The sequence below is a fragment of the Cucumis melo genome, chromosome 12, assembly GCF_025177605.1.
Source record: "Cucumis melo cultivar AY chromosome 12, USDA_Cmelo_AY_1.0, whole genome shotgun sequence".
Lineage (NCBI taxonomy): Eukaryota > Viridiplantae > Streptophyta > Magnoliopsida > Cucurbitales > Cucurbitaceae > Cucumis > Cucumis melo.
This window is the reverse complement of record NC_066868.1, coordinates 14821420-14891936: the sequence shown is the minus strand read 5'-3', so window position 1 is coordinate 14891936 and position 70517 is coordinate 14821420. Positions and strand designations below refer to the sequence as shown.

General features: G+C 33.2%; 7 protein-coding genes, 2 long non-coding RNA genes and 1 other non-coding gene across 29 annotated transcripts; 7 read left to right on the top strand and 3 right to left on the bottom strand.

Moving 5' to 3' along the window:
• The first annotated feature begins 3390 nt into the window (after window positions 1–3390).
• Window positions 3391–7512, top strand: LOC103502233 (transportin MOS14-like). Of its 17 annotated transcripts, none has more exons than XR_007815881.1 (7): window positions 3391–3843; window positions 5226–5454; window positions 5555–5675; window positions 6088–6127; window positions 6365–6434; window positions 6620–6777; window positions 7309–7512. XR_007815881.1 is itself a non-coding variant. In XM_017047681.2 (6 exons), the coding sequence occupies exons 1-5, from the start codon at window positions 3841–3843 to the stop codon at window positions 6677–6679; spliced, it is 336 nt and encodes a 111-aa protein (XP_016903170.1). In that variant the 5' UTR covers window positions 3391–3840; the 3' UTR covers window positions 6680–6777; window positions 7309–7512. The 17 variants fall into 17 exon arrangements, 1 of the variants encoding a protein (XP_016903170.1); XR_007815882.1 differs by adding an exon at window positions 4357–4524 and having other exon boundaries at window positions 5226–5263; window positions 5379–5454; window positions 5555–6434; XR_007815884.1 differs by adding an exon at window positions 4357–4524 and having other exon boundaries at window positions 5226–5263; window positions 5373–5454; window positions 5555–6434.
• Window positions 7513–21227: 13715 nt separating this feature from the next.
• LOC103501704 (galactinol synthase 2-like) lies at window positions 21228–23052 on the top strand. The gene is made up of 4 exons (XM_008465371.3): window positions 21228–21619; window positions 21729–22049; window positions 22179–22313; window positions 22450–23052. The coding sequence occupies exons 1-4, from the start codon at window positions 21323–21325 to the stop codon at window positions 22672–22674; spliced, it is 978 nt and encodes a 325-aa protein (XP_008463593.2). The 5' UTR covers window positions 21228–21322; the 3' UTR covers window positions 22675–23052.
• Window positions 23053–29361: 6309 nt separating this feature from the next.
• On the top strand, window positions 29362–33019 carry LOC103501706 (SNF1-related protein kinase regulatory subunit beta-2). 2 transcript variants are annotated; one of them, XM_008465372.3, is made up of 4 exons: window positions 29362–30247; window positions 30903–31081; window positions 31174–31336; window positions 32275–33019. In XM_008465372.3, the coding sequence occupies exons 1-4, from the start codon at window positions 30002–30004 to the stop codon at window positions 32599–32601; spliced, it is 915 nt and encodes a 304-aa protein (XP_008463594.1). In that variant the 5' UTR covers window positions 29362–30001; the 3' UTR covers window positions 32602–33019. The 2 variants fall into 2 exon arrangements, with proteins under 2 accessions (XP_008463594.1, XP_016903058.1); XM_017047569.2 differs by having other exon boundaries at window positions 30903–31112; window positions 31187–31336.
• Window positions 33020–36736: 3717 nt separating this feature from the next.
• LOC103501707 (WAT1-related protein At1g09380-like) lies at window positions 36737–39928 on the top strand. Its single transcript, XM_008465373.3, has 7 exons — window positions 36737–37453; window positions 38205–38267; window positions 38355–38471; window positions 38561–38810; window positions 38907–39068; window positions 39303–39454; window positions 39578–39928. Exons 1-7 carry the CDS (start codon window positions 37155–37157, stop codon window positions 39765–39767), a joined length of 1233 nt encoding a protein of 410 aa, XP_008463595.2. The 5' UTR covers window positions 36737–37154; the 3' UTR covers window positions 39768–39928.
• Window positions 39929–42268: 2340 nt separating this feature from the next.
• LOC103501708 (ABC transporter I family member 20) lies at window positions 42269–45080 on the bottom strand. 2 transcript variants are annotated; one of them, XM_008465375.3, is made up of 7 exons: window positions 44714–45080; window positions 44487–44620; window positions 43753–43872; window positions 43378–43473; window positions 43039–43191; window positions 42874–42951; window positions 42269–42790 (listed from the first exon to the last, which is right to left on the bottom strand). In XM_008465375.3, exons 1-7 carry the CDS (start codon window positions 44871–44873, stop codon window positions 42551–42553), a joined length of 981 nt encoding a protein of 326 aa, XP_008463597.1. In that variant the 5' UTR covers window positions 44874–45080; the 3' UTR covers window positions 42269–42550. The 2 variants fall into 2 exon arrangements, with proteins under 2 accessions (XP_008463597.1, XP_008463596.1); XM_008465374.3 differs by having other exon boundaries at window positions 44487–44638; window positions 44714–45069.
• A 57-nt stretch (window positions 45081–45137) lies between these two features.
• TRNAI-AAU (transfer RNA isoleucine (anticodon AAU)) lies at window positions 45138–45211 on the bottom strand. Its single transcript has one exon. It is a non-coding gene; the product is annotated as a tRNA-Ile (tRNA).
• Window positions 45212–52250: 7039 nt separating this feature from the next.
• LOC103501710 (acyl carrier protein 3, mitochondrial) lies at window positions 52251–56326 on the top strand. 2 transcript variants are annotated; one of them, XM_008465378.3, is made up of 3 exons: window positions 52251–52715; window positions 55582–55793; window positions 55961–56326. In XM_008465378.3, the coding sequence occupies exons 2-3, from the start codon at window positions 55593–55595 to the stop codon at window positions 56150–56152; spliced, it is 393 nt and encodes a 130-aa protein (XP_008463600.2). In that variant the 5' UTR covers window positions 52251–52715; window positions 55582–55592; the 3' UTR covers window positions 56153–56326. The 2 variants fall into 2 exon arrangements, with proteins under 2 accessions (XP_008463600.2, XP_016903049.2); XM_017047560.2 differs by lacking the exon at window positions 52251–52715 and adding an exon at window positions 52731–52884.
• Window positions 56251–57285, bottom strand: LOC103501709 (uncharacterized). Its single transcript, XM_008465376.3, has 2 exons — window positions 57015–57285; window positions 56251–56900 (listed from the first exon to the last, which is right to left on the bottom strand). The coding sequence occupies exons 1-2, from the start codon at window positions 57283–57285 to the stop codon at window positions 56554–56556; spliced, it is 618 nt and encodes a 205-aa protein (XP_008463598.2). The 3' UTR covers window positions 56251–56553.
• On the top strand, window positions 56777–57467 carry LOC127144242 (uncharacterized). The gene is made up of 2 exons (XR_007815832.1): window positions 56777–56917; window positions 57024–57467. It is a non-coding gene; the product is annotated as an uncharacterized LOC127144242 (long non-coding RNA).
• A 5472-nt stretch (window positions 57468–62939) lies between these two features.
• On the top strand, window positions 62940–64911 carry LOC127144243 (uncharacterized). Its single transcript, XR_007815833.1, has 3 exons — window positions 62940–63547; window positions 63634–63706; window positions 64621–64911. It is a non-coding gene; the product is annotated as an uncharacterized LOC127144243 (long non-coding RNA).
• Window positions 64912–70517: the final 5606 nt, after the last annotated feature.

Genomic DNA, 70517 nt, shown 5'->3' with positions numbered 1-70517 from the left:
TTTATGTCGTCGGTAGTTACATATATGTACTTCGATGCTTTGTATGGCATATCTCCCAACGCCTTTTCTCCTGACGGTCTAAACTGACGTTAGAAGAGCTAGAATTTCTTGTAGTGTGATGTCAGTTCTTTGCAGCGAAATAAGTTGTGACACGATAAGTCCTAACAAGCTAAGAAACAATAATAAAACAATAGGAAGTAAACAAAAATACAAAAGAAAATTGATAGCCCAGTTCGGTGATTCAACACCTATGTCTAGGGACAGTGTTCCTAGAAAAGATAATCCAATAATATCAATGAGTCAAGTAATTACAACGTTGTACTTATCTGAATGCTCTCTCTAGCTCACAGAGACAACCTTAGAGCTAACTCACTAGACACCTAGGTTCCCCTACGTGTGAGACACCTTCTCTTTAATATTTTAGGCTCCCCTAAATATGTTGCTGCTGGTGGATAACAACTTAGGCTCCTCAAAATTGATGAGAACTCCCTTCTGAATAGAGTGAGCTTTAGGATCTCCTAAAGCAATATCATTAAATTGATTTCAAAATAGTCTTTATCCAAACATTCACACAAATAACATTCGCAAGCACAAATGAATGTATTCTTTGAATACCGGCTTTTTCTCAAGACAAATGATAAAGAGTAATATTCAAAACTCATATGTAGCAACCCTAGCAAAGAATTCCCTTGAGCTTAAATACTACAACAAATATTAGAAAGGATCCCCATAATAAATCGACATGCAATAAGAAAGGGAAAAAAAAATCAAACTCAGCCAATCATAAATATGGAAAGAAACAATATGTAATTCGCAACCTTAGAGACAAAAGTCGAGACAAGAACATCCTAATATAACTTATGAGGACAACCGCTGGACAACTGAAAAAACAACTAGGAAATATAAACAAATATATTTAGCCATAACATGGGTAATAACAAAATATATACTTATCTTGACACAAAATATAACTAACAAGTTATTTATTTCTTGATATAGTATCATTTTTTAAATTAAATATCCCAATTGATATTCTAATTTCCTACTTTATATTCCAAAAATAATACAATTTCCATTGATTCACTAAACAAAAAATATAACGTCGATAGAAAAAATTTAAACACGTTTAACGTAGGTTTAAGAAAATGGATCTTTAATGTTAGTTTTATTTAAACCAACATCAAATAGAAAGGTATAATGACGATTTAAAACCAACATTAAAGGTACCAATTATTTCTTCATTTGAATAAAATTAATCTTGTACCTTTCTTCCCTACATTTTTCTTCTCTCTTTGACCTTCTCCCAAGACTTCTCCCCAAAACCCCTCTATTTCGTGCTGTCTTCCCCGTCTTTCCCCCCAACCCCTCGTTGCCATTATCGTATTCGCTTGTTATGTAGCCTCTCTTTGCATAGATCTAGTAGCATCTTGTGGCTCACCATTTGTCATTCACATCCGTCATGTACTTCTCATTGTGCAGATTTGGTAGTGTCAAGAGGATATATTTGACTCAGAACCCAAATCTATGCAGCATTGTTCACACGAGATTTCTGGAGAAATATAATTCGTAGAATTTTTTAACTTTGTAATTGTATTAATTTCAGTGTTGCGAGTACAATCTCCAATATTTGATTTTTTTATTCTTTTTCTCGAATAAAATAAAATTTAAATCTTCAAGCTTATTGATCTTTTTGGATGATCAACCTTTAGGCTTGTTGATTTTCTTAGTGGATCAGTCTTTCTCTTGCTCATCTTATTGAACAATTTAGATTAGCCTCTAACTTGTTGATTGTCTTGAATCCACCTTACAACTTCAGAAGAGTTATATTCTTCATATCTTAAAAGCTTTGATCATGTAAACTTTAGATTTTAAGAGCTTTAGAGCCTTGGTCTCCAGAATTTGATAACTTCAAAATTTTTAGTTTTCAGAACTTGAGTTCTTCGATCTTTTGGAATTCAAGGAAGATTTAATCTTCCAAGCTTTCAATTTTTCAATAGGTGATGATCTTAAGATCGATGAGAACTTTTATGTTGTTGTTGATGAGAACTTTTATGTTGTTGAGAAATCTTTCTAATTTCTTCTTCGTTGTTGTTGTTGTTTGTTGATGATGTTAATATTGAGATGTCTATCGTCTTTGCCTCTGGTTGTGACTAGAAAAGACATTGTTGTACCCATTATTGATTATAGTGGAGATTTTTACTTCGGTTCGTGGTCTTTTACTCCTCACATCGATGACGTTTTTCTACGTTAAAATTTTATTGTGTCACACATGATTTATTATTACTATTTCTAGTTGATTAGTATTCTATTAGATTCACACCAAAGTGAGATAATTGATCTAAATACATGGTGTTTAATTATCCCAACAAAATGATGGCCCAAGCATTTGTTTCTTATTGTTTATTTATTCATATTTTTCTAGTTTTTAATGATATCAAACTCAATATTGAATACTGTTGTTGTGCATCATCAATGTGTAAAGTTGTAAGAATTAAAGATTTAAGGATTAAAGTGAGCTTAGCTTAACTGTAATTTGACAGAACTTTCCATCTAAAAAAGGGACGATTTGATCCTTTATTCCCATAATTGTTTTTAGTTAAAAACCAAAACTAATGATGAGATTAATTGATTATTTTTATGAAGATATCAGTGTCATACATAAACTTTTTTAAAAATAAAATAAAATAATCAATGAAATATTGAAATTAATCTGTCAACTAGTACTACAGTATTTTGATATTAACAATCTAATTTGAAGAGCTATATTCTTCAACTACATCTTCCATAGGAAAAGGATAGTTTGACAGTATTTCGGGGAGTAGAAAATCACGAGGAATATCTCTGATCCCAACATAAGTTATTTAGGGGTTGTTTGAGAGGATAAAATATAATCCACGTTACTAGAAATCTGAAAAATGTTGAAATGAGATCATAAAGGGTCAAAGCGGTGAAAAAAAGAATTGGGTTGGAAACTATAATAAAAGATTGAGTTTGATATTAGAAACCAAGCCCAAAATTTAGCCCAAAATGTTAAAAATTCAAACATAAGTTTTGGAATAAAAAACTCATTACATCCCATTCCAAACATAAAAGAATAAAACTCTCTCATTTCAAACGCGACAAACACTGTAAGAAAAACCACCTATTATGATAGTTGGTTCCATCCCAAATTGAAAGGGGGGAAGAAATAACTGTTACCAAATGTTAAAAAGTGTGTTTTTGGCAGGAAAAGGTGAAACTTTTCGGATTTGAAGAATTTATGACAGTTTTTAAGTGTCATGAATCTATGATAGTTTTTAAATATCATTAAATATAAATAATCAAATTATAGGAATTTATTTTAAACTACATACAAAAACCAAAAGAAGAGAGAAGGAATTACAGTTTTTTTTTTGGTTAAAGTGCCCCCTCTTATTCTCTCGTCATTGCTCCATGACCATCTACTTCCTCTTCTTCCTCTGCTAGGCACAACAACAACATTGCAGCATCCCAAATTTCGTGCTCCTTCCTCTTCTCCCTTGCTGATTCAAGCTCTCCCTTGTGGATTTTTCTCTCCAAAAATCACCAACAATGGAGGGACGGATGTTTTGATTGGTTTCGTTACTCTTTTTTCTCTCTTTTTAGTTTTCTTGCGTGGAGAGGAGAAGACAAACACCCTTTTCTCTCTTTCTCTCTCTATCTCTCTTTAAAAAACCCACTTACACAATCCATTCTCTTCACCCATCCACCTATTTTCTTCACCCATCTACCCATCACCCGATATTCACAACCGCAGCCCCCACCCCTCAAACGTCAAATGTCGGTCCTACCTCCACAAGTGTTCTTTTTCGCGTGCAACCCATGGTAAGCCGCCCTCCACCCCCACGATTTTCTTTTTGCAGTCATAGTTTTGGTGTTCCTCCAAATGCCTTCGGTTTTGGTGTCTTGATACAGGGATTGTAAAATGCAAAAAAATTAAATGATGCTATAGCATTTTGCAATAAGATGTTAGAATCTGAGCATTTACCAAATCTTACCACTTTTGTTGGCCTAATTGATGTGCTATGTAGTGAGAAGGGTGTGGAAAAGGTTTAATGATTCTATTGAATTGGTTTATGATTGTGAAATTGAACTGTGAGTTCTGTTGCCGATTTATTAAAATGTTTTATGCTACTCCAAGTGAAGCCTTCACTGCTTGTTTGGCATGTTAAAAAAGCTATGCATCAAAAAAATCTATGTATCGACATTTTTCTTTGTATCAACATCCCTTTGTCCCTTCCCCATCCCTTTGTATCGATATTTTTCTTCTCCCAAAACTTGATTGTTCCAATAAGAAATTAAAGATAGAAGTTTACGCTTGTTATTACTGTTATTCAGATTTCAGAATCTGCTCCTTTGAAAGGAAGTTGAGCATTGCAATTTAATGGCTTAGTGAAACTGCTTCTGGTTTCAAGATTCCAGGAACTGTGCTTGCATCACATCCTTTAGTACTCACAGCTCTAGCGAGTTTAAATTCTAAGCTTTTATCAGAGGCATTTATAAACGGTATTGCTTTTGAACATGCCCCAACCTTTTAATTGCTCGTTGTAGTAAACTTAAACCTACATTACAACATCTAAATCTATTTTTCTGTTGCCTGAACTAATTCTGTTGTGAAAATCAAGTAGTAGATTATAATGTTTGCAGTCTCATACCCCTTCCATCACATTTTTTGATTGAGATATGCATGTGGTCTTATAAAAGATAAATAATTAGCAAGCTTGTGTATTAGGAATGCTTTTCAGGATTTTTGCGTGCATTATTACTTATTTCTCTTTGGTTATTTGAAAATTATTACAAATTTCTTTTAGAATATGAAATCTCTTATATTAAAAACTTTTCGGGATTTTTCATTATTTATCCGGTGTTTCTTTTCTCCATTAAATCTTTCCCCTCTAAATGCTGAACCATCTCAACATTTTTTACTTTCGAGTCCATTGATGAATCTATTATTCTGTTGGTTTGGTCATGCTTTTTGGCATATTATTCTTTATTTTTGGAAATCCATGTTGGATTGTATTGTAACTTTTTTGGTCCTGGTTTTTCTTGGATGGAGAATTTCTTTTTCCTTTTATCTTTTCCCTCCTGCTGCAATGATAAGTGAACATCATTTTTCAAGAACCAGTCTATTGGCCAGTATTAATGTTGTTGATTGTTTGGCAACTAGAAGAAGACTAAAACTAGTGATTGATGTTTTCCATTGGCAGAAGGAGGATCTTGATCATCTTTTGTGGGTTGGCACGTGGTAGTTTGTTTATTCCTTGTGGCATTGACTTTTGAGGGTTTGGGGTTTGGAAAATTCAATGAAACAGTAATGTCTGTGGATTTTAATTTAGTTTGTTTTTAATTTCTAGATTCAGGATGAAGAAGATGTGAAGGCCATTGCTCAGTTATTTGCTGACATGGGAGATTCATATGTTGAATTGATTGCTACTGGTAATAGATTTTGTTACGTAGTTGAGGTACATTGTTGTCTTCATCATATTGTTTTCTTAATTTGTTTTTTCCTCTTGTGGTCTTTTGGTCCACTTTCTAGGTTCTGATGAATCGATGTTAATAGTCCATGCTCTACTTGAAGTTACTTCAGACCCTGAATATGATATTGCCTCCATAACCTTTAATTTTTGGCACAGCCTGCAGTTGAACTTGACAAAAAGGTTATTTATTCTAAGCCCTTTAGAGTCAACTATGATTCTTTTAGACCACAATCATATTGATCGTATTTTGTTAAAAGCTAATTTATTATATGCTCATCTCAGTTTTTCTAGTGTTGTATGTAGATTATGCCATAAGTTCATATGATTATACTGCCTCATAAGTTCAACTTTCAACTTTCTCTGTTTACAAACATGAAGGTTGATGAAGCACTTGGGATGCCAGTTTTTTGATGGTGTACTTTTCCCTCATGATTCCTTAATAGAATTTTTTTTGTCAAGAAGGATAAATGATTTTATTATTATTATTAAAAAAAAACTATGGTGATTGCCCTTAATAGAATATATTTTTCTTTGATCGTTAAAAATTGAGATTGCTTTGTTGTAAATCTTTGTTATTTCCTGACATTCCTAGTATTTAAACTTCGGTGTTGGAGGTGGTGGTGCTGATGGAGGTAAGGAGTTTCAACATCATTTTGATTTTATAACTTGTTTGGGGGTAGCAAACTATGTATTATGGGGTGGCCGTGAGGGTTATCAGACTCTATTGAACATTGACATAGGGAGAGAGCTTGATCATATGATGAGTTATTATAAAATCTTCAGCCGGAGAGAAAAGGTATATGGAAATAGTTTTCTTGTGTTTTGTTATTAGATTAACCATTATTTATTGTTTCTCCCATTCAAAACAGAACTATAAAGATTGTTAAGAAGTTAGGAAAGACATATAAGAATCGACAACAGTTTTATCTTTTTGAGCAGGTAAGAATCGTAGTGATTTGTTGAAATGGCTACATTGTTTATTTCTCTATGTAATTATGTTGAATTGTGGCTAAGGATTGTTTACTTATGGTGTATAGCTAGATGTTGCTATATCACGTTGAAGATTGTTCCGTAAATGTTGTTAATTTACTTTTTTGTTTTTTCTTTTCATTCTTTGTTATCAGACTGGTGGTAGCATTCCAAATATTAGTATTGGGGTTCCAAGCATGAGCAGAGTATATTAGTATTGGGGTTCCATACTTTAGGTCCGAGTTGTGGCTTGACTGGTAGCTGATTCATTTGTGTATTATAGAATATTAACAAAGTGGATCATAAAAGAGAGGTATGTCTTTTCTTTCTTTTCTGTATTGTAGAATATGAACTTACATTCCTTGGATTTGGCTTCAGGATGCTCTTATTTCTTAGTAAGCTTGGAACGTATACATATCTTTCTTACTGGCTTCCGATAACAGTGGTTGCACTTTTAATTTCTTACTACATGTTGAATCATCATCATAAGGTCATTTAATATTTTCAATATATATCACGATATATTTGCTAGAAGCTTATATTGTAGTCCTACTACTTAAAGTTGTTATCTTTCTGGTTATTTTTGTTGCAAATATAGGAACTGCATACTCATTCTTGTCATCCTCCTCGTTGTTATTCGTTTATGATTAATTAGGACTAATGACTATTGCTTTGTGGATATTTGTGCCATTTCATTTATCTTTATACTAAGCTCTAGTTGTTATTGGTTTTTGAATCAGAAATGTTTGATTGTTGCTTTATCCGTTGTGGGTGTTTACGTTGTTTCCTGTGTTTATAACAAGTCTTATTCTGAGCTACAATCATCATTTTCTTTTCTTACTAGATTTTGCAAGAATCCATTGGAGTAGTGAAGCCATATTTGTGGCAATTGATTGATTTATAGGCCTTTTTTAAGATTTGGTAGCCAAATTTTGGTTCAAATGTACTTATTTAAATAGTTTGTTCATTGCTTCATTGTACAAACACTTTACGAACAATTGTACATATATTAAAGTGTATATATATTAAAGTGTTCACCATTTCTTTCTTTATGGGTGTGTTGTATAGTACTTTGTAATTGTATTGGTGTGGATAATGGCATAGCGGCAAGAAAAACACGAATTCAATTAAAAATAGGACAAGAATGGTAGATGAAATGATGACAGTTAATAAAAGTTATAAATGATAATTAATGACATGTAATATCCATCAAACAAGATTAATAATGACACTTATTCTCTGACATAAAATATAAACAATGACAGTTATTCTCTGTCATAAAATATAAACAATGACAGTTATTATTTTTCATAAAGTCTAAATAATGACATTTATAATATGTCATAAAATAAAGAATTCGTGACATTTATTCTGTCATGAAAAACATATTTCGTAACAGTTTTGTAGAACTGTCATAAAATACTTTTCATAACTGTCGTATCATTGACTGCAGGGCCTACGATGCAAGTAACTGTCATCGTAGGCCCTTTTTCTACTAGTAAAAGGTAAAATAAGTTAGGGTGTATTAAAAGAAATCCTCTTACCAAATAGTTCAATTAATAAGAACACGATCAATTATCATCCAAATGTTATCAAAGTAATAAAGCATATAACTCAACACGTATTTAAATATGTTAACAACTGAGAGATTTATAAAATCTATGATTTAAATTTTCTCGATTCATATTATATTAAAAGGAAGATATATATATATATAAATATCTCATGTCCAAGAAGTGGATTGGGGTTGATCTCGTATCTCTTAATTGCATGCAACACAAAAAGAAATTTGATGTGTCAATGAAATTATTAATTTAAAGTTAATTTGGATATATAGGATGTTGACTAAAAGAAATCAGTGGGTTTGAAATAAGAATGAATAGAATATTGTGAAAGGAAGAAAAATGTGGGAAGCCAAATGGCGAAATACAGTTGGGGTTAGGTTTGTTAGTTACCTTCGGAGAAGTGGGAAGGAATAAAACTATTGTTTTCTTCTTTTTTCTTTTTTTTTCTCCTAAACAAAAACACCAACATCCAACAACAACAACCTTATCCCCTAATCAAAGCTTTGGTCGGTTTGAATCCAAATTCCAAATTCCAAAGTAATTAAAGAGAAATTCTAAAATTTGTTTAAACAATAAAAAAAAAAAAAAAAAAAAAAAAGGAAAAAAGTGGAAATATTTGATTAATTTAATGCAAGATTTGTTGTAAAATTTGGATGGCCCCTTTTTGACTACCGACATCATTATATTTATATATTATTCTAAATTCGGTTTATATATATAACAAAAATCATGGGTTGAGTGTGAGAAAAGTTTCTTTTTATTTTTAAAATATTACTTTTACTTTGAAATAAATTATGACTTTTCCTCTGAGGTTATGTGTTTTAACTACTCTTAGAGTAAACATCATTTTTATTTTATAATTTTTTTATCAATTCCGTCATCTCCTATGTTTCAAAGATAAAACATTAAATTAATACATTATATGAATCATGGACCTCTTTTAAATGTAAAATATTTCTATCATTTAATATAAAATCTAATTCAAAGTTTTTTCTTCTTATTATTATTTTTTTAAAATCTACGAACTTCACTTAAAATTATATTTCATAAAAAGGATTAGTTTCAATTTAATGTTTCATAAACATTTAAGAATTTTCATGACTTTCTAATATTCTATATATATATCTTCTAAAAATTTGGTATTAAGTGATGTGTATGGATGCAAGTATATGCTATTACCCTCATCTTAGTTGAGGTTAAGAGTGACCCCACACAAACCTCATCTGGTGGTTCATATGGTAAGCTTTGGTACTAGTATTTCAATCTCAAATCTAATTGTGCTTTTGGTCTTATATATTCAAATTTTAGTGAATTTAGCCTCAACCTTCTTCTTTAGTCCAAATCTACCCATAATAAAAATACAAAATAGAACAATATTTGGATGCATCAAAAGATCATTCTCTATGCATCATCTTCATACTATATATATATATAATTCATAGATGGGGAGTGATCTAAATATTTGAAGGTGTGAAATGTGATATAATTAAAATAAAATAATTCAAAGTCTCAAATCATCATTATTTATGAATAAATTTCAAGAGCGATATGGATTAGAATTAATGAAGATGAAAATGTTGTAAGCTTTGAAAATAAAATAAAATTTTATAAAAAGAAGATTGGAAGACAATGATGTGTACTCCAAGAATCAATCAACTGCCGCACTTCATTCATTTATTTTATTACTATTATTTCTTTTTCTATACGGTCACTTTAATTATCACTTTAATTATAAATATTATTCATGTATTATTATTATTATTATTATTATTATTATTATTATTATTACTACTACTACTTTGGGAGAGAGAGATTTCTTTTTAGGATTTAAAATAGATATTTGTTATTTTACTTTTACACGTTGCCGAGGTGACCTCAAAAATAGATTTAATTTTGTTTTCAAGAAAAAAAAAGAAATTGATATTATTTTCGTCACATCTCTTTTGCTGTTATAGGAATTGGAAGAAAACTAGTCTTAAACTATCTTTCAAGGTAGCCACATAATGCAATAATATAAGAGAATATTTATATATATATATATATAGTGTATGAAGATAATGAAGAAAATGGATACAGAAGTGAATACGAGTGGAACGTGGGGGGGGCCGTACACATAGTTTGAATGAAATTAATTAAAGAAAAAGATATATGAATAAAACTTGTGTGTGAGAGGCACGTGGATATGGATCTGTGTACGTGTTGAAACGAAAATGGTGGACCCCGCAGGAGAGATCCAGGAACCAAGTGGCAGTGGCCCTTACCGAACCGGTAATGACGTTTCTACAACACCCACGTGTCCTTTACTCCATACGTGGCTGTCCAATTCCGTGTTCGTTGAGCAATTTTAGGCTGCACTCACAACCACTGTGGGATCTCCCTTTTCCGTTCTTGGTCCTGGCCGCTGCATAATTCCTCTTACCTATGTTTTTGTTTTTTTTTTCCTATTTTTGATTCCTCATCCAAATTTCCTAAAATTGCTCATTGAAGTAGTTAAGGTCACATAGTATAGGATTGGAGCAACTTGTAAGCCCTAAATCTAATATTTCTTAAGAATTTTTAAGTTTAAAAGAAAGTCAAAGTTTAGTACTGAGTTGTTGTTTTGTTGCTTAGGTTGCCTCGTTGAAGTAAGAGTTAATGCTAAAATTTTGCGTAAGTATCGAGGACTTGATAGGTTGGTGGCCAAGTAAAGGAAAGAAAGGAAGACTAAGTGGATTTTGGCTAAGTGTTGAAAGACTGGGCGTTTTGGACATTGCTAGGTGGCCAAGAAGTGTTGAGAACCTCTAAGAACATATCTAGGTGCTAAGGTAAGGCTTTTTGTATGTTGCGCGTGAGAACCTCTTAAGGCATGTGCTAGGCGGCCAAAAAAAGGGGACTAGGCATCAAAGGGCCAAGCATTCTATGCGATGAGAACCTCCAAAGTCCCAAGCTAGGCATTATGGCAAGCTAAGGAAAGTGCACATGTGTTGATCTATGCGGCCAAAAGAACAAAGCTTTGTGAAGTTAGCTAGGCGGCATGGCCTTGTTAGAAGGCTTTGGGAAATGAGTTAAGTTGCTAAGCATTTTGGAAGACCCTTAGACATGCAAGGCAATTGAATAAGTGGAGAACAAATGTCCACAACATGCAAGACTCCACAACGTTGAATAGAGAACAAGTGTCCACAACATGCAAGACTTCAAATTTCGATAAGGGGCACGCGCCCAAGTCATGTGACAGGCTATGTGTGTGCAGGGTTGTTTGGGTGCGCACGAGGAGTGTGATTGCTGCCTAGGATGGGCTTGTGATTGCTGCCTACCACCCATGCTTAGCGGCCAACCTTGCCATAACACCATTTTTGGCTGTTTTGGTGTTTTTGAAACTTTTTAGCTAAGTTTTGATATTTTCTTATTTTAGAGGTTTAAATTGAGTTTAAATTCTCTAAAATTTAGAGCAAGCAGAGATTGAGCAAATTTCTAGGCCAAGGAATTAGTTACCACCTATAAGTGACAAAATGAATTTAAAATTGATACCTAAAACATGCTTTAAGTTAACATGTATGAGAACTATACTTGATTTATATAGTTGATTTTCAAAGCATGAGTTTCAAGTTTTGAAAAGTTTGAAAAGCATGCGTTTGACTAAAAGATTTACTGAGAATTTTCTTTATACATTGATTTATGAACAAGCATATGAATGTTGAGTTTATGAAAGTATTTAGGTTAAGTGTTGTTTAAACAAAGCTTGTTTTACAAATTTGAGACTTGTTGAATGCAAGATATTTATATAACATGTTGTTTTAGTTTGAAATAATGTTTTAAGCATGAGATTATTTGATCATGTTTTAGTCTATACCTAAGAGATATTCAAAGATTTGTGGCAACCCTACAGGGGAGTTTTTCATGTGAACAAAGATTCTATGATGAGGGTATTCAATAAATGCCTAGAGTTTTCATCACCGTGACTAGATAGAGATGAGGACCTCTACGAACACCTAGATTTTTCATCTCATAGTATCATTATGAGATAGGGTACTATTGACGCCTAGCTTTTCATCTCGTAGAGTATAGAGATATTCAAGGTATAGTAGGTGAAAGAGAAATGTTCGAGAAAATTGTTTTAAGTTTGAGACTATGTATTTACTCTGCTTTAAATGTATTTGATAAGTTGTTTACTACTCATTGATTTGTTGAGCATGTTTGATTTAAAAGCTAGTCATCACTCACTGAGCTTTAGCTCACTCTTTCCAATAATGTTTTTTTTACATTCTAGGTAGAGATTGTTAACTCAACGCTTGACTTCATTCGCTTATCTGCTAGTGTATTTTGAGTTTCACTCCGGTATGTGTTGTTTTGGTTGTGTATTTTTGTTTGTTCACAAGTTTAGTCCGATAGTGCTAGTTGTTGGTTGTACAAGATTAGATCTAGAGTTGTATGAACTTTACTTTGTAGTTGTTGTACATATGTCTATATCAGACTTGTTATGGTTGTAGTACGGTTTGGGTTACACTCATGTTTATATAGAGATTGTTTGTACTTTTGGTGGATTGTATTTTCCATATTTACTTCAGTTTTAGTTCTAGCAGGGTCAGCAAATATCGTTAGAAGGGGAACGATATCTGTTGGCTTCACGTCATTTCTTAGACTAAGGGTAGGTGGTCTGAGAACGATAACTTCTTCCTAATCGTGGATAATGGCATTTACTCAATTTCCTTTTTTAGAATTGGAGTTTCAAGAGATAATACATTTTGGTTACTAGTTCATATCTATCCAAACTACTTATCTCATAAAAACTTCTTTATATATATATATTCAATTCTTAAAATTTCAGGTTCATATTAGTTTGACCTAAATTGATTTGTAATTTTTAAAATCACCACAAAAAATGTAAATCTTCTAACGCATACGATCGTCGAGAAATTCCCAAAATAACTTTTGGAAAGTAACTAGACGAACTTTTGGTCGTCGTTAGAATCATCAAGGAATACCTGTCGGAAGATATGTCTAATAACTGATGTAGCGAAAATGTTGTTTAGGCAAAATACATGACCAAAGAACATAAATCCTTCCCAAAAAAGAGACAATGCTCTCAAAAGAACAAAGTTCTATAAAGAAAATATTAATCAAAAGTTCCCTAATTACAACTCTAGGATATCTATTTATAACTTACAAGTAATTAGCATAATTAACTAATTAATTCTATTTATGTACTAATTAATCTAAATTAACAACTTAAACAAATATTAAACTATATATACTAATTATCTGGACTCTCCTCATCAATAACTCCTAATGGACACTATACACCATCGAAAGATAGTAACTCTCGACAACGTATAAACATGTCGACAATTAGCCATATCTCCTAACGGGTTTTTCGTCTATCGGGTGATTTTTTAAACTAATCTCTCAATGATTAAACCATCTTCGGGAGATTGGTCTCCAAAAAACATATCCAAGCGTCACCTCCGATAAACATCTCCAAACAACAATTTACCTACAACCAGGTTAAATAGAACACACACTGTTACAACATTCAAAAATCCTAAGATTCAACCAAACAAACAAAAACTCAATCAAGTTAGACAAAAAAAAATAAGCAACACCCAACTCAACCTGTCCTTTTACAACATTCAACTAAGTTTAACCAAACATGCAAAAAAACTCAATCAAAGCTAAAAAACAACTAACACGAAACTCAACCCCTCCCTCGTAACATCAAATATCTAATCGCCAACTAAGCAACAAAAACCCCATTCAACTTTCCAAACAATTTAGACAAAGTTAAAACCAAACCTCATAACTAAACAAAAAAAAAAAAGCAAAAACTTCACCATAAACAGGATGGGGTTCAAGGCTCTAAAACACGTTAAATAATGCTCAATCCATCCCTCACGATATTGAACATGGTTCAATTAAACACACAAACAAACCCAACCAAGGCTAAATAATAAGCAATAAAATAAGTTAAAAAAAACCTCAAACAAACTAAAAATACAAGTGAAATGAGGAAATTCACGATCAAGATGCTTCCATCCCTTTGCATCAATTGAATGTTGTAACCATTTTCAACTCCCTTATTTTTATGTTATCTCATGTTAGAAGCACTTTCTTTCGATGCAATAAACAATTACTTTAATCTCGATATCGATGAAAAAGGATGTAATACATTATGTAGGATTTTTAAACTTTGGCACCATTAACTTTGTACCAAGACTTGCCACAAACTGAGCATTGTTGCAAATCTCCAAATTCTTTTAAATACAAGACACAGTTGTATTTGCACACATGAATAGACTTATAACCTAGGCCTAAGTCACACAATTTTCACTTAGCTTCATAAAAGAAAGTAGGAATCGTGCTACTAGGAAATGTTGTTTTTAACAATTTTAAAATCATGTTAAATGATTTGTTACTCTAGCCCTTCATAACTTTGATATGAACTTCATTGAAAAGTTCAAAAGAAGGAAAATTTTGAACAACCAAGAGTATAGTTCATTATGTGATTCAATCATCAAATCCTCAAATACGTTTATCGTATATCTTTCTTGGTAATTAGAGGATATTTCATTCTCGATCCCTTCTTTATTTGTGTGTTTGTTTTTAATTGGAACTTGTCGATCATTTATAAGATTCAACATTTCATTTTCTTTATAAAAAAAAAAAAAACAAAACGTTACCGGCCTCCATGCTAGTTTCTTTCATCATTATGCTATGAATGAATTCTACGACTTTCAAAATCTCTAGGTAAGTTAACTAACTCTCCATGATATATCCATTGACGGTATAAAGGGGATATTCCATATGTTAATAGACGTTGCTCCACACACTCTAATGACTCACATTGAATTCATACAATTCTTTCATGGGAAACTTGTTCGTCCAGAATCATTGACATAAAATTTGCCACCTCTAAAAATTGGGATATTCCTTCTCTATACTCGATTGATAATTTATTTCTAAGTTTGATCCACGTTTTATTCATCATTAAAAAATTAATTTTTTTAGTCAACTTGTAAATCCCAACGCAAGTTATGACTTGTATTATTTAGTCAAATAGTTATGATTAACTTATGGTTAACAATAGGTCATGGTTTCTTATTAGAGGCTCTTGGACTGTTATATGAAAGAAAAACACTTACAAAAATTCAATCAATTTTATTGACATTAGATTGGAATTAAGTGATACAATCTTTAATTTCAACTATTAAAAGGATCGTATTTTAATCATCACCTAACTAGCCAAACAATCTACTAGATCGATCAAGATTGGAAGTTACTGGAACTTGTGACACTCTAGCTATATAACGCCCTAAGATTGTATTTTAATCTTCTTTTCGTGACATAAACTTGTGCGAATTCAAACAACTAAGTGCGAGAGATCTTAAAATCAATAAAGGAACTAGTCAAGATAGCATAAAAAGAGAAAGTGAAGAAATTTAAGAGAGACCGAAAGAACCCTATCTTATATCACTTCATTGAGACTTTGTACAACACCTTGACTTGGAGCTGGGAGCAAGATATTGTTACAGCTATGATTCTTTCTATCAACATAATTATTCTCTTATCTTTTTGTATTTTCTTGTTAATCACATTCCATGGCTAAAGTTGTTACTTTGTTGTTGAGGTTGGTTTCTTACTTTGTCTTGGTAGCTTAATTCCATAAAAGGAGAAGATTGAGTACATACTGATTCTATACGTGAAGCTTTGCATTGAATCTCAATATAAATTTCAATCAAATGGTTGCATTTAACTACTTAAAACAAATAAGTGATTGTGGAACTCATTGAGTTAGGTGATAAGAGGTTGTTTAGACATAAACAAACTTGTTATTTCTAGACAAATTTTAGTATACACTTAATATGACATGTGTAGCTAACTCACTGAGTGGTGGGGACGACACAAGGGTACAAATATAGTTATGACGCTATGTTGTCTTCAAAAATTAATTCACACTCATTTCATCCTTCACTTCATCATTTGATCTTATTCATCTCTTTTTTAATTAGTGTTGACGCTTAGTTCTCTCGTACTCTCTAAATTAGGATGCATACTTTTTCATAGTTTAATAGATAATCATACTTTGCATATTTGATAAACACTCACTTGCACGCAAAATATTCTTCAATCTTTTTAACCATATGTTATTTATTCCTCGTGTTTGACCTCAAATCATTTTAGAGAAACTTTTTCTTAACTTACACTTGGGTTAGGTATCGGAAAACTTGTGGCACCAACGCATTGAAAGTCACATTACTCATATTCACACACCTCATTGTATCATCCATCACATGTACACACAACATCACCCATCACATATCACACTACCAAGTATTTTAGACACCAATATTATCTATGTTTTTAAATGTTATTAAGCTTAATTGTTATTGAATGATCGTACATTATTAAGTTAAATGTTCAATTGGAAGAATATTGCAAGTTTAATTGGAACTTTAACATTGAAGTGCTGGTAGTCTATCATGAAAATAGTTAGGAGAATAGTACTAAAGGTCCATATATATTAATGATCATATGTATATTGCCATGCATCTTAATTTGATTTCAAGAAAGTTAGTAATTATAAAGATTGTATGAGAAAAGATCATTTTTTAAGGACAATAATCAGGATCAAAATTTCTAGACTTAAGTATTGTGTTCATACTAAATTTTATGAAATGTCAACTTATTCATCAATGAATTAAGTAATGGATTCATCCCCTAGAATAACTTATTTATTCAAATTCTTTTCGATCTATCTTGTTCCTTGTTTAAATTGAATTTCAACCACACTTAAACTAGTTTTCAAATTTCCTTAATCAAAATTACTTTAATTCTAAAATAGCTAAGTAGAAACCAACAAACTAAGTTGATCTCTGGTAACGATACTCAGCATCTTACACAGTTTTATTACTACTTAACATCATACACTTGCTTGATACATATCAGATTTCCATCAATCCAAAAGGCTCCTTAAATTTTGAAAATTAAACCTATAAACCTTTAGTCACTTTTAAATTTCTTGCCTTGTAATCTACTTTTTACCTATATTTGAGAAAACAAAGTCAAATTTCGAAAATAAAAAAATTGAAAACTAAACGAAATTTGAAAAAAACAAAACTACCTTTTAGTTCTCAAGTTTTGAAAATTATGTGTGTTTGGCCCTTGAGTTTTTAAAATGTATCTTTTTAGTCTATGTTGAATGAGAAATTTTGGACCGATCACAAATTGTCACGTCATTTACCAAATTAATGACAAAAATACGAATAATTGAATTTGAGGCTAATTAAAGTTGACATGAATCCAATTGAAATTGAAGACATAAATTGACAAATCCTGATGATTCCATGAGTTTTCATCATGACAATGGATGGAGTTTTTTTTTTTTTTTTTTTGTCTAATTAAATATTATTTATTTGGGCAAAAGTTCCATTGAGCCTAAAAATAAGTTTATTTTAGGGCTGACAAGAAGGATAACAAAATAGAAGGTTTACTTTAGATAAATGGCAAATTTTTATTTAAATTGGTAAAATAGCAAAATCAGAAAATATGGAAAACTAATTGTTAGAATAATGTCCTAAATGCCCCTACCTAACTGAAAAAATTGAATCCTAAGTACAATTATTCAAGAAACCACGAATACCCTATAATTAAAATCAAACTTTCATCTTGCAGAAACTATTGGAGCTTCTAGCTCATCTCCTTCAAATTTTTCAAAGTCTTTGGATTTTCTTCTTGTTAACTCCTCTGACCAAAAACTTTGGGATTTTCGTCTTGCTCCTTCTTCCCCTGATTTCTTCCTCTCTAAACCCGTCTCAAATCACTCCCTCACCATCCTCCAATCCTTCAATACCTTCAATCCCAACAACCCATCTCTTGATTTCCTCGGGGATCTTGTCGCCGCTGCCGTCAACTAGTTTTTGATTTGAAGAACATGCTTCGGCACATTTGAGACATGACCCAGAACTCGAGCTCGTTTACTCTTATGGTAAATGAAAGCTTTGAATAGGAAACGTTTACTCCTTCTGGTAAATGAAAGCTTTGAATAGGAAACAAGTCGATGTTGACAAAGAGTAGAAACAGAGGAGGAGAGTATGCATCTTTGGTGGGCAGTACGCATCATTCACGAAGGAGATCGTCAAAAAAGCAAAGTCTAGGAATGTCGTTCCGTCGGTTCTTCGGATTACCGCCATCGTGCCGGAGGAATTTGCGATTGAGAGTAGGTTGATTAGAGAGAACCTTTGCTAATTCGATTTCATATAGATCTCTTCCCACTTCAAACTTTCCAGACGTTGTCTTTCAAATCGGTGAAATTCATGGAAGGTGAGAAGTCGACGATTCTCTTAAGAATAAGATTCAATTAATTACAAAAATGTCATCGAGACATATTTAAGGCCATTTAATAAATTGTTTAAAATATAACAAACCCCATAATCTTGTAGATATATTTGCCTCATTTTAGGGATAATGTATAAAATTTGAATTCAAAATAACAATTCCATATTATGTATTATTTATAAAATTATTTTTAAATCAACAAAATTTAGGAATGAAAATGCTGTAAACGAAGTTTGTTGTTTTAGCATTATTGTAGGGATGATAATCTACAAATTTGAGTTTGGTATCTTTACCATAATTTTAGGGATTCAAACTAACTATTTAAAATTAAAGTGTAAAAATTGGATTTAAAAATAAAAATAAGGTTAAAAGTTGAGATTAAAACTAACCATTTTAGGATGAGATATATTTCTAAACTCAAAAGGTTAATAAATATCAAATATGTATTATGTATAATTTATGTCTATTTTTTGATAAATATTTTGAAGAATAAAAAATGCGAAATAGTTGAATTTATGCTTGTGTTATTTTAGGGATATGAGGTAAAATTTGAATTCAAATTGAGGATTTTAGGGAATAATATAAATTGTAGATTCAAATTGTTATTAAAATTTTGTAATATGTATTATTTAATAAATTTTTGATAAATAATATGAAATATAAAAAATTGTGAATTAATTGATTTAAATCCTAATAACTAGGGGTATTAAAACTAAAGTCATATCTTCAGGGATGTTGGTTAAATCTTATGCAACAAGAAAATATTTTTTGGTTTAGTTAAGATTTACCAAAATGAATGTGTTTACAAATGCACTATATTCATACTCGGTGATATTTTGTTTATTTTTTCGACCTATACAAATACACTATATTTGTATGTCAGGAATTGCTCTTTGTAAAGGGTATGCTCAGGCAAAAAATAATTGAAAAAAAATATCCATCCGTCGATTTTGCCATATCTTTAAGGATTGTAACTACATATGTTTAGGGATTGTAGGAATAATATAATATTTTTTTTATTTAGTTAAGAATTATCATAAATAAGTGTGTTTACAAATATACTGTATTTGTGATATGTGATATTTTATTTAATTGTTTGATCTTAACAAATACACTGTGTGTACATGCCATAGAAGGATAAATTCAGGCCAAAAAGAGTGGGAAAATATTTATGGCAGTTAGTTTTGCCATAAATCAAAATAATATAACAGATTGCTATTTTTCTTTTTTTTTTATTCTCATATTTGCTATTTTCACGAATTCCCCTTTATTTTATCTCAAATGCTAAATAAGACCTAAATCCATATGGTTGGGCCTTGGAGCTTTGATTCGGAACAACCAAGCCCAAGTCCATAAAGCCCACTAGAGAATTATATAAATGAAAGAGTTAACTTCATCTATGGGGTGTAGAAATTTTGATTCCAAAGAACCTAGGGAGAATTCTCATAACAAGAAGACTTAATAGCCCCTGAAGACTAAATCACTCTTTGAGGCTCAAATTCCTTGGTGATACAAATATTCTTCCAAGACTACGACTTCAAGAACACAAGATCAACATAAGTTCAACTTCACGGAACACGGTTTTTTGGAAACCTCGTGCATACAGTCTCAAGTTTATAAAAATAGGTCTATTTAGTCCCTTAGTTTTCAAAATAAACATTTCTAGTTCTTGAGTTTTTAAAAATAGGTTTAAGTTATTTTTTGTTTAATTTTTTAAAAAGTATTTATATGATATCTAAAATTAGAAAAACCTAGTTTAAAAAAAATATGATTTTTTTAAAAATATTCTTCTAATTTAAAATATCATATAATTATTTAAAATAATAGTAAAATTTATTTCAATAACATTTTAAACATTTTTCTTTAAGAATTTATGGATTAACAATGCACATTTTGAAAACTCAAGTACTAAATAGGTCTAATTCTTATAATCTCGAACATTAAACACAAATATTTTCCAAAACTTGATGATTAAAAGGGTATTTAAAAAAAAAATTAAAAGCTTGTATTTTTATTTCTTAAATCTAGTTAAAACTTCAGCTCTTGTAAAAAAGTAAAAAAGATATGATTATTAAACCAGTTCTAAAATGTTATTAAACGAGTTAGAATGAAGTGGATATTTTGAAATTAACCCGTACCAAATTTTGAATGTTATTAGATGAGCGTAAAAATGTTGTTAGATAAGCGTAAAAAAATATTATTAGATGAGCGTAAAAATAAATCAGAGATTTTAAATGTTAAAATAAAATTAATTGCATACCTAAAATGGCTTTTCTAAGTGATAGACACTAGAGAAATCATAAATCTAAATTACAATTAAATTATTTTATTTGATCTCATTTCTATTTTCATTTTTTTGAAAAAAAGTATATATATATAAAAGAAAAGAGTGTCCATGAAATCTTATAAAATATTAGGAAATCTTATGGTAAGTAATTAAGTTAAACACAAATTTTCATCTTAAAAGAAAGAATAAAATAGTAAAAAGTGATAAAGTGAAATTAAAAAAAAAAAAAAAAAGAAAAAAATGAAACCTTCGATATCGAAAGTGTAAAGTAAGGATAAGGAAGCTTCATAGTAAATACATAAAATAAAGATGATGATGGAATTGCATTGCATGGTATTATTATTGGTAAGCAAATTAAAAAGGACACCCGTAATTAAATACTTTGGATGGACACATGTTGTCCATCCACACACAAACTCACATATACTAAAAACAAAGAAAAAACAAGAAAAAAAACCAACCCCACCGTCCAAACCCACAACTCCTATTCTTACAACCGTTAGATCATTCCCTACACCACATGTAGAGTCAGATTTCGTCAAATATTTTGTTGATTAAATAAATCCTTGAAATGTCTATAAAAACCACCAACTCTACCGCTTAAGTTTGTCATAAGCAACATTTATTCAGAAACGTAAAAACCAAAAGCCTACAAGATTACAAGAGAGAATCAAAAGATCAAAGATTGTGTAGTAATTATGGCTCCTGAATTCTTGAGTAGCGGTGTTGGTAAGTTTGGATATGTGACGTTTTTGGCTGGAAATGGGGATTATGTTAAGGGAGTGGTGGGACTTGCTAAGGGGTTGAGGAAGGTTAAGAGTAAGTATCCTTTGCTGGTGGCTGTTCTGCCGGATGTCCCGGAGGAGCACCGGGAACTGCTGCGGTGGCAGGGGTGTGTTGTCAAGGAGATTCAACCCGTTTATCCACCTCAGAATCATACCCAATTTGCTATGGCTTACTACGTCATTAATTACTCCAAGCTAAGGATTTGGGAGGTACGTCTTTCTTCTTCTTCTTAATTCCTGTCCTTTAATTATGCGTACAGATATGGATGGATGAATGATTGATTAAATGGGAGGGAATTGAACTGTGTGTGCACTGCAGTTTGTGGAGTATAAGAAGCTGATATATTTGGATGGAGACATTCAAGTGATGGAGAACATAGATCATCTATTCCAGATGGAAGACTCCTTCTTTTACGCAGTGATGGATTGTTTCTGTGAGAAGACGTGGAGCCATACGCCCCAATACAACATTGGGTATTGCCAACAAAGGCCCAATGAAGTCCAATGGCCTTCCGAGTTGGGGCCCAAACCTCCTCTATACTTCAACGCAGGGATGTTCGTTTATGAGCCCAATTTAGAGACTTACCATTCCCTCCTCTCCACTCTCAACGTAACCCCTCCCACCCCCTTCGCCGAACAGGTAAACTACTTGCTTCTTTTTTCTTTTTCTTTTTCTTTTGTACAACAACTATTGACTGGATCACAAACATCCATTTGGGTTTTTGAAAATTAAATGTTTCTCATATAAATTGTTGTGTCCTTTTGGCAGGACTTTTTGAACATGTTCTTCAAAGACAAATACAAGCCAATTCCACCGGTCTACAATCTGGTGATGGCAATGCTATGGCGCCACCCAGAAAACATAGAGCTCCACAAAGTCAAAGTGATTCACTATTGCGCTGCCGTAAGTATATATATATATATATATTATATGCATATATTTCTTTAATTTCATTAATTCATTCATTCATACATTTCATTTTCAATCATTGATAATAACTAATTAATTAGACAAAATGCTTCTGTTCTTGATCTCACAGGGTTCAAAGCCGTGGAGGTACACCGGCAAGGAGGAGAACATGGACCGGGAAGACGTTAAGATGCTCGTCAAGAAATGGTGGGAAATTTACGACGACGAAACCTTGGACTACATCAACTATAAGATGATCGACGATGGTGACACCGACACCCGCCAACCATTCCTTGCAGCGCTATCGGAAGCTGGCGTTGTCCATTACGGCCACACTGCACCATCTGCAGCTTAATTTCACAACATTTACAAAGACATTACTAATATATATATATATATATATATATAGTAATATGCATTTGGTTGATTATTACTTCGCTCAACTGACATATAAAGTTTGAGCTAATGATTTGGGGTTGGGATCTGCCATTAAGAACTAGAAAGAGAGGAGATTGTTTGTTATGGTAGGGAGTTATTAATTTGTGAGATGTAATATGTAAATTAGAGTGCTTTGGGAGGATTTTATGTCTTACTTTTCTTTTGTAAACGTTGGGGACTCTTTTTCTTCAATTTATTTATATATATCTATTTGTATAGAGACATTATGTAAAAAACTGTACCACGGTTTTTTCCTTCTTTCTTTCTTTTTATTAGAAGATAGATGTGTTTTTCTTATGAGCTGAGCCAACTTGGAAGAGTTTTGCTTCCCACTTTATCAGTATTGGAGTATTATTGGATGTATTTATTTGATCCTTCATACTTATTTTAAATTAAAAAAGATATCCTTAAAAAAAGGAAACTATCCTAAAGTAACAAAACAAAAACAACGAGGGTAACAAAGTATTTTTAAATATTCTAGATTTGTTGTTCCACCTTTGCCATTCGTCTTCCTCTTCTATTTCGATTTCATCTAATTCTTTTTTTGTAATTTCTTTTCATCGTCTTTCTTAATCTTTTACGCGTTTGTATTTGTGTAATCAAATCTAAACGACTTTATATAAGACTGTGTATAAAGATTGTGTGCAAAAAAATAGCAAAATCTAAAATATTATGTATAGAGAATCGTATAAAAAAAAGTAAACGATCGGGTAAAAAAATTAAAACATTGTGTATAAAGAATCTTGAAAAAAAAAATCTTAGATTGGAGTAGTAAACGATCATTTAAAAAAAAGTAAATGATCGTGTGTATAAAAAATCTTGAAAAAAATTCATTTGAATTGGAGTAGCCAAATGTAAACGATCGTGTAAAAAAAAAGTAAACGATCATGTAAAAAGAGTAAACGATTAAGTAAAGAAATCTAAACGATCGTATAGCCGAAGAATTAAAAAAATCGTGAACCAAATTTATATATATATAAAAAAAAAAGTCATTTAGATTTGGGTTCCCAAATCTAAACGATCATGTAACAAAATTAAACCATAGAATTGAAAAGATAAATTGTAGTCATATCTAAACGATCGCGTATAAATTATAACCATATCTAAATGATCGCGTTGTAGCTATATCTAAAGGATCGCGTATAAATTATAACCATATCTAAACGATCGCATTGTAACCATATATAAACGATCGCGTATATATTGAACCATATCTAAACGACCGCGTATATATTGAACCATATCTGAACGATCGCCTTGTAGCCATATAAACGATCGCGTATAAATTATAGTCATATCTAAACGATTGCGTATATATTGAACCATGTCTAAACGATCGCGTATAAATCGCAAATATATTATGCGCGCGTTATTGATGGTGTGGTTGATGGAGTATTTTTGATATTTTACATGGTGTACTTCTGAACTTTTTCCGTTTTTGGAATTGTTCTATATAGTGTAAATATTTTGCGGCCTTTTTATATTTTTGAAAAGACCTCCTAAAAAAAAGTGGTAAAAGAAAAGATGATATTATTATTCTTATTGAAAGGCTACCGTTAAATCAGTGTTGTTGATTGAGACATTGTATATCTATTTTCTAATAATGAAAAGAGCTATTTAATTAATTTACAAAACTAGTTAAAGATTGTAACATGATTAAGGGACTCTGGCCTTTCGTTCAAAGCTAAGTAGTTATTCTCTTCTTAGGATAATTTGAAGTAGAGAGTTATTTGTTGAGTCCCTTCGTCATGGGCACCACATCAACATCCTGATCTTCTTGATCCAATTTCAGTGCGTCAGTCAACTCTATGATTATGCTATGAGAAGTACTTCTCTAAACACCAGTATCTACGTACGTGAAAAGGCCTAATTAATTGATCCCAAGTTAAACTCCAATTTGAATGATTGTAAAATTAGAAAATCAATTTAGCGTCCACAATTCTGTGTGTGTGTTGGGAAGCTAGAGTGCTTTAATCGCTTACTTCATTTTGCACTATTTTCTTCCGACTTTTTAACGTATTTTTTCTTACATCATAAATGTTTGGTCTTCCTTCAAGGCATTTTTTGTCATTTACATCCTATTTCGTATTTTCAGTCTAATAGTTTGATTAATACTAAATAAACAAATAGATCAAGAAAGAATTCATTTATTTAAAAAAAGTAACCAAAATGATCCTAGTCTAGGGAAGCACTTTTTAAGTACTTTTCTATTTTATCTAGGTAGGTATTGGACTTGAGATATGGTTTGATTTTAAATTTATATAATAAACGTAAATAAAATAAAGATATATAAAAAGATGTTAATGTGTAATTTTGTGTGCAAAGATTTCTATCAATTATTGTACCTTCAATTATATATTTTTAAGTCTACAAACTATTTTTTAGGGTTATTATCTTTCACTAATAATCTTTTCCATCTAAACCAAAATCGATCACTAATCGCTTGAACATGACATTTAGATCAACCAACCTAACTATATTCTCATGATATCTTGATAGTCATCCAATATTATAGATCCAATTAAACATACAACCTATATATCGACTAGACATCAATCTAATAACAAGCATTAAAGGATCAATTAGTATATTAAACACAATAATATTGGACAGCATTCAAGAACACATATCCATAGAAAAGACTATGCATTAACCTAAATCCATAAAGAAGTTGATCGACAACATAAAACTAAAACGTTTGTCTCACTTATCGTTGCTACAAACATATTGTCATAACATTGCAACAACCGTGTAAATGTACCATATTCTTCAACTAATCCCCACCAATTAAGTCCGTACGTCAATTTCACGTTGATTTTGCACTGAGGATCTTGAACAACTTCTAAATGAACCTCTAAATCTCCCTTTATCTTCTTAAGCTAAAATTCATCCTAAAGCTCTCTTTTTTGTGTGGTGTAATTTGGTAATTTGGCAAGTCAAAAGTACTTTTATAGAAGAAATTTTCCAAAAGCATAAAATTTTATAGAACATGTTGAGACTTAGTTAGTTAACCGTACTACCTTCTCTTACTCACAGTTATGCAATAGTATTTTGAATTAGTAGCACGAAACGTCTTTCTGTTCACGTTAATTTTTTTTTCCAATGTATTGGTTTTTCTATAAATATATCTCAAAAAGATATATTTATAGAAGATTCCTAAAATAAAAGAAGATTTTTTTAATCTTTTTTAAATTAAATAACTCATTAAATAAAAAGAGAATCTCATTAATTTTTTTTTTTAACAAAATTCCAGCACTTTCTAAAAAACAAAAAAGTTGATTGTCTGAATTTTGACACCTAAGACAGAACACTGAACAGAAATTGAACGCCTAGAATTTGATCGCTAGGTGGAAATTTTACCTGGTGAACTTCAATGTCTGGAATGAGATCTAATGTGTTCACATAAGTACCTGATGATAGACGCTTAGACCTTGTCGTCTAAATGTCAGCACCTTGAAATTAGATGCTTAAGGTATGTGGCTAAAATTTGCAAAACAAAAACCTTTTAAGGAAAAGCTTGAGTCGTGGATCATGTTTTCTTTGAGACATTTCGCAGCTGTGCTCGAAATGCAAACTATTCTAATAGTGCCATGTCACCCCCTAGGGATAAAAAAACAAAAAAAAAAAATTGGATCGAAACCAATGGGAATACAAAACATACTTTGATTTTAGGTCAAGAAGAAAGCAAAGAGAAAGAAGGTGCAGAGAACCTATTGAGAAGTGTACATTGGGATCTATGTAAAATGAGTAGTATATAGAAATGTGTTTATATAGATGATGCTTTGTAACGTTCCAACCGTTACAAAATAAAACTCAAAGGCTCAATGAGCAACGTTCATATGATTTATCATATGCATTAACATTGCAAACTTGGAATCTCCCGTAGAGTGCAACTACTCCACCACTGAGGAGGAGTTGCTTTTCATTGTCTTTTGTTTTGGATAATACATTATTTCATTTTTATATTCTTAGCCCTAGAATAACTCTAATTGGATTCAACACATGAATTTTGTAAGACAATTATAACTTTTTGGTCATTTATTTCATCAAAAACACTTTGCAATTTTGCATTGGTAGAAATCTTAACCAATATTTAAATGTTAAATAGAAAATTTTAATGAACCATTATATATCCAATTCCAAACTTTAACACAATACTTCCCATTCTTTAATTTTGGAAATGAAAAGCTCGTAACTATTCCATAATCAAATGTAGATATTGGGATACTTATAAGGTTTCTTTGTCAATATTTTGGGTCTGCAAATTATGGATTTGGTCGTATCAACAAACCATAGACAATCTGTTGGTGATGCACATGCAGAAGAAGATGCTTTGAAGGATGGATCTATGCATCTACCAATTTACGGTATTTGGCCCATCATTTAATTTATAGTTAGTTTTTTCTAGTTAAAAAGACTTTACCATAACCAGATTGATGAATGCTATAGTACTTATAATTTTTCTTTTTCTTTTCCTCTAAAGACGCAATTCAGGCAGATTAAATGACCGTTGCAAGTCTGGATGACGATGGGGTGTTCATGCAAGATGGTAACAAGGTCGTATGGACGAACCAAATTGCCCATGCCCAACTATGGGACTATTCGAAGATGAGATACTTCTTCAACTACGTCATTAGTAGCATTGAGGATCGCAGATCATGATCGAAAGTTAGGATGTTGGGGCCAGATAACATTGGTTTATGGTTGTGACTAACACAAAACATTGCAAGATAATACATTCCTTTGACTCTATACCCAACTACAACGAGCAAACAATTGTTAACGGAGTTCTCCAAACGGTCATGTATGTCATTCCCTCACTTACAATAGTAGTTGAACTTGACACTTCAACGAACAACACAATTTAACTACTGCCTGTGGCTAGTAAAATAGTAGCGAAAATGTGGAAAGTCGTTGGATTGTGGTATTTTTTGTGCTAAATTTGTTGAGTGTCTTATATGTAGTTCTGCAAAGGATTGTCTAGACTAAAATAATATGAAATTGTTTAGACAACAATATGTAGCCGAGTTATGAGCCAATAAACATTTATGGTAGATTAACATAATTATTGTAATTAATTATTGTAATAAATGTCTTGTAATTAATTATTATAATAATTAATTTTCTAAATACGTGTTTTGAACTAGTTAAATGTTTTCATCTATTTCTAAAAACCGTAATTTAATCAAAGGATCATGTAAAGAAGTTAAACGATACTGTATAATTTTAAATCAACTCGGTGTAATCTTGCTCCGAGATTCACCGGGATACATACCAGAAACGTTTAGTGTTTGGCCAATTTTTTACCCATATTTTAGTGGCTTATCAAGCCATAGTGCATAGGTTCAGTGAACTACTTGACATCCAAGAAATGTTCAAAGATGGTTTTCCTAAACATATAAAGATGTCTAGGTGTTAACTTATTTTTTATGTTTGAGACGATCTTCGATAAATGCGAACAATATGTCATGTTTACAAGGAAGAAGTTGAAACTGCTAATTTTGGTGACAAGAGGTGTCTGCAAAACAGACAACACATATAACAGAGAAAAAATAAAGTCTTTTGTTCTAAATCTTGGTGCCATCTTGAGTCATTCTCGGCGAGAACAACATGAATTCATCATGGTAGTCGGTCCGAGAGCACTAGGATGTCACGAGATAAGGTTTTATATGTATACTGTAATGTATCTTGGCCCAATCTTTGGTGAATTGTACTCGAGATTACCTCACAAAATGCTTGTGAAACCACAACAAATCTCAGGACTCATTCAAAAAATCTTGGGGCAAGTTCATCAATCTCGCCCAAGATTCTTCATCTACACGAACCCATATTGATGAAATTGTCGAGATTCATCAAACAAAAAACACATGTATTAACTTAAACTCTAGTTCTATATCCAACTACAAAAAGAAAAAAAAGAACTACATACTTTCCCATCCGCCTTATATTTCACAAAAAACACTATAACAGAACTTAAAATTAGGCCCTAAACTATGAAATCATTCAAAGTAAATCATCTTTACAAATTTAAGCTTGAGGATGACTCTTGAAATTTAGGTGTGCAAAAATCAGTCAAATCTCTTCAATTTTGGGAGCAAACACGTTTCATCTCCACCAGAATGAGCACAGGGTTTAAGATTTACGAATATCAAATGTTCGGGCTTCCAAAGGTATTTTGGTTATTTGAGAATGCCCTTTATTTTGAAATTTAAAAACAAAATCCAAAATCTCGGTGTTGAGTTTGATCGAGATGAACTAGAAAATTATGTTGATATGGTTTTTTAAAATTTGAGAAGAATCTTAATGTCGAGGTCATTTGAAATTGACCAAAACAAACAAAAATATGAGAATTTTTTTTTAAAATGTAAAACCAAGAGGGTACTACTTTTACCAATTTAGTGATTAAAGTAGTATTGAAGTTGAGTTATATAGTTACAAAGGGGTGGCAAAACGATCATAAAAAAAAAAAAAAAAAAAAAAAGAGTTGGTTTTTACTCTACTAATAAAGAACTAGTATGTAGGTACAATATATATATATATATATATATATATATATATATATATATATATATATATATATATTTAAATTGATAAATTTGCTGAACAGTTTTTGTTTAATAAGTCCCAACTTCAATGATGATTTTGCTTTGAGTAGAGAGAGATAAAAGGAGCAGGAAAACAAGAACAATCTCACTTTCTTTTCTTTTAATTTTTTTTTCTCTACCTTAATTTCACTTTTGTACTCGTGTGGAACCCTGAAGACTGAAAGTTACAACCATCTGACCACAAACAGATTACACATATTCAGTAATGGAGTTGGTGCAGAGGCCCCATCCATGGCCCTTCACTCTCCATTCAATCAATTCCAAGCAACGCCCATGGCTACTCAACCCTTTTTTCTATTGATGACGTAAGAAGGACAATCCCCACTTACTTCTCCCAACGCACCTCCACTTGGGCCACCTCTGGATCTTCCCAAGTCATCGGAGAATTTTATTATGCTCCATTTCACTGCTTTTTTTTTAGCTTTGATTCCTTTTCCCCTTTGTTGAAAAAAGGGGTTTGATTCTTATGGTTTTCTGTTGAGCAATTTTTCTTTTCTCGGTTTTCTTTTTATGCTGTGTTTGATTTTTCCTTCCCCTTCCCCTTGCTCTCATTTCATTTTGAGATTCTGCAAGTGGGTTTTGTTCTTACTCTTTTATTTTGAAAAAGGGTTTTGGATTATACTTTAATCAGATAAATAAATGGGAAACGTGAATGGGAGAGAGTATGTAGATGAGAGTCCATCTGGGTCTGTAGAAGAAAATGATGAAAATGAAGAAGAAGTAGAAGAAGAAGAAGATGGTTTAATTGTGCATGAGGGCGTTCCCATGGCTGATGGGGCTCCTATTCTATGCCACTCGCTAGGTGTTTGTTCAAAGTTGATGCGCGGTCAGTCTCCTCCTCAAAGCCCCACGGCCACTCGGTCGCCATTGATTTTCACTCCTCAAGTAAGCTCTCTCTTACCTCTTGAGGAGTTCCTTTTAGTTTCTCATTGCTAGTTGCCTCTGCTGACTAGTATTAGATATGCCACTATTTTGAATTTGCATTTGGAGATCGATATGGCTTCTTTTAGATATAACTTGTGATGGATAAATGTTGGTTTTTGAGTTCAAGTTTGATACAGAGATCTGTTGTTGGCTGAAAAAAGTGGGAGAAGTCTAATCGTGGGGGCCAATTGAAGGCTTTTGCCCACTTTGTCTATTACAGAAGTTGGTTTGAGGCAGTTTCTTTTGCTTAGACTGATTGGATTCTATCGATTTTTTCCTCTTTCTCTCTCTATATAATGGGTGTATCTAGCGACTGGTTTATCTGACAAGTAAATCTTCAATTTCAAGAGACATAAAGTTACTTCACATTGTCAAAATTTAACAAATCCAAGTTACAGAGAGAACAAGCGGATTTGATTGAAATGGTACTCTGTTGTTGAACCTGTGGTTTCTTTCTCAGTTGGTTTGTTGTTGTTTTTTTTTTCTTTTTTTCTTTTTTTTTTTTTGGGGGGGGGGGGGGGGGGGGGGGGGGGGTTGTGCAGGATGGGTTGTTGTTTACTATCATCCTTGTATTAATTTTTTTGCTAGCATATTTCTTTTACATTTTAATCCCCAGGTTCCACTCACTCCTCTACGAAAAGCGGATGAAATGCTCATACATGCCCACTCCCAAATGCAAAGTTCCTTGGGTTTTGAAGATACATGCAATGAACAAAGCATTCCAACCATGATTACATGGAGTTATGGTGGCAAGGAAGTTGCTATCGAGGGATCATGGGATCATTGGAGAACAAGGTTATCTTCTTTATTTGTACCATCCCAAAAAGTGATTATCGTTTCCAAAATGCTGCCAGAATATCTGATACTGGTTGTACCTCATTAACCAGAATGCCCTTGCAGAGATCGGGGAAAGACTTCACTTTAATGAAAGTGCTTCCTGCTGGGGTTTATCAATATAGGTTTTTTGTAGATGGACAATGGAGGTATGCTCCAGAGTTGCCTTGGGCCCAAGACGACAGTGGCAATGCTTATAATGTTTTGGACTTGCAGGTAACTGATAATATAGAATATGCAAATTTCTTGGAAAAGGGCAAAGTTTATCGACTTGGAGATAAACTGGTGTTGTCTTGTAAAAGACAATATTTTAGGTTACTTTAATGCCTTTTGCCTATGTAGCCAGAAACCTAACAGTTATCAGTCTACCTACATAGAGAATCTATCGTTGTATGTCAGCTGGCTTTTTCTCTTATATTCCAACCGTCCATTTTTGTTACTATTCTCACCATTAGTATCTGGGTGATTTGTGTGGTTTACTCCTGTAGCGACTCGATAAAAGCCTACCTAATTTTATTGTGAAATAATTGTCTTGGTTCTAACCAATTTAAACTCTTATTCCAAAATATGACATCTATAACCAATATATGAGCGTAGCTCAACTGACATAGTGCTTTAACTATCTAGAGGTTTGATTCCCCTATGCTGCTTCAATTACAGCACCTTTGCAGAAAAAAAAAAAAAAGAAAAAAAGAGATCCATAAATTTTTTTTCTTTTAAAGATAAATAGAACTTTCAGGAGGAAAAACATGAAAAGATATAATTGCATACAAAAAGAAGCCAACAAAAGAAAAGGTTCCAAGCAGGCACAATATCTACACGTTTTTTCGTCTTTACCTTTTCTTAGATGACAGGCTGAGGGGCGGAAGGGGGTTGAAGTCCTGTGCTCCTGTCACTTTGTAGTGTAATAGATGCTTTAGCCTGTAGAAAATGACTTCTGTCCACAGAGCTCGCCACTTCTAATTTACATATCTACAAATTTCCAATGCCACATTGATATTGGTGTGACCTTTCTCATTCACTGATCATCAATCTCCATTTTTCTTGCACTGCTTGTTGAAACGTCAGGGTCAATGTTTTGCTGAAACCTAAAGGGATATTGGCAGCCTCATGCCCGCAATGGACCTAACATCATTTGTTTGTCCATAATGCAGGATAACGTGCCTGAAGATATTGAAAGCATCTCTAGCTTTGAACCTCCTCAGTCACCAGACTCAAGCTATGACAATCTACTACTTGGGTCTGATGACTATGCGAAAGAACCGCCATTGGTTCCCCCACACCTACAGAGGACACTGCTTAATTCACCGTCAACATACATGGAGATTCCAACCTGTCTGTCAAGGCCACAACATGTAGTGTTGAATCATCTATACATGCAGAGAGGGAAAGGTGGTCCATCTGTTGTGGCACTTGGTACAACACATCGGTTTCTGTCCAAGTATGTAACTGTTGTGCTCTACAAATCTTTCCAGAGGTAAATCTTTTACCTATCGAATGAACTCTTCTATTCTGGGTTTTCTGTAACCATAAATGTGGAAGTGCCAATGCCAAGTTGGTTGATAAATTAGTTGAGGAAGATGAAATATTTGGCAAACCAAGTTTGTGCTTCAGATAGGGAAATTCTTTCACAAACCTCCAGACCCACCATGCCATATTGGTCTGATTTGTTATCCTCCACTTGACACTCATTTTAGAAAGATTTGGTTTAATGATTTAACAAGTCCGGGTTTGTTAAGCTTTGAGGTTGGGAAGCTTTGGAATGCGTGTACTATTGTGATTTGAGTTTATGTAGCTGATTAGCAAATCCATGGCCTAGGTAAAACACATCCTTGTAATAATCTATAAATCTAGACTTGATTCCTTAAATTACACCAGCCAATCTATTGGTTTAGCTTAGCATCCTCTCTGGTTTGTTCTACTCAAGTAGGAAACTTTTTTAGAAAAATATAATTTTTTCCCTTGTTTGGGCTAATCGATGTCTGTCTTACTTCGAGTTGTGGAAATGAAGTGAATAGTGATCTGTTGAAACCGTTACAGTGGAAAAATGATCTCTAAGATGATATTGTTTAGCAACGTGGTTAGGTTCTCTTGAATGACTTTGTCTTTGATGGTCATTGTGGAGAAGTATTTTTCATGTTTTATGTGGAAAAAAGGCTTAAATACCATAATTGCAAATGGATCTGCAATTGCTGTCATGTCCAGCAGTGCAAAAGAACTAGAAAATACGTAAGTCATGGACTTGGCGATTATTGAAAAGATTTTGCCACCATTTCAGCGTAAATGCTTTGACGATTTGCTAGTCCATAAAAGTCTTGAAGAAAAATCCTATCCTTTGGAGGCTATAAAACAAGGATGCTAACTCAAGGATTGATGAACCAATATAAAAAACTCCTGAATTTTCTCCTATTTTTCTTCCTAGTTAGGCTGCTATTTTTTTAAAAAAAAATAAAATAAAATAATAATAATTTTGTTATCCAATTGGCCCTACAGACTGTTCGACAAAGTTGATCAGTTGGGTTGATTGAAGAAGAGATACAATCAACGATCCTATTTTGTATTTGGTTGGTTAATTTCAGTTTGGTTCAGCAATGTTAGTTATTTTACCTTCAGTTAAGTCCATCTAATTCTTCTGATTTTTCTTTAATTTTCAGCATCTTCTTACATGTACTTGTTTCTTGGTGTGGATGTGTGTGTTGTCGATGAAATTTATATTTTATCACTTCAGACTACCAACTTACAATAGCAAAAGTGACCTTTCATGTCAAAGTGGTAGTTGGAGGTTATATTCTTTCTCTTTTAACAATTATGTTTTCTAAAATTGATGGTTTAAACTTTCATTTTATAATTGGTTGAACTAAACAAACTATTAATTTACTTTATTAATATAGATCCTTCTATACATTTCTTCAACTTGTTAGCTTTCTCGCTAAAATTACTCTAATTTTTAACTCTCACATAGTTTTGGTTCTTTCACAAGTAATGTAAGGCTCGAAGCAAAAATACTCAAAAGGTAATGAATCCCAAATTAACTTTTTTTAATGTGCAATTTAGGATGAAAGAACTCCAACTACAGACATACTTATTTTGGTCATTAACACATATTTTATCTCACTTTTCCCACATTAGAATTCTTTTTCTATTTTAATATTATTCAAAATGCAAAGATGTGTTGTATTAATCACCATAAATCATCAGTGTATAAAGAAAAGGAATAAAGGCAGTATTCAATCAAATAAAAAAATTAAAAAATAAATGTGGCTAACACACACTTTGTAGGCTTTTTGTAATGTGATACTATACCAAATGCACCATAACTTTATTTCAATGGATTTTCATACTCTCTCTTAATAATAATGGTAAGTGTGTTTGTAATAACCGCAATACCATTATGTTTGGTTTTCATACATTTAAAAGTTTCATGTATATGTACTTTTAGATTTGTGGTAATTTTGGTGGCCAAATTCATATATAACGACTTTGTTTTAATGATTTATTTAACTATATTTCTAGTATAATAGAAATAGGGTATTCAAACTTGTAGATGTATTGATTACATTAGACGAGTTACATTGGGTTTGACATCGATGGTTAAAGTTAATTCAACTAAAAAAGGAATCATCCTTCTATTTGTTAAATGCATAAAGAAATGTTGAATGGGGCTATGTATTTTTGTCAATTTACTTCATATGGATTAAAGTGTTTGTGTTGATAAAAATGGATAAATTATTGATCCATAGCCTTTATTCATTCTCACCACCCACAGCTTACAAATAAAGGAATTTGGGTTTTGGAAGTTCACCACAATAAAAAGCAACATACATATATTATTAACCCATAAGCAACATCTTTAGAGTTAATTAATGAAATTTAAACAACCACAGTAGACGAGTATAGATATGCTTTTAAAGTGGGTCTGATTTGAAAACTTGTAAATGAGCATGGAATTAATTAAAAATCATATATAATGTGTCCCCTTAAAACTTGCCATATTTCTAGTTGGGTCTAAACTCTAATATTGGATTCTTATGGAGTTTTGATCATCAATTCAAATACCTTTCTTTTACTCTAAATCAAAGCCCAAGAAATTAAGAAGCTATCCACACACACACAAATACACATGTATATTATAAAAATTCTATAACTTAATTTGTAATTATTAGTTTTAAGTAACTCATTCACTTATTCAGTATTTTTTTAAAAAAAAAATTCAAATATATACTAGATATATACAAATTGAAAATTTATAGTTCCATTTTGATTTACATTTAATAGATTGATAAATTTTTATAACTCAACCATGTACGAACGAACACAAGATTTAAAAGATCGGAAACAAAATTGCAACAGAAAATAACGTTGTTGATATGAATGAGAAGGTAGAAAGAGTTTATAAACAACAAGACCTCACATTTGGAGTGTATTATGCCAAAGCAAGATTTAAGTCAATTTTAATTAACCACATAGATTCCCAACACCTACAAAATCTAAAATAACATATTTGAACTGACTTACAAATACCTTAAAAACTGTAAACCACAAATTTCTACAAAATCTACTTTACTATATTTGTAATTTTTAACATATTGATATATACTTAATTATTTTCTTAGAATTGATGTTTCATTATAATTACCTTCACACTTGTTTGTTGGATTTGCAATATCACAAACTCATTCTTTGCAAACATAAAGTTTTGTTTGGAAGAAATGTTATAGCTTAAGTTTTGGAAACACAGTTTTGTAGTCTCAAGAGTGCATTTCATTTTTAAATATTTAAGATAGCATCTTTTCATTCCCAAGTCCTTAGAAAAGGTTTATTTCAAGTCATTCTTTTTATTAGTTTAAATAATTCTATGACATTTTGATTTCAAAAAACTATGTAGAACGAAAGGTAAATTTTCAGTAATATTTTTCTGATTTAGATTATGAAAATACTATTGCTAGCTAGGAGCATTTAAATATACTTTTATAAATCTATTCACTAAAAATTTTCATTAGAAAAAAAATCAAATAATACTTAGAGTCGAAGTTTGGAAATTCATTGTAATAAAATTCATCTTAATAATGGCATTAAACCCTATACTTCCAAACATTGTATGTCATATAAAAAAAAATAAAGAAGAGAATATTAAAATTAGTACGACCAAAATATGCTTAATTTTTTAAACCAAAATTGAAAGAGAAAAGAAGGGTAATTAAGATATTTAAAAGAAGAATTAGAGAAAAATGAAAAGAAAACAATCCCAATAATCCCATTATAATATAATAAACTCCTATACGTATTCCTATAATTCATGTGCATGAGAGAGAGAGAGAGAGAGAGAGAGAGAGAGAGAGCGTAAAGGTAAAGAACTCTTCTCTTTTAACGCATTCTATATGATATTAATAAATACGTAGATTCACTAAACATATCTCAATTTTTGCTTCTTTCTACAAAATCCAATCACAAAATGCAGCTTCTTAGTGCCACAACCAACATTTTTTCCTTTTCCAAAACCTTCATCTTTTACCTTTAAAAGCAAAAATCATTTCACACCCTCACAATCCCCCACACCTCTTCTTTTTGTCTTGTTCTTCGACTTGGGATGGATATTTTTGGTACCATAATATTCAAAGTTTCGCTAAAGCTTTCAAATGGGAAACAGGTAGGATTGAAATAAAGATCATACACGAGTCGAAAACGTGTAACGTTATTGAAAATAGTTAGAAGAAAGAATGGCACATGATGAAGCAAGTAGCAGAAAAGGTTCCAGGTTACATGGGAATGGATGGATGGGTTGGGGAGAAAAAGAAATCAGTTGCTTGAAGTTACAGAATCTGGTGAGGCCTAAGAGGACAAAAACAAATTTAAGGCTGTTTTTATGGTGTAAGCAGTAACCTATGGTTTTGGTTCCATGCAAAATACACACATCAATATCATTCTCATTCTCATTCTCATTGATCTTTTGCTTTTGCTTTTTTCAATGCAAAAGATTTTTTTTAGAACTTTCTGTTATTGAATCATCTTCTTCTTCACTCATCAACTCTATATAATGGCTTCTCCACTCTCTAAACCACTCAGCCCCTTTAGCTCACACAAAGAAACAGAAAGAGAGAGAGAAGAGAGAGAGAAGAGAGAGAGAGAGAGAGAGCTAAGTGCGAGAGCTATGGCTGCTGCTGCTGCTGATTTCTTGCCCCCTTTGGTTATGCTGGTCGTCCAATTCCTATATGCAGGTTTGAATATTACATCAAAGTTAGCCATGGAGTTTGGAATGAATCCACTGGTTCTAGTTGCTTACAGGCAGATGTTTGCTACCATAGCCATAGCTCCTTGTGCTTACTGGTTTGAGAGGTATGTGTCGTCTACAAATCGTTTTACTTCACAACTTCTAAATGTTAACTTGTCTAACGAGTGAGAACGAGTTGAGCTTTCTTTTATAGCGGAAAAATATCCTTTTCGTATCACAAGTTAATCTCAACTTACCAAACAAAGCCATGAGATGGTCCTAAAATCTAATTTGATGCCTAACATCCAAAAATGGATTGTTGGATTTTTTTATGGCATGTGGGGAAGGAGTTGGACTTTGGTTTACATCTTCTTATGCTAGCTTTAAGTGGTGAGAAGAGGCACTGACAATGATAATAACAATTTTCATCTTCTAGTTCTAGTTCAAAGAACAAAAAGTGCCAGGTTTTCAGCTAGGCAAAATAAATAATATGTTTTCGTCCTCTACTTTCACCAATAAAGAATAATCTTCAGAATTCTCTTGAATGTCATTCGACACAAAAGGATCTAAATATCAGATTCACAACATGAAATATACAAAACTAAGTTATGTTACATATGTTGTTAGATAACCCTCCCCTAATCTCTATATTAATGATTTAAAAGTTCAATTAACTATCTAATATACTAGCAACAACACCACTGGTGAGCTGATTGAAAGTTCAAAAGAACCATGAACTCCTTTGCTCTAATATACTACCAGTTCACAAAGCAAAATCCACATGGATTACAAGGAACCTTCTACATTATATGAAGTTTTCAAGTTTTAAACTTGTTACTAACAGATATCGTAATAACAAACAAAATCATTGTGCAGAAAAGGAAGACCCAAGATTACAAAGCCTATCCTGTTTCAGATTCTACTCTGTTCCTTAACAGGGTAAGCCAAGCTACTTTCATATCGTTTTGTTTCCATGGATAAACTTTGTAAAACTCTAAATATAATGTTGTACTCTATTATATGCAGGGCAACAGGAAACCAAGTCTTTTACTACGTAGGGTTAAAATATTCAACCCCGACTATCGCATGTGCATTGACCAATGTTCTGCCTGCTGCAACTTTTGTCCTTGCTGTTCTTTTCAGGTACTTAAATATCCTCTTTTTTCACCATTTTCTCAACACGTTTGTTCTATGTTCCCAAGTTCGTCATGCAATCATCTTCTGTTTGATAGACAAGAATCTGTGAGGATCAAAACAAGTCCAGGTGCAGCAAAGGTGATTGGGACTGTCGTGTGTGTCGGAGGAGCGATGTTGCTGTCATTTTACCGTGGGCAAACCATTGAGCTTGGTGAATCTGGAATACATTGGAAGTATGCCGGGTTAATGAGGGGGGGAAGTTCAAGCAACCAAGGCAGCAGCATATGGGGCTCCCTCTGCTTGATCATAAGCTCTGTTGCTTGGGCGGCTTGGTTTGTTATCCAAGTCAGTGTCCCAACTTCCCTTTTGTTGACTTTCTTGTTCTCAGAGGCCATGTTTTTTCCGGAGCCAAATCTAAGACTGTCTTATTAATTCCTGCAGGCAAGAGTGAACGAGAAGTTTCCAGCTCCTTACACGAGCACCGCTCTCATGACTTTCATGGCAACCATTCAGTGTGGAGCAATTGCCGTAGGAATTGAGCATAAGACTCTTGCAGCTTGGTCATTGAAAAGTTCAATCAGGCTTGTCGGCGCTCTCTATGCGGTATGATCGTTATCTAACTAACCTTTTCATCTAGAAAGAGTTAATAATTTGAGAATCTAGAAGAAACCTCCATTCCTGATTCCTCCTCTTAACAATGCATAAGATTCTTAACATCACTTGTCCATTTATGCTAGAACCTACACAAAAAGCTTAATACTATATACAATATTGCCCCCCCTCCCCCTAAGACCTCACTGTACTGATTTTACATGGCAAAACCAATTACGCTTTCAGGGAGTGGCATGCTCTGGGATGGCATTTTGCTTAACCTCTTGGAGTATCCAAAAGAAAGGTCCTCTCTATGCTTCAGTTTTCAGCCCCTTCTTGCTCGTTATTGTGGCTATTTTCAGCTGGGCCTTTTTTCAAGAAAAATTATACGTCGGCACGTGAGTAGAAACTTCCACCTACAACTTCTAATAAACAAGTTTAAATTATATATCGAACTTGTGTTGAAATGCCAACCTCTGCATGTTGTTAACAGAAGTTTTTGTTTTGTTGCCCTCCCTCAGTGTTGTAGGGTCATTGTTGATTGTTGTTGGGCTATATGCTGTCCTATGGGGAAAGACGAAAGAGGTGAAACTACAACAACATATTGAAATGACGGCGGCAGCAGAAGCGAAGCTAGATGACTATAATAACAAAGAAGACTTGGAAGAACAGTCCTATGTTGTTTCAAATGGCAATATTCTCCACAAGTAATAGCTAACAGAAAGGAGTAAGAAAGCTAAATATAGCTTGGTGTGGTATTTGAGAGTTGTGCTGAGAATACAGATTTGTCCATCCACTTTCAACAGATAGAGTTAAGTGTTTAAAGGATACGTGCATCCTTTTTCATGAAATGAAAATTTTACGTTGTTCAAGTTTCAATCTTCGCTACTCACAAGAAGTCCCAATATTTCACTATACATTCTCTAGAAGCAAAATCCTCATGAGAAAAACTTGATCAGCTAATCAAAATACAATAATAGTTATTGTCCTCCAAAGACTGCATCTTCAAGATCATAATAACTAATCAAATACCAAAACAAGGCTGCAGAAATAAAATCAAAGTCATTTATCTTTGCAGAGAATATATTTGTTTGGGTTGTTTTTGTCTGCAGTAAGCCCAATATTTTCAAGAAAGACACTAATTTAATGTTTCTTTTCCCTAAGAAACATCTACAATGAAAATATTCTGTTTAAAGACAGTGCTTCCATAATCATTCCCCAACAACTATAAATGTTGAACTTCTCAAATCTATATATACCTAGTCCAAGAGTTGCTTTTAGCAATGCAAAAAAGAAGTGGTCATTACTTAAACAGAAACCAGAGACCACCTATATTAGCCAAGCTAGGCTTGGCAGAAATCTAGCTGTCAATATTTAAGGAAACCAAAACTTGATGGATGATGGCAATCATCTTTTCCATCTCATCCACCCAGAATGCTCTTGCTCGAGCCAGGACATTGATTGCACTACAAGTCCATTGACAGTCTAGGAGTTGTGCACTATTGTACTGCTTGCATAGCTATAGAGTTGGCACTGCAACCAAAATTTAAAGTAAAAAAAATAATGATGAACGGGGTCCAACTCCAACCTTCTAATAGCTTTCCGGGTGATATGTGTAAAGGAAACTGGAGGATTGGTCAAAATAGAAGCAATTATACTGGATGGAAAACAACTTGGGAAGAAACAAACAAGAGAGTGCATTGCTTGCAATTGGTAGCAGCAGTTTTTAAATGCCCACAACAAGAATGCCACACATAGAGAGAAAAGAACAAGAGATTTCATCATTTGCAAGTAGCAAATTATTAACTGATAACAACTTGCATTACTTGCAATTTGTATAGGCATGGTAAGAGCACCAGTCGGGTTCCAATATGTTAGCCAGTCTAATGGTTCTGTAATGGACTATGGGGTGGTGGGTTCAAAAAATTTGATTCAACTTAATAATTCTCTGGACAAATATTAGAGAAGAAGCGACTTCTGCAACAGTTATTTGGATGCACTGCAGCACTGGAAGCTACCATCAAAGAGATATTGTGTATATATTCAACCACCAAGAGGAGCCTCCAACATGTCCATAGTTTTCAATATAAAAGGAGTTTTAGCATAAAAAAGAAACCACAAATGTAAAATTCAAGAGAGGTGAAAAATGTGAGAGGCATTGATCAAGGACGGATTGAAATTGATGAAATTCGCTTTTTAGTCTCTTGTAGATTATTTTTTTCAGTTAGTTCATCCATTCTAGATTAGTTTTAGGATTTGTTTTTACTCTGTGTTGAATTGAGACCATCATTTAGAGTGATGATGGATATTTGTTTCCTTCTTTAATTCAATACCTTTTTTACTTCCCCTTTCTATTTTGGTTTTTTAACGAGATTGTGCAAAATGGAGTCTAATTCTGCTTTAACTGATAGATGTTTGGGCATTGGTTGCTTAGGTTCCAACAATTAGCAAGAAAGAAATTTTAGCTTAACAACTTAAAATAGGATCTACAAAATTGAGAAGTAAATAAAACCTATGAGACATTCAAACAATAAAAGTTTTTTCCCCTTTTTAAAGAAATCACAACTTTTTATTGATTTAATGAAAAGAGACTAATGCTTAAAATATAAGAAAACAAAATATTCAAAAGAAATTATGAAACAAAAACAAAGACAACATTCTTAAAAGAAAGAAGCTAAGATGAAAAGACAAACACCCCAATTCAAACAAATATCATGACACCTTCAACAACAAATTTGAGTGAAACATTGCACTAACTATTTGTAATATGTAAACTAACAACTTTACTTTCCATTGAAATACTATAAAGAAAGGATGAAGAAAATATGTTGTAATCTCAGCAATAATCAATACAAGTTAGAAATCTTCCTAAGAAGACTCCTTTGCTTTATTTTTGTTTCTTTTTATGTCTTAATTTTTGGAATTTATTATGATTTAACTATACTAGCTAAAGTTAAAAAGATATCCGATTACAATACCTATAAGAAGTATATTCTAATTTTAGCAGATGACACCATCTTTCTTTTAATTTACTAAGAGTTAGATTCGTACATTTTCAGGTAATTATGTCCCCAATTGAAGAAGATAACAATTTTTTGGTATTTCCACCTTGCATGGACATCTCTTTTACTTTTCCAAAGTGAATGCGATCCAGCTTGTCTCAACTCAAACCACACAGAAGTATATGAAAAACAGTTGGCACCCAAGAACCATTCAACTCTTAAGAATAAATTTTCTTCATTTAATAGCAATTCTACAACACTGGATCTAAGAAGATCACTTGCTATTCAAGGTAACATTGTATAAAAATATATATCATGACTTAAAATACCAGCTTACTAAAAATAATAATAAAATAAAATTAAACGAGAGCACCAAAATAGGTATAGAAATTAAATCTTCCATGAATTTTGTTTCACGTCTGACTATTATGATGGCCTTTGAGCATTTTCTAGCTCTTTCTCAAAAAATTTCAAAGAGAGAATGAAGACTTCTTACTGTCTGAGAACTCTGTTAGAGCTGAACAGGAAGTTCTCTTCTCCAGCGACAGTGGAGTTAAGCCGTCCTGCGGCCCAACCGTTGTTTATTACTCGAACAGCAGAGCGAGCTGGATCTCCAGTCACACGGCTTTCCTCTATCCTTTCTTCAAATTCAGGCAGACCATTTGCCTTTCTTTCCCTCCTCCTCAGTCGCTCCTCATCCCGCTCCTTCCTTAGCCAACTCTCAACCGTTCTCTGAGAGCAAAATTCAACAAGGCATTGTTAGAAGCAAAATCCAATGGAACACTTGTTAAATTTGTTCAGTTTTCTGTACTTACCATAAGAGATAATTTGCTGATCTCTTTAATTTTGTCCATTGGCATGGAGATTTGCAACTTCCCATGCGATACATAGACCTACCACATCAAAGTAGTAGTCTTTTAAAAATAACATAAACATCAAGAGATGTAGAGAGACAAGAAAAACAGAAGAATTGAGCATACCATGTGTGATGGCCAATCTTCAAGACCGTCAAATATATGCGTGGCGTAAATTATTGTAGCCCCTCGTTCCTCACATTCCCTTCTCAAAAATTTCAAAAGATTAGCCCTTGCCAGCACATCAAGATCCACAGTTATCTCATCAAGAAGAAGAACCTAAAAGGACAAGAGCAAAAACAACTCTGTTTAACTACATAACATTGCAATATCAATATTTTAATAGGGAAATAAAAAAAAAATAAGTCACCCTATTATAATAAGAAATGCGTTTCCATAGAATTATAATAACAAGATCCTAAAATGTAAGGTAACTGTAAGAAATGTATGATAAGGTTTCAATACCTTGTATGCCTTGAGAAGACCCATGCATATTTGCACCCGTCTTCTCTGACCATCAGATACCTTGTGCATCTTCCATGATAGATCAATGTCTAAAATCTGGAGATCCAAAAAAGAAAGAGCAAGGAAAACTGTCAGCGGACAGGAAGAAATTGATTCTCATGCTTAAATTTTATGTGAACATTGTAAGGCATTAATTAGCATTAGGAGAACCATTAATTCACTAAAGATGAATATATGAAGAAAAACACAGCAATCTGAAATTCACTTCTGAGTGATAGATGATTCTAACACAACCGTCTTGAAGAAGACGATATGAGAGACCAGAAAACCAAGTAGTTTACAGAAGTGAAGCATGCAATTGTAAGACCGTCTTACATTAATGAGTTCGACTCTCCTTTTTGGATCAACCCCACCTACTCCAAAAATTAGTTTCTCTGCAGATACAGCCATTTGAATGGGAACGTCAAATCCAGCAAAGGCCATGTCTCTCCTCCACTGCAGGAAAGGGCTCATCAGAATTTTCGCTATCTTTTTCATTCACACAAGCAGATAGAAAAAAAAAAAAAGGTACTAGACTTGGACAATCATGTTCAGTCACAATAAGGTTCATTTGATTAAAAGGTTGAAAAGATAAAAGTACAAACGTAGACGAACACCACACACAACTTTGGAGTGAAGAAAGAAAAAAGTTCCAAGGCATGGAAAATCAGTAAAAATGCTGGCAAAATTAATAGCAATTCCTCAAAATCAAGCTGGTTATTGCTTTGTCAACCCAATAAACTCAGAAAGCAACCACCTAGATTTATCACCGACACAGTTGTAGTATGTTAATCTTGAAAATAAAATGTTATAACTTTTCAGGCAAAAATGGGCGAATTTTGTATGGTTTCAGAGTTAATTATAACTAAAGAGCTGCACAAGTAAAATGATAATGATCTAAAAAAAATTCCATTACATTCGTTACAAATTTTCTTGTTCCAAAACATAAAAATAACGTGATTTAAAATACATTCCGAGTTTCTCGATTCCATAAGCAGCTTCAGAAAACAAAGAGAGAAACATATAGCAATAAGAACAAAGAAAGAGAAAGGAGAAAGAATAAAATAAACCTCTCCTCCAAGATAACAAAGATCACCAGAAACAGTCAAAGCAGTATCATGAAAAGCCGACCTTCCAAGCACACGAACCATATGAGGCTCCACCATATGCTTCCCTCCCAAAATCTTCAAGATCGTGGTCTTCCCTGAGACGGAAACGAAAACTGAAAAGAGTTAAACAAAGAGAATCCCCTGAATGAAGAGATGATTAATGTAGAATTGGGGGACGACTGACTGACCAGCGCCATTGGATCCGACAAGAAGGCAACGATCACCAGAGTTGAGGGTGAGGGAGAAATTTTCAATAAGGGGTTTGGAACAGGGAGGAGGGTGGCCGTCGATTCCAGGGTAAGTGAATCGGAGGCGGTCGATGACGATGGTGGGATCGGAAGAAGGCATTTTGCAGAGTGGAGGAATGGAAATGGGAGATGAGAAATGGGATTGATAAAGGGAATTGAAGATGAAAGAGATAGAAATGAGTAATTGGGTTGGTGGGTGAGTGAGAAAGAAGACGAACTGAGGCGTGGCATTGTTTCAGGCACTCGATTCTTCAACCGCCATTGCTTCTTTTGCAGATGCAGAGTGTTAGAATGGAATAAAAAAATAAAAAAATGAATAAAAAATAAAAGAAAAATATGGGGGAAACAAAAAAGGTAAAAAATTTGGCCCATGCAGGTTTCGAACCTGCGACCTTCGCGTTATTAGCACGACGCTCTAACCAACTGAGCTAATAGGCCGCTGATGTTTAGGACCGCTCTTTCTCTTATATACTAAAAACAATCATCTATGTTGTCTAATAGAGGTTTACAGCCAAATCAAAATTTTGAATATGAGATCCCAATCAGCTAAAAATAATTAGTATTCTTTTGGAGCGAAAGACCTGTGTCTTAAAAGCTATTTTTTTCTTCTCTAACAAAATAAAACATCTTCGTTAAAAAAGAAAAATAAATAAAAGGACCGCAACGTGGATTACTACCATCAAATCACATTCAACCTAAAGATGTCCATTCGGGACCAGGGATGCCACTCCCATCCCTGTCCCCCACCCCTTGTACCATTTCTCATCCCCACCAAATTTCCTGGGGAACGGGGTGGGGATTTTACGTGGATGGGTTCTTTTTTTTTTTTAAGTTTAATCTCATTTTTCACTTGAAATGTATATATATTTACAATGTTGTTTTTATTTTCGATAGAATATTATCAATTTTCTTATTTAAAACAATTCAAAATGTCAAATTCTCTTTGTTAATAAAAATAAAAATTCAACTAGTAAAAGATACATTTAAAAATCCATCTATAAAATTCAAAAATTCATACAAAAAAAATCATAAATCAATCCATAAGTATTCTAACAAAGTCTCCAATTACATCATATATTTTTTAAGACACAACAACATTTTTTTTAAAGAAAAGTTTACAAATTATAAGTCAATGCATAACATATACATATACTTTTTAAGAAAAATTCACAACATATAAATAAAATTAGGGGAAAAAAATAAAGAAAAGGAATAGATAAAAAAAAGAAGGAAGAATGTCAAAATAGGTTTTTTTTTAACTCTTTTACATATTGTTAAATAATTAAATAAATAAATATTTATATTTATATTTAATTACATATATATTTTTTATATATTAATTATATTTATGTTCGGGCCGGGGTTGAGGAATGTATTCCTCATCTCCGGCCCCGTGTTGCCAACGGAGAAAAGAATTTCCTCACTCCCTCCCCCGTGTAATCAGGAATTTCCCGCCTCAACGAGCAGCCCCCACAGGTTAAATGGACATCTCTAGTTCAACCTTCAATCTCAACAACTTAGGAAAACGGAAAACCCATTGATTTCTAAAAACATTTACAGTGACCCATCTTGCTAATGAATGAGTCGTCCAAGTCACGAACTAAAAAGATAGCCTTTAATGAAAAAGTTCCCCAACATAACATGAATTTCATTTAAAATCCCCCAATTATAGAGTTACAAAAATTCTCTAAAAGATGCCTTTAATTTAAAATTTTTGAAATTAGATCCAAATAAAATATTATTTAAACCCAAATCCAAAGTGATTTGAAGGCTACAAACCAATGCTAAAGCTTCTTCAGCTAAAATTATAACATTTATTGTGAAAATTAAGTTGACTATGTGAAAATCTAGTTTAGATCGTTATTCTCAAACTAAATTTACAAGCTTCTCTAGTAGTTATTCTCTAACCAAATTTAATTTGTGAAAATCTAGCTCAAAGAATTTAATATTTATTGTTTTATATAATGTTTAGAGTTTTACTGTGTAATCATGAAAATAAAAACTTATATATGGTATCAGAACTTTGATTGAGAATTTATGATTTTTTATTGATGTGTAAGATATAAATTCATTTTTGTGCTGCAAAATAATTTTGTTTGATTTTTCTTTAATAGATGAAGAACTATGTTGGATGAAAAACGATTAACAAAATAATAGTATAGTAAAAAAATAAATCAAAAATGTATTCAAGAAATTACCAAACTGGAGTTTGATTAAGTTTTCTTTGGTTGATTTTTCATGGATTAAGTCTTTTGATATGGTTGTTTTTATTTATTAATTTATTATTATTATTGATATTAAAGAACCCACATGGATTTCAAAATTGATCTAATTAGGTTAAATATATTATTCTTAGATTTTCAAAATATATGCAACTACTTATAAAGCCATCACCATAGAAAGGTCATCATATAAGCGTGATCACTTAAATTACGTATCAATTATATTTTATGTGTTATGGACATATAATGATAATGATATAAAGTATGATTTAAAACATGGTTTATCCTTGTGATTTAAATTACATTGTTTAGATGGAATGAGAGTTTTGATAAAATTATTTGCAATATTAATATTTTTTACAAATTTTATGAATAAAATCACTTGAGAATTATGTTATTATTTGATATCTATATGTTAAGAATAATTTGTTAGTCCTCAAAGTTGTCAAATTAGTAAGTTCAATAGATATCAAATTAAAGTTAACTCAATTACTCATATTTATGTGATGCTAATGAATGATATGATATTATGAAATATAAAAATATTACTATGAGTATATTGATTTCTATTATTATAAAACATTTAAATTGTCCAAAGGTTGATTAGCAGTTTTATAATTTTGAATCTTATTGTAGTTAATTGAGACGTTTGGTTAGATATTTTTAGTATATCAAAGGATAACTAATGTATCGAATTTGAACGTTTAAATTACAAATTATGTGAAATTCAATCTAGCATTAGTTAAATATTGTACATTGATGTTTCTTTTAAAAAAGAACTTCAATGTATAAGTTATTGATTATTTAATATTATCTGAATCAATGTTATATCTTTTAAGTTTATTTCTCAAAGCAATAATGTGTAAGCATATTTGTTTTGTAATTGTAACATGTGTTCTTGTTTCTCTTCATTCGCATGCTACGTCTATGATCAAGTTTAATGGACACAGTTTCTCTTATTGGTGCCAACAAATCTGATTTCATCTTGAAGTTTTGGATTTTGATTTGGCACTCTTAAGTGAGAAACTTGCTGCACTTACTTCTGCTAGTAGTGATAAGGATAAATTTTTTTTTATAAAGCTTAGGAAAGATCAAATAAATTGAGCATATAATGTTATATAATGTTATGCGAATAAATGTAGTAAAAAATATCAAACCCACAATTACAATATTGAAAATGTCAAGGATTTTATAAAATTTATGGAAAATATAATGAGAAAGCACATTGTTTTTTACTCAATACCAAAAGCACCACAACAAAATGGTGTTGCAGAAAGGCGTAATCGTACATTAAAGAATATGGTCAGAAGCATGTTAATTAATTTCTCTTTACATGTGTCCTTGTGGATATATACATTAAGAACCGTTAAATATTTATTAAACAAGGTTTCTAGTAAGTTAGTTCCAAAGACATCTTTTGAATTGTGGACAAGAAGGAAACCTAGTTTAGGGTACCTGCATGTTTGGGTTGTCAAGCGAAAGTAAATATTTATAATCCACACGAAAAGAAACTGGATTTAAGAACAACCAGTGGTTTCTTCATTGGTTATCCAGAAAAATCAAAAGGGTATAGATTTTATTGTCCTAACCACAGTATGATAATAATTAAAACTAGAAATGTAAGATTCATTGAGAATGATGTAATTAGTAGAAGTCTGGGACCACGTAAAGTGGAAATTCCATAAGTTAAGGTGGAAATTCCTTCATCTATAACTTCTTCTCAAGTTGTTGTTCTTGTAATTGTTGACTCAATTAACAATCCACAAGAAGAACAAATTAATGGTCAAATAACACATAATGATGTTATAACAAAGGTGTTGGATTTTATGTCTTAAAACTTGTAGTAAGTAAATGTAATTCATTGACCATTATTAATAAAGTGTCATTATTATAATTTCAATAAGTGTTATTGATTACATTATTAGTTTTGTCTTAATAACCTAAATCCAATAAAATAACATCCTAAGTTGTTTGATGAGTCTTGAACAATATGTAAAGACATACAGGGATCAATGTTCGAGATAAAACTTAAAGGGTCTATAGTATAGGGATAAGGCTGAGTATACCTTATCCTAGTAACACTATGGATACGACTTACTTTGTATTTGTTACAAACACAACGATCCAACGTGTTTGTATGAATGATATGCGAGTGAAGGTATCATATGCAATGAGTTTGCATAAGACCAGACCACAAAATAATAACCGCTAGATATAACTCCATTAACTAGTTAGGTTTCTATTTCATTAGAATGACCTAGGTAACTTAGTTTTAATTCTAAGTGTATTATGAACTTCTGCTCGCAAGGGATCGTCCTTTGATTTGTATGGGTAAGAGCGGCCAGATTGCCAACTCAATATGCTTATCATTTTGGGGACAAGACCGAATGGGGAGCTGAAAACATAATTACACAAGATGAAATTCACTCCATCTCAACTTTATAGTAAGTAGATGGGTGTTCCCTTAAATGGTGTCTTTGGGAGTTGAACAAAGTGTCTTACCTTCTCTATGACACAAGAGGGGTTTCTGTTTAGTGGTTAGACCATAAACATGTTGTTCATCAAAGGAGCACTCATATTTAAGGATTAGAAGTAATCTAGGAGTAAAACGGTAATTTGACCAAACTAGTGTTACGAACACTTGTGAAGGACCAACTTACTCTTATTGGTCTATATCTGTGGGCATATAAATATATCTACAGTGAGAAGAGTTCAGTTGTAAGTCTTTGTGGGAGTGTACACACAGTTAACGTATATTGATTAATGAGTCTAGCCAATTAATCTCATATCGATGTAGCTTCTGATTTATAGGTCCATTAGATCCCTTCCTAACTTGTAATGAGATTTATTTAGATTGTTTGTAATTTGAAATGTTCAAATTTATTTTGGAAATTAATATTATGTGTGGTGATACATTAAATATAAAGTTTATATTTCTTTAATCCAGTCACAACTAACGTGGCTAAATAATTGTCATGGATATTTTGTTTAAAGTTTTTTTAATTATTAAATTGAAGCAATGCATGTTCTTTTCTTATTTAAGGCATATTAATGATATGCTTATTCTTGTTTGGTAAGGGTGCAAGGACTAATGTATCGATTGTTTAATTGTATTTAATATTCTTTTAATAATGAAATCATAAATGGACTAAAATGCAACACTAATTGATTTTTTTTCTTTTGATTTTGTTCCATTTTTTTTAAGCTTCTAAGGGTTGTTTTTCTAGCTCAAAATAGATTACTCCTATAATTTTCTTACTTTTTTCCTTAAGTTTCTACTATAACTATGATTTTGGTGCAAGAAGAATGTAATTTCATATAATTCTACATTGTCGTCCTCTATATTGAATACGTACGTCTTCAATCCGTGTTTGTAACATTGAGTCGTCTTGTCTGTTGAATAATATGTTCTACATTTACCAAGTTTTTTATCACACATTGAACTTAAATCTAGTAAATTGTGTTCCATCGAGTACTTATGTATGTCTTGAACAAAATTATTCTGCACAATTAAATATAATAACATTAATTAATGTTCATGTTATAAAATTATAAAACGTATCATATTAAAATTCCTACCATACAATAATAGTAAGCGTCATCGGGTGTGATAAATCGTATAATTGACTCGTACCAAGAAAAATAGTCATCCGATACAGTTGGGTCATGTGTTGCATCTTCTTGTGCACAACGATCATGACGTGTATGCCACATCGTGATATACCCATCATGAATCTTACACCAATCTTGATCGTGTTTACCTTTTAAGTCAATTTGGTGTAGTGTTGGATTTGTAAAGCACAATGATGGTATACTTTGTTGCAACCAAACTGTCGCAACACACCATCAGGTAAATGTTACTCTATGATATGGAAGCATATCAGAATGCCAAAGTCCAAACTTCCTAATTATTATGACATCAAACAGATAGTAATGTCATAATGTCGTGTGTGTATGGTGTTCAATTAATCTATTAAAAGAAAAACAAGCATAGGTAGATAACAAAATTTATGTAGTATTCATTTGTATAATACTTTGCTACTTGAGTATGCATCCAGTTGGTCAAATATTTGTCGATATGTTAACAACATATTTGTTAATTGTTTAGATGTAGATATAACAAAAAAAAAAAAAAAGTTATAAAGAATGCAAACATCTAATTACTAAAAATTATATAAAAAATATAAATTTATAAATAAAATAGTGTCAGAGGCTTAGTACACAATCAACTATGGCCTGTAATGTAACTTGTAGTGCTGCAATAGTAAATCTATCGTATGCCCATATACTTGTAATAGTATTAGTGACTCATCCATTCCAAGGATTGTCCATTACTAGCTCAATTTAATTCCCTACAAAGCCATGCAAGGAATACAATGACCCAAGAGTATGTACCAGCTTGGTTGAAATCGCCTAAAAAGAGAAGAAACATATATACCAATGTGTTTGACTTTTTTGGCCAACAAAAAACCTCAAATTAGTTGCATTATGTACGTAGAGCTTATCACTGAATGCTCACGACGTTGAGATCGAAATCGAGTGACAATTCTATGAACTGTTCAACTAACCATGGAAGACTTAATCTTTGACCTTTCATATTAGGTATTAGAACTCCTAAGAAATCTTCACATACTTGTTTCCGATTATAATCAATATCCCGTAACATGCTTCCTGTCCGCAGGTAGCCCTAACTAGATCATAGTATCCTGCAAAGTGGTGATGCGTTCTCCACACGGCATATGAAATGTGTGTGTTTCAAGTCTCCAACACTTTACTAAAGCAATAATTAGGTGTTAGTCCAATTGGATAAATCCTATTTGAGAAACCCCAAGAAATCCTAAAACTTCTACATAGGGCGCAATACTCTAATTAAATGGGATAGTGCATTGGGATGTTGCTTCTCTCCTATGACAAGTCAAAACTACAATCGAGGAAGTATCCCATATAGATTGCGAGTGATTAGTTCAAAAAAGTCTAAGAAAACAACAATACATACAATGCAATCGTACCCAATAACATCCAAACAATTAAAACATAACTCTATAACGTTATATTCACAATGCAGTGTATTATTTATAGAACACAAACATATGAAATTCAAATAAATAATACAAATAGATTTATGATTGATAAACCAAAATGTATAAAAAGGAAAAATTAACTTTATTCCTTTAAATCAATGGTAGCAATGGCAGACATAGACGACGAATGTTGGGATGATAACGATGACAGATCAGTTGGCGACAACAATTGGTGCAAGGAAGAAAGGGTGGTGTTTTTTTTGGAAAAGAAAATAACATAATGATGAGGGTTGTCGGTGGGGTTTTGAAGATGAGAAAGTCATGTATCAGATACATGACTAGGTGTTGAAGTTGTATTCCTGATCCACAAATTTGATGCCAATTCGTATACTCAAATCCACAAATTAATGCAATCGTATACCTAATACACAACTTGTTTATCCTATCTTTTTACCATAATTATTTAAATAGCGTTATTTAAAAAAATTCGTCTAACAAATGATTTTCATTTTTTACCCAAATTTACGATTCCCTTTTTTGGGAATAAAATAGGAAGTTTGGGAGCTTAAAAATGGTTGATTCTTCTGCTCACTTAAGGGAACTTGAAATGACGACAGGGTAACCATCGCAGTTTCAATTTCAAGTTCTGCGGACTCCAAATTTCCACCACCATACTGTCAGTAGCTGCAAGTTTCGTGAGTAAATAGCTTTCCACCTTTTCTTTTTTCTTCTTTCTTTTGTGTTTTTCTGTTCTTTTACTTTCTTAGCAATCTTCCTCTTTCTTCCTCTTCTTTTGCAATTTTACGTCTACTTTGTCTTTTACACGATTTTGGTTGGGTAAAAATTGATTGATTTATGACAATGAAAGGTGAGGGGGATTGAAGGAATCTGGATTTTTAGATGCTTTATTTCTTTTGGTAATTTAGGTTGCTGATTGATTTCGTTCTCATGCTTATGCTACTATAGATTCCATTTGTAGTTTCTCTGTGTTCTTTTTAAGCAGTCTGTTGTGTACAGTAATGGGTCTTGAATATAGAGTTTGTTTCTGAAACTTTTTGGAAAAAGGATATGCTGAGCTTAATTAGGTCTTTGGACGTTTAAAGATGGTTGATTCTATGAATGCTCCCAACAGGCGGCTTTGGTTCTAATTAGGTTTGGAGTTTTGTTTGGGGTTTTAGTTGGAAGGGTTGGGTTTGAGCCTTCGAGTGGAATGTCGTGGATTTCTTAACCACAGAAAATTCTAACGGTTTGTTGGAGTTGATATTATGACTTAGTGGGCCAAGTATCATGAATATAACAAGCGAAATTTGTTAAAGAAAATGTTCACTAGCATGTTTCAGCTCATAACTTTATGGTTCTGTTTAAAGAGTCCTGTACTTTAAAATGTATCTAATAGAGTAACTTTAAACTTTCAATTTTGTGTTTAATAGGCCCTTACACGGTATATAATATATTCTTGAAAGTTTTATGGATCTATTGGAAGTGGACACAATGTTGAAACATAAGGTTCTTATTAGAACAAAATTGAAAGTTGAAGGAGAAACCTGTGATGTACTTTTAAAGTTGAAGAATCTATTAGGTGCAAACTTGAAAGCTTGAAAGCTTAAAAGCTTATTGTATACTTTAAAAATGAAAGCTTATTATAATAGGACTTCTTGTTAATCTATAGCATCCAAAAGATTCATTAAGGACTCTTTGTATGTCATGTGGTTTTGATGGCCAAGAAAAAAAAAACTAATAAATTCTGGAAAATAGACCCTTCTGTTGATTCTGCTTGAACGGGATTTGGAACCATTTACTGTGTTTTACATAATTTAGATGTTAGAATGCTGATTAATGCTAGCTATTGTAATTAAGTAGCAGCTAGGAACAACCCAGATAACTAACAAGTGTATAAACTGTGTATCAAATGTATATCAAGCATATCAAGTCCTATTAGGAGGGTATCAAGTGTATCAAAGTGGATATTAGTAGTATATTAAATGTATATTAGTAGTGTATCAAGTGTATATTAGTGGTGTATCAAGTGTGTATCAGGTGTATCACATGGGTTGACTTGTTTTTTTTTTGCCATTTTTTTGCCGAAGTAAATACCCTTGTGCTATGAGCCTAATTTTTTAAACTTATTTTGTCAGCCATGCAAGAAGCTTTTGAATTTAATTGAAATTTTTGCAGAAGTAAATACCCTAAAACTTATTTTGTTAGACATGCAAGTAAATACCCTTATTTGCAATTGTTTCCAAGTATTTATATGCAATGATTACATAGCTTTTAAATTATTTTGGTAGAACGAACAATTTTCTGCCTAAAGTTTACTTCCTTTTCCATTTTGCTCCATGTTATTGAGTCTTTTTTTTTTGACAGAAATGTTATTGAGTAGAAGGAATTCATCACTTCTTGAGGAGTCATGTTCCTTGAACTTTGAACATTAATCTTAACTTTATAGTGAAATATATTATTGTTTGTTGATATGAACAAAATATCATTTGTAATGTAAACCTACAAAGTGATATCTCATGTAGGAACTTTCCGCAATTTACTTTCACAACCTCCGAACTGCTCAGTAACTTATTTGCTCTCTGTTTTCATTTCCTTTCTTTATCACTACTTTTGTTTGGTTCATGACGTCCTGTGTCCATATCAGTCTTGTTATGAATGGGAGTTATTTCTTGTGGATTAGATCAAATGGTGATGCACTCTTTGTTAGATATGCCCCTAAATTTGTTGATTTTATTAACAAAGTTTATGGTCAGCTGCTAAGAAGCACAAACACTTTGGTTTGGCTAACGTGTTTGTGTCTGACACGTGCGGACACTTGGCCACTCCAACCCTTGCTAGACACGAATAAGACACTTTTTACTGACATGCATAGTAGTAGTATCGTTGAGTAGACAAAAAAGCCACAAACATGAAATAATAATAACTTGTGACTGTGAAACTCATCATCAAGCTAAATTTTTTAAATGTATTAAGGTAACAACCTATTTACTTTGGATTTTATTTTTGATATAGAAATGATATTTATTAAAATGTATGTTTTAATAAATCTGTCCTTGCCGTATCGTGTCCTAGATTTTTAAAATATGGCGTGTCATCGTGTTCGTTTTGTTCATATCCATATCTATGCTTCTTAGGACAGATGTTTATAGTAGTTTTATCTTGATCTTCCTCAAAACTCACTCACGATGTATTGGTCAATATCTGGAAAGTTGCAATGATTAGACTTTTTTGTACAACAAAGAAAAACTTCCATCCCATCTCTTCCAAGTCTATGTAATTATCCCTGTGAAAGTTAGTACACATTATTTTCAATGGGCAAATCTGTGTTTCTTTTCAAGGATCTAGTATTGTAACGTGTTTCAGTTAACTTTTAGTTGCATGTTTGAGAAAAGTTAGATTTTAAGAACTTAACATGCACGTGTAAATTTCTTTGTTCAACTCCCTTTTCACACTGGGGACATTTCACGTTTTCGGCTTTGATAGTTTGTTTGAATTCATATCTTTGATTCCAGAACTTGTCTATTCTTTGTTTTCTGAAACTGATGATAAAATTTGTTCATTTCAGCTCCTGCAAACATGCAAAGCATCAGAAATTCAATCTTGAAGCACATGAAGATCAGAGGACCTAATAATACTACAAAACAGTTGATGAAGGATGAGAATGTAATCGAGAAACTAACTCGCTGTTTGTGCACGTCAACAGGTAGAAGCTCCAACGAAATAGCTGATCGAGTGATTGGATTGGTTAAGAAGTTTGATAGAATTGATGCCTGTAAGGTAATTAGTCCCGTGCCACCCTATCATCATCTAATCTTTGAATTCTTATCACTATAGTCAGGATTTCTCTAAATTACATCCTAATTATCAAATTCTATTAAATGCTATAATATATTTGTTGAGATAAATATATTTCTTAACGTTAAATGCTGTGTTGAGCTGATCAGGTTACTGAAACGGCTGATTTCCAGAAAGACTTGAGCCTGGACAGCTTAGACAGGATGGAGCTTGTTATGGCTTTTGAACAAGAATTCTCCATCGAAATCCCAGATGAACAGGCAGATAAGCTTACCTGCTGTGCAAATGTAGCACGATACATAACTTCTCAAGTAGAGAAAAAGAAAGAGGAGAAGCTCTGACAGCAACTTCTGTTTTTTTTGATCTTTTATGATTTATCATCGTTTACGTTATTTCATTCTTTTGTGTGGGATTTGATCGTCTATCAGGCTCTGCAAAGTTTGTTAGAAAACACATGAGATCTCTTTGGCTCCCAATTGATTTTTGATGAGTAAAATTACAACCTTGTGAGTAAATTCAACTGTGGAAAACTGGATGCACTCATACCATATGTCATATATGGTATGAAATAGATTGGTGTATTACCTAGATGTTTCTATACACAATAATTCATATCAATGTAAACTCAATTTATCGTGCTATCTACAAACAAATAACTCATCGTTGTGACTTCAGCGCCATCTACATGAGCCATATCTTGACATCAGCAACCAATAATTCATTCACTTTATTAGTTTTGTGTCTACCATGAGGTCTGACGGCCACTCCGCCCCTCATTTCTACAAGCTTGCAGGGGTCTGGATGTTTGGTGCTGCAGCCTGAGGACGCCAGAAGTATATGTACGGATGCCACCACCGAACGACGATAATTGCAGCTGCTTTCTTCCAGCTAAATGAGCAGGTCGACAGTGTGTGTTCTTCGGTGTTCGAAGAATCTTGATGGAGCAGACATTTTCGAAGCTTTGGGTTGCATGCAGACGGGATGGAATATCAATAACAAAGTCTCCAAATTCATCAGTGACTCCATGTACCCAATCAGAAGATTTGCTATTTTTTCCAGTGTTGTGGCAATTCACACCCACCATAGCACCTGCAGTGATTGATTTGGTTTGTATAAAATCATCAGAAACTAAAAACAAAGCTTGATTTTATTGGTGTTTTTTTTTAGTTCTTCAAATAAGAAGTTAGCTGTAATTTGTAGTACCTCTAATAGGCCATGCATGAACTTGAGGTTCGTCACCATGCAAACAAGCTTCACAAAGAACAGAGCCCGTGACCAAAACAGTGGACAGTCTCTCCTCACCATATCCAGCTATCTCCCTCCAATGGTCTCGATTCAAAAGATCAGATACTGGGGTCTCGTCTTCAGCAGATTCGATTACCATCGGGAATCCATGGCCAATAAGGTAGAAGAAGAAGATACAAAGCCAAAATAGGTTGACAGAACAGTGGAAGCTCCAAACTCTGTTCATCATCTTCTTGGTTTGGTTTTAGGAAAATGAAACTTTATCAATATGATTACACAAATCAACCTGACACCACTTCTTGATACATACTCATAGGTTTATATAATGTGTATCGAAAGAGATGACTTGCAGTTTCTGTACATGTCAAAATTACAGAAATGCCCTTTCTGGGTTTGACATTGACTCGGCAATTTCTATAGATGTTGGATTTTCCCCCATCTTCCCCCCTAAGTTGGCCTTTTACCAAATGAAAAAGATCCTTTGTTTTTCAAAAATATTTTATCTGAATTTGACCACATGGCTGCTTTTTTGAGATGAGAGAAAATTGACCCTCCTTATCTTTTTTTAAAAAATAATTACAAAAAGAATATTGGATTAAGATATCTTTGTGGCCCTTGGTAGTGTTGTTGGTAGGAAAACAAATATGTGGGGAATGGGCAAAAGGGTCTTTCCATAGACATACATAAAGAAGTTGGTAGTTGAATGGGGAAGTTGATAAAGTAGGTCAATTTCCTATATACTTTGTCTAAGCTTAACATGAGAGAAAGATCTAAAGAATCAAAGATAGAGATGCAAGAATTGTGAAGTTGGTGTACCAAGCTTTAAGAAAAAAATTTCTGGTTGAAAAGCACACAAGGTTTCCTATCCACATCCAAAAATTCAAAGCTACCTCAACTATATCATATATCATTTATATATATCCCAAGGCTAAGCAATTGCAATATCTTTCTTTGCAAAAAGAAAAATTCCATGGGTGGTTAACCTGTGCATTTAATTGTGTGGTAATCCACGCAAGTAACGAAAAGAAACAAGCTTTGCAATGTTAGGGCAACTCCTACCCAAACAATTTCGTAACAAAAAGTGAACGTTTCTAAAGATAATGACTAAACGGTTTTTTTTTTTTCTAGCCTTTAAACTTAAATAGGTATGGAGTGGGACCAAAATCTCACATTGATTAAATAAGATGAAGATCAAGGATATACAAATAGATATAACTATTTTTATTAGTACGAGATCTTTTAAGCAAAACAAAACAAAAAGATAATGATGAGAAATGAATACTCGAAATGATATCACATCATCTTTTAAAACCTCTGTAATTATGAGTTGAAAAGCATGTAAGAACAAATTATTTACTTTGATTTTAAGTAATGTCTAAGGAAAGATGTAAGAAAACAGTAATTGTCAAATTCAAGTGACTAACACATATTATATGCATTATATTATATTAATTGTCAAATATTATCTACGAGCTAAGGATGCACATTAGTTCTTACCTTAAGAACCAATCACAAGAAGTTTCCATAAATGAATGATAAGCAAGGAAAAGAAAATGTTAAATTTTTTACTTGATACTCAATCTTTCCTTATTTGGGAGTCCTTTTTGTGCAAAGCATAGATACACATATAGATATCAACTACGGATACAATAGTATATGTTAATATGCTAATTTCTAAAAGACCAAGATACTAATATATTTGAAGATTTTTTTTCCTTAAAAAGTTTAGGATATAGATAAATTTAACATAAAGATATTAAATGTAATTTACTAAATCCACGAAAAAATCATAAAATGTCAAATTGATAACAATGGTACGAAGTTTAATAGAAAAAACATCAAAATAATGGAAGTACAATTGTTAATAGAATGCAATAGAAAAGGGACAAAAATTGATTAGAGAAGAAGAAGAATTGGAGGAAAAGTATGAAAGTAAACGAAAGAATTTTTTCATTAAATTGTTGAGGAGATTCAAAATGTGAAAAAACAATGTGAGACAATCAATTAAGTCTTCAGTTAATACTAAAGCTAATAAAGTTGTAATAGCTAGAGGGACAGCAGAAGAGATCAACACAAGAAATTTTGTTAACCCAGTTCGGCCAATATTGCCTACGTCTGGGGAGCTACATACAACCCTGATGAGTAATCTTTATTAATATTCACTTGAGTCAATATACATCGATACAACATATAGTACTCTGTTCAATAATACGACTTAATAACATGCGTCTTGACATCAGACTCCAGGCTCCCCCTGAATAACTTATCTTCACGATGTCTAGCTTTAGGCTCCCCCTGAACAAATGAGTAAATATCTTCGACAATGTCTTTAAATCCCTCTAAAGATCTTAGTGATCACTCAAATCACTATTCCGTCTGTTATTCATCAATTATTGTAACTTCGATGAACATGGCGATCTCATAGACATAAGATCATAATACCTTTAGAATCCGATAGTTTCTGTAGACGATCACTGACGTGAGCAGTCTTCTTCAACTTATGTTTTTCAGCTTTTTCGTCATAGCCCACAACTACACCGTAACAAACTATTTACACACATATATCTTATATATAAATCTTCTTTTCTTTTAAAGATATTAGCAAGATTCCTAAAATAATGGGAAATCTTTTATCTTTTGAATATCTCATCTTTTAATTAATTCATTAATCAAAGATATTCCTATAAAATCTTTTAGACAAAATCTTCAACAAACTCTCCCTTTGTCTAAAAAGAATTTCTTTTATGGTTCAACTGTGTCGCACGCTCTGGCTGATGTCTAAAACGAATGATAACAATGTGTCGCATACCACAGACTTCGGCACTAATGAATTCATTTAAAAAAATGACTTCTCATAACATGAAATGACTTCTCATAACACGAACAAAATATTTTCAATTACTTTAGTCATAAAAAAGGAACAACAAAACTACTTCTGTTACTGAAAGACAAACAACTCACAAAGAAAACAAACTTCAAATGAACAAAATAAACTTCAAACAAACAAAACAACAATATCATCAACAGCAACAACATCAGCCTGCACCATCACCGCTCCCCCTTTGAACCAGAAAAAAATACATCAATTAGAACTAGGGTCCCCTCAACTTGATGATGGAGCAAAGGTCTTCAGATGACGAATAAGAGAATCAATTTCCAAATGACGTTCAAACAGCAGACTAATGGTAGTGGATAGCGAACGAGACTCGGCTGTAAGGGAATTAAGAATTTTAGAAGCCAATTCTCTATCAACAAAGAATCCATCAGTAGCTTCATCCCAGTCCGTTGTATCAAAAAAATTTCCACCGCTGTACGCTTTCCTCGTGATGAAACGATATACCATATGTCTGCACAGCTGCTCTTGGACTCGGAGCTTCACGCACTTCCTCAATGGACTTGTCAGTGTAGGTTCCCTTACGAGTGTTTACCATTGTTGAATCTTCTTAAGGATAATAAACTTCAAACGAAATCACAGCAAGAAGAACTACCACAGAAGCCGAAGAGATAGGCGTTAATCCCTATTACGACGCAGACAAACCCATCATTACGGAATGTGCAAAAGTGCTCCGTCATTTTAGCTAATTAAGGAGCTATATTTTACAAACTGCTAAACATGCACGTAAGTGCTCAAACGTGGTTGCATCAAGAGGTTTAGTAAAAATGTCTGCTAATTGTGAGTTCGAGCGAATGTGTTGCCATGTAATAACCTTATTTTCAATGAGCTATCTAATAAAGTGATGTCTTATATCAATGTGCTTAGTTCGACTATGCTGGACTGGATTTTTCGATATATCTATAACACTCATATTATCACAATATAAAGTCATAACATCTTGAATAATCCCATATTCATTCAACATGTTTCTCATCCAAATCAATTGAGTACATCCACTTCTTGCAGCTATATATTCAGCTTCTGCTGTGGAAAGAGATACACAATTTTGTTTCTTATTAAACTATGAAAGAATATTATTTTCAAGAAAGAAACATCCACCAGAGGTGCTTTTCCTATCATCAGCAGAACTAGCCCAGTCAGCATCACAATATCTCACCTGTTCAGAAGATGTATCGTAGGAATACAGAATTCCGAAATTGGTTGTTCCGTGAACATATTTGATTATTCGTTTAACTGCATTCAAGTGAGAGATACGAGGATCTGACTGATATTGAGCACATATTCCAACAACATAGGCAATATCCGGTCTGCTTGCAGTTAAATATAAGAGGCTCCCAATCATGCTCCTATACAGTTTATGATCTACTGCAGTACCAATACTATCCTTGGTAATTTTAGCATGTGTCGCAGCTGGAGTCCTTTTGTATTGTGACTGATCCAGACCAAACTTCTTGACTATGTTCTTGGCATACTTGCGATATAAATATACCTTCACTTCTCTGTTTGATCTGCAACCCCAGAAAGTAAGACAGTTCACCTACTAAGCTCATTTCGAATTCTGATTTTATTATGTCAATGAAGTTATTAACAAGTATTTTAGGAAATCCACCAAAGATAATATCATCAACATAAATTTGAGCTACAATGAGATCCATGTTGGTTTTATTAATAAATAGTGTCTTGTCAGTTTCTCCCTTGGAATATCCTTTCTTACCCAGATACATTGTTAAACATTCATACCAAGCTCTAGGTGCTTGCTTTAATCCATATAGAGCTTTATTAAGCTTGTAGACATACTGAGGAAATTCAGAATCAATAAACCCTTTAGGTTGTGCTACATAGACTTCCTCATTCAAGTATCCATTCAGGAAAGCACTTTTAATGTCCATTTGATACAATTTAAATTTTCGAAAACAGGATACACTGAGCAAAAGGAGAATAGCTTCAAGTCTAGCCACAGGTGCAAAAGTTTCATCGAAACCAACACCTTCTACCTGTGCATAACCCTGAGCCACCAAACGGGCCCTGTTCCTTATTACACACCCAGATTCATCAGTTTTATTTCTAAAGATCCACTTAGTTCCTATGATGTTTGCCCCATCAGGTTTAGGAACCAAAGTCCATACGTCGTTACGCTTTAGTAACTCTTCTTGCATGACATTTATCCAGTATTCATCCTTGAGAGCATTTTCAACAGATGTGGGTTTTATTGCTGACACATAACATAAATCAGCAATCATTTCATGTAATCTACCTTCTCTTTCCTTTTGGTAGTGATTCCAGCTGACGGATCACCTATTATGGAACTTGGGGGATGATTCTTTTTCACATGTGCAGAGGGAACAAGCATAGTTTCATTGTTTACGACCTCATCAGTTATTTTTGAATTTGTCTTCATATTGTCTGGCTGAGAATCATCTTTAGGCATTTCCTTAAGAAGAGTTGAAGTAACATCAAGTGTAACAGAAGTCTCATCATCCTCTATATTAAACTGATTGACATTAGTGTAACGCCCCGAAAATTTAGATAATCTTTGGAAGATATTTATCTTAGTTTTGGTTAATGAGGTTCCAAATAATGAACGTTATTTTAAAGATTCATTTGTTCTTAAATAGAAATTGGAGTTTAATTAAATAAGTTTGGGTGCTTATTTAATTAAATTAGAGAAGTGGGTTTTTAGAGATTTGGAAATTTTATGTATAGATGGATTTATATACATATAACTATTATGGAAAATGAAAAAGGATAATTATATTTGTTGAAATATAATTATTTTAGGAAATATATTGTATTGTTGAAAGAAGATAAAGATAGATTTATTTGAAGAGTATTATTTATTTTGGGAGAAAAATCTTTGTGGAGAGGAAAATTTAAAATAATAATTATATTAAGGAAAATATAATTATTATTTGATAAAGGATAATTATGATAAGAAAGAGAAAGTTGATTGGATGGGTATTTAAATGAAGAGGGAGAAGATTTGTTTTGGAAAAGGAGAGAGAAATAATGATAAAAAATGATATTATTATTATAAATAAGCCCCCGTTCTACGTGCATTCATCTTCTCCACTTTTCCCCTCCAAACCCTAGCCGCCGCCACCTCACTCTACGAGTCCGCTGTCGCCGCAGCTATCCACGAGTCCGCTGTCGCCGCCAGCTATCTCTACCAATCCCCTCTCTAACGAAGTCGCCGGCAATCGCACCGTTCCTCGCGTGAACCGACTGGACCACCCATCTCTCATCCGACGAAGCCCAACGAAACTGCGCGTCGGTACCCCTCTCCGTTTGTTCGTCGTCGCCTACGCCGTTCTTCCCCAGCCTGACCAAGGACTGTCAGCTGTCCGATCGAGCCGCACGTCTGCGTACGCGAGCCGTCTTCTTTTCTCCATCTGCTTGCGAACTTTCGTCCAGTCGAGCCACGTTTTGCAGCCGATCGCTGCGCGAGCCTACAGCAACGAGCCACCCTTCAACCACGAGCCAAGCCACGTGTTTCTGCCTCCAACCCAAACCGCGAGCTGTTTTTTTTTATTGAGCCGCCAAGCCATTTTCTTTTTCAAGCCATCAACCTTGTTTTTGGTTATTTCCCCTTCTTTTGGTAGGTAATTAATGGATTTTGGGTAATACCTAGAAGATATTTATAATTTTGGACCCTAAATAGTTAATTTGGATTATTTTGGTTAGATTTTATTTGGGAGTTTTGAGCGGTGGAATTTTTGCCCAACAAAAGATAACTTGGCTTCGACCTCAGCTTTGGGTAAGTTGAACTGACTGGATTTTTAATCAACTGTTAATTAAGTTATTGAACTTAGTATCTTACCCTTACTGTTTAGGGTTTTCTAGGAAGCTTGATCTTGCTGTCAGGGGTATATTTTTGGAATTAAGCTAATCTCCAGATAAGAGATTTTACTACTAGACCTTCGAACTGAATTTAAGAGACTGCATGTATTTACGATTATGCATTGTTGGTAGCTAAGATGCATAATGCGATGCTATGGATGATGATTGATATTGTGTTGATGATGATTGATACTATAATTAATGATGACGATTGATATTATGATTGACGGTGATGACTGATATGTTTATTATGTTTATGATACATAATATATTAAGCACATGAATAAGAACGTTATGATTAATATTCATGTCATGTTATGATGTTTATGGCGATGTTACATGTTTTGGATTGTGGTGTGTCTGTTAACTTTGTCTGTTAAGCTTTTTACCCCACCAGTATTGTGGTTCTATCTATGGGGTCACTTGCACCACTAGCGGTGTTCCTACGGGATCACTCGCACGATTTAGGGGTGTTCCTACGGATCACATGCACGGTAAAAGGACAATTATATTGTGTATACGGGGTCACTCGCACGACTAGGGGTATTCCGACGGGACCACTCGCACGATTAGGGGTGTACCTTCGTATTACATATATGTTTATGGAGTGTGTACCTGCGATCACTTGCACGACTAGGGGTGTTCCCACGGAATCACTCGCACGATTTAGGTGTGTTCGTACGGTCTTACTCACTCAGGTGTGCTCCATTGGACACACGACGTTATGATTATGTTGTAACAGAAAGTTAACAGATCAACTAGTGGGACTAGTAGTGGGTCCCTTACTGAGTATATTTATATACTCACTCTTTCTTATGTTTAATATTTCAGGCTAAGGTAAAGAACTTAAGAAGCTGGCGAGTGACAGTGAAGAATCCGTGACATGCTATATGGGGATACAGTTCAGTTTCCGCACTTATTTATGTCTTTCAGTATTTTTAAATTTTAACCATTTTACTTAAGATTTTGTCCTATTTATTTGTTTTTTTTTTGTTCTTTAAAAATTTTTAGAACCTGCGAGTCATGTTCTCAAATTATTGTTGTAAATTTGATAACCTTATGTTTTTTTTGAACATCAAAATATTTATTTTATAAAAATTTTAGTCAACCTCTTTTCAAAAAGTATCTTTTGACGTTTATCTTTTGAGTAATGACCTTAATTTAATTTAAAAGTTCGGGTCGTTACAATTAGATTCAAAATTGTAACGACCCAACTTTTCCGGACTAAGCTGAGGTCACTACCAAATACCAAAACTCGACCATTCAACGTAAAATTTAAAACGGACCAGATACGATTCATTAAAACAATATAAACCTTACAAAAGACAGTTTCGGGCCCTATTTTAAATAATTCAAAAAAAATCACAAAATAAAATGTCAAGTCACCAGTCCAAAATCACAGTCAAAATATTCTGACAAAATACATAGCGGAAGCGAAAGAAAATCAGACGCGTCCATATGGCCTTCACGCATCCTTCCTGCCTCTCGTCGGTCTGCCCCTCGCTGTACCCCTACCTGAAAAGTTAAAGAAGGGAAAGGGTGAGTATAAACATACCCAGTAAGGGACCCACTACTGGGCCCGTTAGGGAACAACAGTTAACTTCCTATTCGGGGGTACCCTACATAACAGTCTAGTGGTTCCGTAGAACGCACATATCAGTCTAGTGCTCCCGAAGGATGCACATATCAGTCTAGTGCTCCCGAAGGATGCACATATCAGTCTAGTGCTCCCGAAGGATGCACATATCAGTCTAGTGCTCCCGAAGGATACACATATCAGTCTAGTGCTCCCGAAGGATACACGTATCAGTCTAGTGCTCCCGAAGGATGCACATATCAGTCTAGTGCTCCCGAAGGATGCACATATCCGTAAGGCACACTACCCCATAGATGAAGCTAACCGTTACCCCTCAGTCCAAACTAAACTGTCTACATCAGCCACATCCCAACGACATTCATATCACAGTCCCACCATAGGCTTTGTCAGTCAGATAGTATAGGTTTAAACATCTACACCCTCAGTTGCTTTATGCATTACCGATTCGCACGCCCAATAGGGAAACCCTAGGTCCAATCGACTAACCAACCAAAACCGGACTCACTGTCCTTCTCCGTCCAAATTCCATGAACCACATCCAGACCAGTGCTTTACTACATACTAAACCGTAACTTTAAGGTCCATCAACATATAATTTCAATCCACAAATAGCAGTCACAGTATATTTTCATCAGACAAAATATAATATCAGTACTTAACAGTCAACACGCATACAGATATTCAGTACAGTCACTAACGTGTAATCCCCTGTGGATTACTACGGTTTTAACCTGGACTCGGGGTCCAGTAGTAGGAAAACCCTTACCTGAAACTCGGTTATGCCCCTCGATCGAAATCTACGCTCAACAGATCCACCTAAACGAAACACGAAGGTTTTAGTTGATGACTTTAGTAGCAGTTGTTTTAAAAGGTCAGAAGCGCTAACCGTTGACTTACCCAAGGAAAGGAAACTATCTCCAACCAGGCCTGCCGCGGAACCCGAGAACTTAAGCGTCAACTCTGTACTACCTTCAAGGGAGAAAAGTAGGGCCACATCTTAATCCAACATTCAAACTCGAAACGGACGAGGTAACATTAGGGAATTCCTCAAAACAATCCTTACCGAAGACTCACCGTGAACCGAAGTGGAGGAAGGAAGGCTTAGGTGGCTCGGCTCGGCTCGGCTCGGCTCGGCTCGGCTTGATTCGGCTTGGCTCGGCTCGGCTTGGTTCGGCTCGCGGCTCGGCTCACTCGGTTCGCGGCTCGGCTCACTCGGCTCGCGGCTCGGCTCGCGGCTCGGCTCACTCGGCTCGCGGCTCGGCTCACTCGGCTCGCGGCTCACTCGGCTCGGCTTACTCAGCTCGACTCACCCGGATTGTGTGGCTCGGGTCGGGTTGGACGAAAAACGGCAGCACGGTTCTGGGGCTTCTTCCTTCCGGCGAACGACGGCGCTTCCTCCGTGCTCTGTCGACGTCGGAAACACGAGCTGATGACGGAGAGTAAGCCGGCGGTGGTAGAAACGAAGAGAGAGAGAGTTGTCGGCTGCCGGCGGTTGGGGGCGAAGCGGAAACGGATGGAGGCCGCGGCGGACGGACGCCTGCTGTCGTCGGTGGGGGAGGCTGTAAAGAAAAGGAGAAGGAGAAGAAAAAGAAGGAGAGATGATGGTGATGGTGGCGAGGCAGAGACGGAGAAAGAAGAGGAAATGGACGGGCGGCGCGCGGCGTGAGGAAGGAGGAACCGGGAGAGAAGAAGAAATTTCGAGGGGGGGGGGGTAGCGGCGCGAATTTAGGGTTTTATTTTTTTTAAAAAAAAATTTTATATATATATATATATATATATATATATATATAAACCTTAATAATTATATAAAATTAATAATTTAAATTAAATAATAATATATATATTAAAATATAAATAATAATAATAATAATAAAGTAATAATAATAATATATTAATAATATTAATATTAAATAAATAATAATTTATTTTATTGTTTTAGAAATAACAATATTTCTATAATATTAATTTATAATAATATTTATAATATTAATATTATAACAATTAAAATAAATATTAATAATAATAATATTTATAATATTAATATTATAACCAATAAAATAAACATTAATAATAATAATATAATTAATATTATATTATTATTATATCAACTTGCATTTTACATAAAACGAGAAAAATTTTACCTTAAATTTTCGGGGCGTTACAAAAATCATTTACCACAACACTGATTGTTTCTATAACTGTTCCTGATTTAATATTAAAGACTCTGTATGCTCGACTATTCTGGGAGTAACTAAGAAAGATTCCTCGATATGATTTCACATCCCACTTTCGATGATACTCACTATCGGCTAGAATGTAACAAGTACCTCAAAAATATGAAAATTGGATGAATCAGTAGAATTATCGATTTTACTTGATTTTGATAAAAGTAATGTTCAAACTGTGGTGCCGATAAAGAAGGACAATAGTGTTGCTTGGTATTTAGCTTTTGTTAAAGAAGCAACTAGTAGACATCCATTAGTTGCCCAGGTAAGTGTTGATTGTTTGGAAACATCTTCTTCATCTAGTAATGTACGGGGGAATGTTGATATGTCACTGAATATAGGTTTTTCTTCTTCTGTTTCAAATGATGAAGTTATAAGGGACATCTCTTATTATTCTGATTTGAAGGAAAAAAGTTATTTGAAAGTAAAGAAGTGATTTCAAAGTGTTTTTGCATAATAGCAGTGAAGACCAACTTTCAAATTAAGACTACAGTATCAAATTTGAGGTCTCTTGAATTTAGATGTCTGCAAAAAGACTGCAAATGGTATGTAAGGGCATCTCGTTATAAGAAGAGTGATTTGTGGATGCTACGAAAATACATTTCTGACCATGATTGTTCATTGAGTACTACCCAAAGTTCTCACATGCAAGCTTCTTCAACAGTAATTGACAATTGTTTGATAGATGATTTTATATTCATGTCTACTGATCGTTCCATTCCTAAAGAGATTGTGCATAAGGCTCGTACAAATCTTGGGGTTAATATAAGTTACCGAAAGCTTGGAAGGCAAAAGAACATATGGTAAAGATATTACACCATGACACAGTTGAATCGTATGCATTTGATTCCAAGATTATTTGATAAATTGGTTGAATCTAACCTAGGTGTGATCAGATTTTTATATCAAAGTTAAATTGATTTGCAGATAGATGTGGATAGACTAATATCATAGTCTATCTAGATAGACCAATATTAGTATCTTTGATGTTCTTTCTGTTCTTTTTTGTTTGTGCTGATAAAAATGTGTTTTTAATTATTATAGGTACATGCACTGCTCTAGAAATGGATGATAGTGGTCATTTCAAGTTTTGTTTTATGGCTTTTGGTGCATCAATTGAGGGGTGGAAACATTGTAGACCTATTATTTCTATTGATGGGACATTTTTGAAGTGTAAGTTTGGTGGCATCCTATTAACAGCCTCATCACAAGATTTATTTGTCCAAAGTTCCAGTACATACTGTTGTCTAAAAAGTTTCATGTTTTGCACAGTTAGACAATCATGGTCAGCATTTGTTATAAGGCATTCAATAAATTTAGAACAGAAAATGTCACAATCCAATGAACGCCCTTTCTGTGATGTGGTATTTAATCTGAGTACTGGCCAAGGGCCATATTTGAATCATTTTGAATCGAGGTCCACTCCAATTGCAATTGCGAGTGAGGTGATGTATCGTGTAGGCATTTCAAGAGCTTGACTTAATCAAAAAGTTTCTTCTCAACATAATTTGGCATCGAGTTGAACAAGTAGATATTGCATTTCCTCATATCAGCTGCAATAGCCAACCGGTGTTCTCTTATGTTGATGCAGCCAATCACGTAGTTGACATCTCCCCATCCTAGTTTTTCTTGGAAATCACCAACAACTGTGTTGAAATAGTATTCCAAATCTTCTTCTGTCAATAGATTTAAGTGTGTTATTGTGTCTGTCCATTCAGCTTTCTTATTGTCTGCTGTCAGCTGAGTATCAAAAAGACGTTGACAAACTATGCAATGTGGCTCATTCATTCCAGTCTTGAAGAACAAGTAAAAAAATTTAGTCATAATATAATTGTGCAGTTTAACTTCTATACAAAAAAAAAAAAAATAAAAAAATTAAAGACTAACAACTTACTATAAACGCAGAATCTATTACTCTAAAAGTATACTTGAAAAGTTTCTTGATATGCAACATTTTTTTTCTGCAAGTGGGATAATAGCAAATCCATGGTCTACAAAGAAAATTCAACGATCATTTAGTGAATGAAAGGATAGTATAAGCGATCGCTTAGAAAATACAAGTGATCGTTTACTTACTAAGCGATCGTGTAATTATATAAACGATCGTTTAGTGAATAGAAGCGATCGTTTACAACATTTTTTTCCTTACTAAGCGATCGTGTAATATATATAAATGATCGTTTGGTTAGATAAAGTATGTCGTACTTGATCATGTATTTTAATATATAAAATGAAATTTGGAAAGAGTACTTATGTCTTCTAGTATCCATGTGTTTTCTTCAAGCTTTTTGAAAAAATCTTTCTTTCTGGTTGTGGAGACTACTTTCCTTTCTTCATGAGTTGTTTTTCTTGATCTTTTCCATTCTAAGTATTCCTTCCATAATTAAGTATTCCTTCCATAATTTTTCATCCACTTGCCACATGGGATTATATCTATCTACATCTTTGACTTCAACATGTAGGGCAGGTATTGTAGGTTCTGATATGATCTCAGTAGATGTTGTGGGTGGATTAACTTGTTGATTTTGATTAGGTAACTTTTTATTTGCTATTTTACATAGCTTTCTTCTCTTCATTGGTCTTTGTTGATCTTTATTTATTTCCTATAGTGCACAATGTTGTTAACTAAGGAAAAAATAAAAAACAATAATAATTGATGCAAAGTACTTCAGAGTTCTTTTATATACATACCGATATAGATTCTAAATCAATTGTAGAACTTTCTTTCCCTGTTACTGATTCATTTTCAACCAAAGTAACTGCTTCATCATTTTTTTGAATCTCAACCTGTTGTTTTGTTGTTTTTTGTAATGTATGATATTAGACAAGTAACAAACTATTAATGTAAAGGACTACACATTTTGTTGTGTATACATACCAATTGAGATTCTATTTTTTCAGTTGAG

Excerpts from the sequence above, each read along its gene's own strand:
- LOC103502233 (XM_017047681.2), top strand. Across the intron at positions 5,455-5,554 it reads TGTTGAATTGATTGCTACTG|GTTCTGATGAATCGATGTTA; the intron begins GTAATAGATTTT and ends TCCACTTTCTAG. Across the intron at positions 5,676-6,364 it reads CAGTTGAACTTGACAAAAAG|AACTATAAAGATTGTTAAGA; the intron begins GTTATTTATTCT and ends CATTCAAAACAG.
- LOC103501704 (XM_008465371.3), top strand. The coding sequence starts at position 21,323 with ATGGCTCCTGAATTCTTGAGTAGCGGTGTTGGTAAGTTTGGATATGTG. Across the intron at positions 21,620-21,728 it reads CCAAGCTAAGGATTTGGGAG|TTTGTGGAGTATAAGAAGCT; the intron begins GTACGTCTTTCT and ends TGTGCACTGCAG. Across the intron at positions 22,050-22,178 it reads CCACCCCCTTCGCCGAACAG|GACTTTTTGAACATGTTCTT; the intron begins GTAAACTACTTG and ends TCCTTTTGGCAG.
- LOC103501706 (XM_017047569.2), top strand. The coding sequence starts at position 30,002 with ATGGGAAACGTGAATGGGAGAGAGTATGTAGATGAGAGTCCATCTGGG. Across the intron at positions 30,248-30,902 it reads CATTGATTTTCACTCCTCAA|GTTCCACTCACTCCTCTACG; the intron begins GTAAGCTCTCTC and ends TTTAATCCCCAG. Across the intron at positions 31,337-32,274 it reads ATAATGTTTTGGACTTGCAG|GATAACGTGCCTGAAGATAT; the intron begins GTAACTGATAAT and ends TCCATAATGCAG.
- LOC103501707 (XM_008465373.3), top strand. The coding sequence starts at position 37,155 with ATGGCTTCTCCACTCTCTAAACCACTCAGCCCCTTTAGCTCACACAAA. Across the intron at positions 37,454-38,204 it reads TGTGCTTACTGGTTTGAGAG|AAAAGGAAGACCCAAGATTA; the intron begins GTATGTGTCGTC and ends ATCATTGTGCAG. Across the intron at positions 39,455-39,577 it reads GAAAAATTATACGTCGGCAC|TGTTGTAGGGTCATTGTTGA; the intron begins GTGAGTAGAAAC and ends GCCCTCCCTCAG.
- LOC103501708 (XM_008465374.3), bottom strand. The coding sequence starts at position 44,873 with ATGCCTTCTTCCGATCCCACCATCGTCATCGACCGCCTCCGATTCACT. Across the intron at positions 43,873-44,486 it reads TTTGTTATCTTGGAGGAGAG|TGGAGGAGAGACATGGCCTT; the intron begins GTTTATTTTATT and ends CCTTTCCTGCAG. Across the intron at positions 42,952-43,038 it reads AAGATTGGCCATCACACATG|GTCTATGTATCGCATGGGAA; the intron begins GTATGCTCAATT and ends TTGATGTGGTAG.
- LOC103501710 (XM_017047560.2), top strand. Across the intron at positions 55,794-55,960 it reads ATAGAATTGATGCCTGTAAG|GTTACTGAAACGGCTGATTT; the intron begins GTAATTAGTCCC and ends TGAGCTGATCAG.
- LOC103501709 (XM_008465376.3), bottom strand. The coding sequence starts at position 57,285 with ATGATGAACAGAGTTTGGAGCTTCCACTGTTCTGTCAACCTATTTTGG. Across the intron at positions 56,901-57,014 it reads TCATGCATGGCCTATTAGAG|GTGCTATGGTGGGTGTGAAT; the intron begins GTACTACAAATT and ends CAATCACTGCAG.